This window comes from Citrus sinensis, chromosome 4 (assembly GCF_022201045.2).
Source record: "Citrus sinensis cultivar Valencia sweet orange chromosome 4, DVS_A1.0, whole genome shotgun sequence".
In the NCBI taxonomy this organism is placed as follows: domain Eukaryota; kingdom Viridiplantae; phylum Streptophyta; class Magnoliopsida; order Sapindales; family Rutaceae; genus Citrus; species Citrus sinensis.
In genome coordinates, this window is record NC_068559.1 from 15,063,816 (window position 1) to 15,135,904 (window position 72,089).

The window sequence follows — 72,089 nt, forward strand, 5'->3', positions numbered from 1 at the left end:
TTTAACATATAATCCTTTTGCATTATTGTAAGAGATACTTAAAGCAATTAAATTTCGTTTTAAAAGCTTGAGAAATGTTGACCAGCTAGAAATTTTGTTCAAAGATGTTTCTACTACAAGGGAAGGATCATGGGCGCCATCTATGGGTTTTGTACCAAATGATGGTGAGGGTGGACCATTTAATGAATATGTTGGTGAAGATAATAATATATATTTTCAGGAGGAGAATGCCAATATTGAACCAAATAATTTTGATGAACTAGAGAACATTGAGACTGGCATTGATAATGGCACTCCTGTAGCATCTACACATTATAATCGAAGGAAAAGAAAATTACCAATTCGAAAGCAAGATGGAGCTGCAGTTAGATTGTCTAAACAATTGGACCACTTATGTCAGGCAATAGAGAGTAGACCATCTATAGCTATAAGAAATGGTGAAAATGGTTGTGGCATTGCAGAAGTAATGGAAATATTACATAATATGCTTGAAATTGAGATAAAAAGTGAGTCGTTTTGAATACCACTAAAAGTTTTCTTAAGGAGAATAAAGAGATGTTTATTGCAATCAAGAATCGTGATGTTCAAATTGAGTGGTTGAAATTCATGAAAGACTCTTTCTAGTTTTATTTTATGGCATGTTATATTTAAGACTATTGTTTGCTTTAACCTATTTTATTTATGGTCTTGTATTAAGAATATTATTTTGAACCAATTGATATATATTTATTTTGTTTTGTTTTGAGTTGTGTTAGATTTATTTATTTTTTTCTTTTCTTTTCAAATAATGATAATTTTGTTATATTTGTGTGCACAAATATGGAATTTCCAGAAAATGACAATGATAGGGAGCATAATTACATTGATGAAAGTGATGCATAGTACAAATTGGCGTTGCATTGTATGTCAATCATTTTATTAAGTATAGTTTAAAGAAACCATATAGAACTTCCCATCATTCAGGTCATTCTTTTGTATTAGAGGTGCTAAATGGATATAAAGATAGATATCACCAACAATTTAAAATGGAAAAACATGTATTTATGAAATCATGTCAAGTTTTAAGTGAATCATATGGTCTTAAAAGAGGTACGAATATATCTATAATTAAGTTAATAGCTATATTTTTATTACATTAGGTCATGCATATGGGAATAGAATGGTTCAAGAAAGATTTCAACATTCAGGTGAAACTATATCGAGGTGGTTTGGAATAGTATTAGATGTTGTTTATCATATAGCCATTGATTTTTTTAAACCATTAGACCCATAGTTTAAAGGAATTCCTAACAAAATTAGGAATGATGAATGATATTGGCCATATTCTAAAGACTGTATTGGGGCAATTGATGGGATACATAGACCAGTTATAATGCCTACATCGAGGCAAATACTGTATATTGGTAGAAAAAGAATTCCTACCCAAAATGTGATGGCTGCATGTGATTTTAATATGTGTTTTACATTTGTATGGGCTGGATGGGAAGGCACTGCCCATGATACGCGTATATTTTTGGAGGTGTTACATAGAGAGAATTTGCATTTTCCTCATCCACCTACAATTCAGTTATAACATATTATTTATGATACATTTCTATATAAGTTTGTTTAATTTTTTTTCAATTATAGAATTTTTATTTTAAAGATAAGTATTACCTAGTAGATGCTGGATATCCTCATATGAGGGATTATTTAGGTCTTTATAAAGGTGAACAGTATCATCTTCCAGATTTTCAATGTGGAAGTCAACTAAGAGGAAAAAAAGAAATATTTAATCGTGCCTACTTTTCCTTGAGAAGCACAATTAAGAGGACTTTTGGTATTTAGAAAAATAGATGGAAAATTTTGCACCAAATGCCTAGTAACCCTTTTAGTAAGCAAGTGAAAATTGTGATTGCTTCAATGGTTCTTCACACTCTTATAAGAAAATGTGCAGATAATGACCAAGAATTTCAACCTTTTGATGATGATGAGGAATTGCTTCCAATAAGTGAAAGTGAGAATTAGAGGGAAGAGAACAATGAAGAATAAAGTACACGTTCATTCAATGTACGTGAAATGAACCAAGAACGTGATCAAATTGCAACACTTCTCATGTTCCGTTAACATTTCATTTATATTATTGATTATCATTTTAATTTGGATAATATTATTTGTTTGACAGAATATATCAATGATGTAATTTTTAATTTTGAACATTAAATAAATGATTGAACTGATTTTTTTTGTTAATTGATAGCTTGGATGCATTTTGTTTCAAGTTATATAATTATAAATAATATCCTTTTTGATAATTTAATTGCACAAAAGTACTTTTAGTTTTACAAACCAAACAGTTTAATAGTTTAAAAGAGTTTTTTTTTTAATTGACAACCAAACACCCACTGACTTTTTGTCAAAAGCTCTACTAGCATAAACTCTACTCCTATACGCTCTATTCTATAAGTTGTACCAAATGGAGCTTAAATATGGATCTAAAAATAAACATGACGTATCCACTTATAGTCTTGGAATTGAATTAAAAAAGATAGAAACATAGAAAAAAAATGGTGAAAACAAGAGTAGAAAAGTCAACCAAAAAAGTTGGAACCACTTATAATAATTTTCTAAATTCTAATGGGAAGTAGGAATCTAGAAAGTGAACATAAAATGTTTACTCAAATTATTAAAATTCAGTGAAAAGGGTAAAAATATAGAACTCAAAAAATGGCAAAAGAGTCAATTCAAAAGTTGGAATGACTTAATAATAATTTGATAAATTCAACGAGAAGTAGGGATCTGAAAAATGAACTTAGAACTTCCACCAAAATGTTGAAATTCAATTAAAAAAAAAGAGTGAATATAGTACAAAAAAATGGTGGGAAAAAGAGTTGAATTCTCAAAATTAGAATGGCTTACCAAGAATTTGATAAATTGTAATGAGAAGTGCGGATCTAAAAAATCAATTTGGAACATCTATGTAAAATGATGAAACTTAATGAAAAGAGTAAGAATTTGTATAAAAGAAATGATGATAAAATTCATGATCATATTTTCTGAAGTAATGAATATCGATATCAAATAAACAAAGATATTTCAACAATGGTTTTTAATTTTTATAACTTATAAAAACTAGTTATGATAGCTTAATAATATAAAAATAGTTCAAAAATAACAATAGACTTTGTTGTTGATTTTTCAAAATATATTGTAAGTTGATATTTGTTAAAAAAAGAGGGTCAAACATAATTTACCTTAATATTTTAATATTTTACCTTAATAGTTTAGTATTTTACTGTAATAGAATGCAACTCGAAACAACACCTAGAATGTTGGCATACAATGAAAACATTTATAGTACCAAAAAAATGATGGTAGTAAGTGTTGAAGAGCTAAACCCAGAAATTGGAATGACTTAAAGATGATTTGATAAGTTTAAATGGAAAACAGAGATATGAAAATTAAACTTGAAACATCCACCTATATGTAGGAATTCAATAAAAATTGTTGGCATATAGAACCAAAAAATAATGGGAAAAAAGTGGGAAAGTCAACTTAAAAGTCGGAACTATGCAACGATAGTTTGATAATTCCAACGAGAAATAGGGATTAAAAATTGAACTTGGAACTTTTATCCAAAATGTTGAAATTCATTTAAAAAACCTGGAATATAGAATTAAAAGGTTGTGGAAACAAGAGTTGAATAATTTAACACAAAAGTTGGAATGTCTTATCAAGAATTTGATAAATGCCAATGGTAAGTAGGAATTTAAAAAATAAATTTAAAGGATCTATACAAAATATTAGAATTCATTAAAAAGAGTAGGAATATAGAACAAAAACGTGGTGGGAACAAGAGTTTATAACCAAAATTGAAAATGACTCACCAAGAATTTGATAAATTCCAACCATAAGAATGGATTCAAAAAATAAAATTGAAATATACACCCAAAATATTGAAATTGAACAAAAGGGCAGAAATATAAAACCGAAAAATGATAGGAAAAAAAGTTGATGAATTTAACCAAAGAGTACAAATAATTTACTAAGAATTTGATAAATTCCAATTGAAAGTAGGGACATAAGAAGTGAACTTGAAAAATCCATCCAAAATGTTAAAATTCAATAAAAAAAAAAGCATGAATAAATAACCAAAAAGTTGTGGGAATATGAATCGAAGAGCTTAACCCAAAAGATTGAATAGCTTAGTAAGAATTGATAAATTTCAATGAGAAGGAGGGATCTAAAAATAAACTTGAAATATTCATCCAAAATGGTGAAATTCAATAAAAAGAGGAGGAATATAAAAGCAAAAACTGGTGGTAATGAGACTTGATGACCTTAACCTAAAATTTGGAATAAAATAAACAAGAATTTGATAAATTTTAATAGGAAGTAGAGATCTAAAAGGTAGGGGTGTTCACGGATCAGATTTTACGGATTGGACATCAATCCATATCTGATCCACGATTTTGCGGATTATAAATTTTCAATCCAATCCAATCCACAAATTAGTGAAATTCAATCCAAAGCCAATCCATACATCTGCGGATCAGATGCGAATTTGACCCAATCCATATCCAATCCACCATTTTGCGGATTGGTTTGCGGACTGAAAATTTTTAATTATGTCCAATCCACGACTAACTAAATAAAAAAATTTAATATAAAAATAATTTTACTACTGATCAAATTTAAAATTAAATAAGATTTAAATAAATTAACTGTTTAAATAAAGCTAGAAAATACATTTAAAGTTTTAAAATATACCACACCAAAATAAAAAAAAATCTCATTTGTTTAGATCAGTACATGAAAATTAACTATTTAGAAAACTATATTTGTTTATTTAATTATTCTTTATTTTATATTATCATCAGATAAGATATAATATAGTGTTAATGTAACTATATTTTAATTAATTTATTTATTAGTAAGTAATAATGCCATATTTACAATTTTTTAAAATTAAATAAATACTTTTTATTTTTTTGCGGATTCGCGGATTCTTACGGATTTACAGAAGTAAATCCATATCAATCCACCGATTACGGATTATTAAATTTTCAATCCAATCCACCAATTCACGGATCAGATTTTTACGGATCTGACGGATTAAGTGAATCAGATTGGATTTTGAACACCCCTACTAAAAGGTGAACTTAAAACTCCACCCAAAATATTAGAATTGAATAAAAGGAATAGGAATATCGAATCAAAAAGTGGTGGCAACAAGAGTTGATGAACTTAACCCGAAAGTTAGAATAATTTACTAAGAATTTGATAGATTCCAATGCGAAATAGGACTCTAAAAAGTAATTAGAAATATCTGCAGAAAATGTTGAAACTCTTTGAAAATAGTTGGAATGTAAGACATAAAAGTGGTGGGAAAATGAGATGAAATAACTTACCAGAAATTAGATAAAGTCTAACTGAATATAGGGATATAAAAAATAAACTTGAAATATCCACTTAAAAAGTTAGAATTTAATGAAAAGAGTGAAAATATAGAACCAAAAACTGGTGAAAAAAATGAGTTGAAACAACTTACCAAAATTTAGATAAATCATAACAAAAAATAGGAATTTGAAAAGTAAACTTGAAATATGCACAATAAATATTGGAATGTGACAAAATAAGTGAGAATATACCTATTTTGTCAAATATTTATTGTACTTTTATAGTTTCTTGAACTATTTATAAATTTAAAATTATTAAATTCTTTTGCTTCATTTAATTACAAGTTTCTTGTACTATTTATAAATTTAAAATTATTAAATTCTTTTCTTCATTTAATTACAATTTTATCTTTTTCATATTTTTTTCACACTAAAAACTAATTAAAATGATATATTTATTATATTAACGGGTTAAAAACCAATTGTACTAGTTGCGTGCATGTGCTGTATGAGATACGGCTCTGCACTGTAGGTTGACTCTAAAATAAAAGAAAAACTAAAAAAAAAAGAAACTAAGTTAGAAAAAAAAAGTGAAAGTATCAGGTAAAATCTCATTATTAAAAAAAGGATCCCCATATGTTACATGCATGTAACTTAGTATTAGCCTGAAAAAAAAAATAAAGTTTAAATATTTTTCATGATACCAAAGTTGTTTAATACCCCACCAGCTCCACCACTTCGACTTTCCTTTATGCGCTCCTCCTCTATTGTTACAGTTACGAGTCACCTTCCCTGTCCTCTCACAAATCACAATCCTAATATAAGTTTGTATATTTTATTACAAGCATAATACAGGTTCCAGGTAAACTTCAATTAATGCATTATATAGAATAATAGTTTTTCATTTATTTCTCAAAAGTGTGAAAATATAAATTTACATCAAGTAAATTTAAAATTACTTCTTATAAATTTATTATCTTCAAATCACTCATTTGTTTCTCAGGAAGAGGACTGCTTAGAATTAGAAACCATTAGATTAGCACACAACAAAATAAAAAGATGGCAAATTATGAACTTGTGCTGGACTTTTTCAAACCTTGGCCCAAGCCCATGTTATTTGTAACAGGCCCAGGCCTTCTAAAAGCCTTTCCAAAGTTAGACGGACCAAGCCTGGCCCAGGCTTGGGATTCTATTAATATTTTAAATTAATTTTTAATAAAGCTAAAAGTTGAAAAAAATACTTAAATTAAAGATGATTATCAGATACATAATATACTAATAGTCTAATATACAAGAGAAAAGTAATAATTAATCGAAAGGCCGAGAAGGCAAGAAATCTATCATGTTTTAAATCTTACACATTTTGACAATAATTTGATAGATATTTAAAATTAACCATACAGAACCACCATAATCTCAGAATTTCTATGATAAAGAAAATCAAAGCATTTTGGAGGTAGAGGTGGTGACTGGTGATGGTTTACTGCTTGCTGGTTCGAGTCGCACGGGTGGGTGCTAGATTTGGGTCACATGGGTTCAAGTGTTGGGGTTGGGTTCGCTAATCACTGTGACCACATCACGTGGGTGCAGATTGCTAGGTTTGCTGCCGTCGCCTACTTGATTCGAGACTTCGCATGGCTGCTAGCTATTACGTCGCGTCACATTAAAACCATAGAGAGAAATTTTGCATCTTAGTAGGGTAATAAATTCACTCCAAGAAATCATAATCTCATTCACAACCCAATCCTATCATTTTCATTCGCATTCCCTAATTTAATTTTTGCAAGTAAACACACACAATGAAAATAATTTTTCAATTCAAGGAGTAAATACACTCTTAATAGATTTAAATAATCTCACCCATTGCTATAGTACACTCTTATGCTGCGTTTACATTTTCGATTAGAGTAGAAATTCTGAGGAGTATGAATCCTAGAATTAAGAGTGTGGAGTGGGAGTATGTTGTTTACTTAAACTGAAATTAGAGTATAGAATTGGTAGTAAATTATTTTAAATTACAATTTTATCCTTATTTTAAGAATTATAGTTTTTAATTATAAAATTAATAAAAAATAGATTTGAAAAATAAATTATTTATTTTATTATATTTTTAAATTAATAATAATGATTAATATTCTTAATTATGTAAATATTTTTTATTAATTTTAATTTTAATTATGTAAATAAAAAATTATTATTAAGAGCAACACAAATGAAACATTATTATTAATAATATAATACAAAATTAATAGTTTCTTAGAATAAAATATTGATTATTATTAATTACTAATATTAAATAAATGTAATACTATTATTTTTAAATAAATATAATAATATTATATTTTTAAATAAAAATAGTATATAGTAATATTATTAATTCTCTATGAGTATAATAATATTATTTTTCAGTAATTTTAACTTAGAATCAATATAAATTATTATTTTTAATAAGTATAATTTATAAAATAAAATAATATTATTATTTAAATAAATTTGATATTATTTATTTTATTTTATTAAATGTAAGGATAAAAATAGAAGAGGGGGGAGTGGATTCTCACTCCCACCTCCCCCCATGCCCACTCCCTACTCCAAAAAAAGGTAAGTCCCACGGAGTGGGATTCCCACTCTCCTTTTAAAATTAATAAGTAAACACTGGAGTGGGAGGAATCCAGATTCCTCACTTCCACTCCAGCAAGTAAACACTACCTTAATACTACTCCAAAATAAGACCAGGCTGTAGCCTAACTTACCCTCTACAATGCTTCACCAGTGGTCATATCATAGATGATGTAATTTCTAAGATTTCTTTCTTATTTATGTTAATGTAAATACAAGTTTAAGGAGTTAAAGTGAGGCAAAGAAATGGTTATACAATAAGTTAGCTAAAAGTAGGGAGGGTTGACAAAAAAGTTGAGGCTGACAAAAGCTGGGCCCACCTACTTAGACCCACCGGCTTTAGCACCAACCCACATCGTGAGGCCATGGACATAGGCCAAAAATTTAAAAGTCCATTATGAATAGGCTTGGTTAAGGGTATAAATTAAAAAAAAACAATCAAATCTATTGAATAATCATCTGTAATTTAAGTGTTGGACTATTAATCTATTATGTATTGGACTATTAGCACATTATGTTTTGGATAATCATTAAATTAAAATAACAAAATTAAATTTAAAAAAAATCAAATATATTAGATAATCATCTTTAATTTAAGCATTATACTATTAGTCTATTATGTATTGGATTGTCATCCTTAATTTAAGTGTTTTTTCTTTACTTTTAGTTTTATTAAAAATTTATTTAAAAAAATAATGAAAGCCCAACGAGGCCTAGGCCTAGCCCATCCAGACTTAGAGGGCCAGCGCTTGTTACCAATAACATTAGTCAATCCTAAGCCCACAATTTGCATCCCTAGCTAGAAGTATGGGTCAACATGACATAATAAATTATATTTTTTACTAATTAAAATTTGGATTGTGACTTAAACTTAGGATTTAGCTGCAAGGTAGATAAAAACATAAAATAACCAAATTAAATAGCAGTAATTAGCATCCAAGCCAACAAATCAGTAGCATCCTCTAACAGTAAAAAATAGTTGCAAAACTAGCGGAAAAACAAAGAATTCGTAGAAGCATGAAAATGTGTACTAAAATAGAGCACTATCCACCCCTCAAGGAAGTTTTGTTAGTGCAACACAATGAATGATTATTAATGCATTTACAAATGACTAGAGAATGTGAATTTATAAAAGAAAATCGAAAGAAATTTCGAATATAGAGAAGACTGAAAAATTAGATAAAAACCTAAACAAAATAACCGTTCAAAACTAGGGTTGGCAAAATTCCTTGAATTCTGATTGAGATTCGGGATCTAAGCTCATTCAGAATGGGATTCAGTATAAAATTATCTCGATTTACTATTTGAGTCTAAATTTGGGATTTAAATTTGTCTTGATTCACCATACAAGATGGAATTCAAGATGTTTAGAAATATTGATCAAGGCAGAATTTGAGTCGTTTGAAAATCCCTATCAAAATCCTAAATAGGTCGAAATCTAGGTTTTTAAAAATGTATCACAAGTCCATTTAAAGAATCACATAGATCTGACAAGTCAGTCGTACATATATGATAAGTCATTTTGGTAAACAATATATGTAACATATCGGTCATAATTGTATAAAATGTTGGTTATATCTGTATGATTAGTTATTATAAAATATACAGCATATGACAAAAAAGCTCATTTCATTTGGGATAAGTCAGGATCTTGATCAAGATTTAAGTTCCCAATTGAGCCGAGATTTGAGGCACATGTTTTTTTTTTAAAATTTTTTTAGACAAGTTTCTTGACATATTATTTATCTCAATTATCAATCGGGATGGGCTCGTCACTCCTTCTTTAGCGAGAATATCATTAAAATACAAAAAATACATATTTCAATAAATTAGAGACTATATATTTTTTTTTAAAATACATATTTCATACAAAAAGATCCCTTAGTTTTTTTATGTTGAAACGTTTGATGCATGAGAAACTGTAAGGAGAAACTGTATAGTGTTGACACGCGGTAGCACTTTCTTCAAGTTTTGAATATGAAGTAAGATAGAAGGACTGGTTGATATTTTGCAGCAAGGCAATATCGAAATTTGATAGGCTTCGGGGTGCTGCTGAAAATTTTCTCCCACTTCCCTAACTCAGCAACATGGCCTTACGTGGTCCTTTCATTAAAACTCGAGAAATGATTAGCGGGTTTTAAATGTTCTGATAATTAACCCATGTAGTACATCCCATTATGTCCCTCCATTACACGCATTGTTGCCTCTAGCTGTCCTCCCTTTGGGTACTGATAAGCAGCGGATTTTTAGCCCTTGAATTTCATAAACAGCGCAAATTTTTTCCCACCTTTTCATATTCTTCGAACCCCTTTTTCAGTGGTCATTGCCTTATTGCCATTAGATTAAAACCCATTTAAGTAAGGGATGATCTCCCCCTTACACTTGGCTAACCCTTTGCTGTATGGTTTTTCTTACCCAAAATCGATTCCTCTCTCTTTCCTTCATACTTCCTGCTTCGCTTACTCTCCCCTTTAGCTTGAAGCCCCTGTTTCTGAAAAATTTGGGCTTTGACTTGTAGGCGCTTTGAATCTACCCTCTGGCGAGTCCATCTTCTCCTCCTCTGCGTTTTATTATGAGATTTGCTCTGTTTTACAACTGCACATTATGATGATGCAGGAGTTCACCGTCCATCACCTTGGCATTGCAACTTCTCTTATTGCTTCTTCATACTAAGGTTTGACCTTCCTTTCTTTTATTTTTCTTCTTCCTTTTCTCCGCTCTTCCTTTCTTTTACATGATCATAAATTCTTCTCTCTCTTTTCTCCTTTTTTTTTAGGTGGTCTGTTGCTCGATTTCTCACCTCTCTTTCTTCCCTTTCTTTAAATCTGCTCATCTTTCAATCAAATGAGGTATGTTTCCCTTCTCTTTCTCCATTTTTGCTGTTGGCCTTCTTTAGTTTTTGTTTTGTTGGTTCTGTATTTCGCTGCTTCTATTTTTCTATTTGTGTTGGGGTTTGTGATGAGAGGGTAATTCAATAGGTTTGTGACAGTTATGAAGAGGAAGGTGGATGTTTTTTATTTGGAGGATAATGATGAGACGAGTGGGATAATGGTGAATATTCTCGTTTTAAGTTTGCCCCTCGGCAATATTGTTTCCCCACATTAAGTGATGATTAGAGTTAGCAAAATTTGATATGAGCTGATTATTTAATATGAATACAACACAAATAAATGGGTATAAGTTATTAAATTTAAGGTGATTTTTTTTAATGATGGATTAGGGTTAAAGTTCTTAACTGATTTACCTAATGAATGATACAATTATACTTTTTATTTTAAATTAATTTTTAGATTCTTGTTATTAAAATTCAAATATTAGACATAATTCTCTTTTTTTATTTATTTTTTCTAAAGGATGGACGTATATACAATGTTTCATTTATAATATTTTATATAGATTTAAAATTTTAATAGTAAAATTTCAATAGTATAAATGTGTAATATTTTAGAGGAGTGTATGTATAATAGTATGCAGATGTTTGATATAAATTTTATTAAATATATAGATATTAAACGTGTTATTAAATAACCTATTTATTTTCTGTGTCTAGTTTGAATCTCAATATTTTAATACGATTATTAAATGGGTCATGTTAAGGTTAACCTAAATCTGACACGACACGTACGCGACACAATTATCCATTTTACCAACTCTAGTAATGATAGTGATGAGGGTGAATCCAGGAGTTTATGAGGGAGGAGGGGAAAACAACAGCCAAGAGTGATTCTAACGACGACTTTGACAATGAGAGTACCACGGCTCCTAACCCACACGAAAGTTTACCTTCCAGGAAACTCAAAACGAAGAGTAAACCTCCTAGGGGTGGCCTTAGTTTCAAAGGGAAGAGCCTTGCCATTTTTCAAAATTTAAGCCCTCGTCCTGACTCAACCGACAACATGCTAGAGACCAAAATATCTCTTATTTTATTTTAGATTTGTCCTTCTAAGTGAGCTAAATTCACTAGGGCTGTCCTCATCCATGATTTGCACATGTGGGCTCATATTTTATTATAATACCTTTTCATGTGTCAGCTTAGTATTGGCCCGCAAATAACTTTCCATATCTACCCTAAACTATATCTATTGAACATTCAATAGGACAAATATTACAAAAGATTACAAAATATTTCAGAAGCCACAACAAAATTCCCCCCCCCCCAAAATAAAAGAGTAACAATCTATTAAATTCAAGCACAATCGTTAGAAAAGCACCCCATTTTTGGATATGGAAGAACATGGAAAAAGATCATCAGTTTCCGTTTGTCCAAAATCACTAAACAAACTACTCTACTGTCAAATCCAGAATATATAATCATTATGATACACTGTAAATAGAAAGACATCTATGAAATATATGATATATCTTATAGCCGGGGACATAGCCCAGACATAAACTTCTAAATATAAAACGACAGAAACACCTAACTAATGATTAACATTCAGCATGGGTATCTGTAAGCACTCAGTGCCAGAGAGACAATTGAAGAGAGCTTGAATTTGTAGATTTTGATAAGAGTTTTCTGGCTGAAACAGAATTTCAATATTTGATCTTACAGTTAACCTCTTCCACTCAGAAGTTGATGCGCCTTGTTCTCGAAAGTCACAATGAGAGTGAAGAACATTGAACGTTGAAGGGGCTGCAAATTGTCATAAACATTATGATGATGCAGGAGTTCACCGTCCATAAAAAAGACAAGATATAAGTATCAGTTATTTATATAAATATATTCTTTACAAGCACATTACAAAAGCATAATAATAATATGGCAGCGAATCACTTTCCACTGAAAGAGAATCCCAAGCCTGCTTCAATGCCAAATCCACAGCAATGTCAATAATAATTACAAGTAAACTATGAATTTAAAGACTACCTTTAAAGTAGTTCTCACTATTCATATTTTCTCTCACGTCTCTCTACTTCTCACCCACCAGATGGACATATGAACACAATATTTACAAGCATTTAACAACACTTGTAACAAATGATTGGTACAGTTATTGTTGAGTAATAAAAAAGCACTAGTCAGGTATGTCTCCATTTCCTATCGGGGGGTGAATCTCCTCGGCTGAATGGTATGAGTAGATTCCTGATGATGTCTTCTTTATAGAGCACGTAACAACTGATCAGAAACGAATAACGATCAGAAATAAGTACCGACCAAAAATGAGTACCGGCCAGAAACGCGTACCGACTAGAGACTCGTGTCGTCCAGAAGCTTGTCATTCAGAAAGAGGACACGATTCCGCAACAACGCGACAGTTTCGGCACACCCCAAATTGCTGGGGAGAACACGACACTCCACGTTTGCCCACGTTCGATTATTGAAACCCGTTAGGGCCCTTGATCGCCCGAGTATGACGGACGTGGGAGATGTTCTAGAAACATGGAGTGATCGCCTATAAAAGCTGGGAAATCAGATTGAGAGGGGGACACAAGAAAAGAAGGGGAAATTATGTCAAATTGGCACTAGATTTTAAACTTCAGAGAAGCATCTAAGACACTTTTCTTTGATTAAATTTTTATTAATTCGCACAAACCTACATCACACAATTTTCCCAAAAACCCTGCATACTGACTTAAGCATCAGAGGGTTTTAGCTGGGAAAACCACTGGCGCCTCTGATTTAATTTTGTGAGCATAGGTTAGGAAGGAGGAAGAAGGGTGATTTGAGTCTCAGAAGTTTGTGTAATTGTAGAAGCTTGTGGAGTGCAGTGTTTTCATCATTGTCAATACAACCGTTGGTGAGCCAATCTGGTTAGGCAGATGACGACCAGATTTCAGCATCAATATTTTGGCACTGTCTGTGGGGATCTGAATAAAAAGCTATCACAAAGATAGTAATCATCAGAGGAGCAGCGAACGAATAGTTATGGATGTGACAAGGAGTGGCGCCCTAGGGGGCGACAATGACACCAGTGAGACAATCACCCTCTGAGAGATAGCAAATGAGGTTAGGGAGAGAGTGATGCAAGAGCGAATGGAGAAGCAGATGGAGATCCTTACCACTATATTGCATAAGCTGATGGATGAGCGGAGAAGGGATTATGAGACCATCGTGACGAGAGATGAGGCCACTGCGGAACCCAGCCATCGAAGGCATAGAAATGAGGAGGTTCCTCCGTTGGGGGGACAGGCCTATGGGTACATCCCCATAGTATGTGAATGAAGGGAGAGACCAATCTCGCTCTGGCCGGGTTCTGGGAACTGATAGCCGAAGAGCAAACGCTAAGGAAAGCGAGCTCAGACAGCGGCTGCATGACATTGAACAGGAGCGCGACTAGGTTACTGCACGTGATGCTGGTCGAGCTTTGGAATTGGATGGAGAGGTGTGACGATTGGCACATGTGATAGATGAGATGCAGGGCAAACGAAAGCCCCCTAGTTGGAGGATAATGTTAGATGATAAATCTCCACTGTTAGCAGAGATCATGGGTACTATGATCCTGAGGGATTTCCGTTTTCCCGACCTCAAGTATTCTGGGAGAAGTGGCCTACTGATGCATATTGAACATTTCAATGATATGATAGGTGTGCAGGGGTTAGCACTAGCACAGAGGTGTAGGGTATTCCCATTGACATTAGAGGGACGAGCTCGAGAATTGTACCGTAAGTTGCCGCGTGGAAGTATAAGAGGCTACGAGCAAATGTGCCAAGAGTTGACCGAGCAATTCCGCGGAGTGATAGCCCTAGAGGACGATATGATAGAATTAATGAGAATGAAACAAGAGGAGCACGAATCTCTTTGAGATTTTGTGAAGAGATATCATCCGGCAGTACTTGACTTGGGGGTTTTTAATCATCCTCAAGCATTAAAAGGGTTAAAAGAAGGGGTGATGATAGGTCGATTGTGGTACAACTTGAGAAACCCTGTTATTTAGAGTTATTCAACGGGGTATGAGCATACGAAGAGGGATATAGAAATCGAGGAGGAGAAAACGGTGAGAATAAATAGTGAACAGTTGGAGGAGCTGAGGTGAAAGGAGAAGAAAGTACCGAATGGGAGTGGGTCACAAAAGCGAATTGGGGAATCATCAGCTAGTGGGGGAGCATTGGCTCGGTCTCGTCCTTATCAAATGGTTCAAAGACCGCAACAGTTCCAGCATGGCCGAGCTCAGCATCAGCGCTCCCCATTCCCGGAACGGCAACAAGAATTATGGCAGATGGTTGCCCATCCTTATCACAACATTCCAAGGACATTTAATGGAGTTAACCCTAGGGTTGGTCAACCAAACCAGCCACCCCCAATGCCCGAGATGATTTTCACGACAGCCGAGCAGTCCAACTGTTTGACTCAACGGTTGGCCACAGCCTGCTCAGTTTTATAGATGCCTTTTTTGGATACAACCAGATACCCATGGACAAACATGATGAGGAGAGCACTACATTCATCACTAACATGTGTTTGTTTTGTTACAGGGGTGATGTCATTCAGTTTAAAGAATGCAGGAGCCACTTACCAAAGATTGGTAAACAAAATTTTTAAACCGCTGATCGGACGCACAATAGAGGTGTACGTGGATGACATGATTACAAAGTCCAAGAACTCAGCAGATCATGTGTGGCATTTGGAAGAAACCTTTGAGCTACTGAGGAAGTGCAAAATGAAACTAAATCCCGAGAAATGCGCATTTGGGGTTAGCTCGGGTAAGTTCTTGGTATTCCTAGAGAGCCACTGAGGAATAGATGCCAACCCATAGAAAATACGGGCAGTAGTGGAGATGAAGTCTCCTCGAACAGTCAAGGAGGTGCAAAGCCTCACGGGGAAGTTGGCAGCATTGAACCGATTCATTTCAAAGGCCACAGATAAATGTCACAATTTCTTCTAAATTATGAGGAAATGAAGAAAAATGGAGTGGACAACAGAATGCGAGGAGGCATTTGGGTAGCTGAAGGAGTATCTCGCCCGTGCCCCATTGTTTTCAACTCCAAGGGAGGGCGATGAGTTGTACTTATATTTGGCTGTCTCCAAGTGGGCTACCGGTTTGGTGTTGGTTAGAGAAGATGAAGGAAAGCAACATCCAATGTACTACACCAACAAAGCCTTGGTGGACGCGGAGACTAGGTATCCCGCGATGGAGAAATGGGCGTTCGCCTTAGTAACAGCGGCGCGTAAGCTCAGACCATACTTCCAAGCGCACCCGATAATTATATTGATTGATCAACCTATTCGACAAATACTCTTGAAACTGGATGCATCTGGTCGCTTAGTTAAATGGTCAGTGGAGCTGAGCGAGTTTGACATAACCTACCGACCCCGAGGAGCCATTAAAGCACAAACCCTGGTCGACTTTGTGGTGGACTGTACAGAGCTGATGAAAGGGTTCACGAGGAGCAACCAGCTGAAAAAGAAAGGCCAGAAGGGGTATGGTTAATAATGATTGATGGGTTACGCAATGACCAATGATTTGGAGCAAGGGTGGTGATACGTAGTCCAGAGGGGGCCGAGGTGTCCTACGCAGTAAAGTTTGAGTTTCAGCTCACGAATAATCAGGCGGAGTACGAAGCCTTCATTACTGGGCTTAGGCTAGCGCATGCATTATGAGCAGAAAGGGTCGAGATCCGAGCATATTCCCAGCTTGTCTGTAATAAGTTTAATGAGCATTTTCAGGCAAGAGGAGAGAAGATGGAGCTTTATTTGAAGAAGGCAAAGTAAATAATTGTGCTATTATGAGAGGTTGAAATAAAGCAGATAGCAAGGACATAAAACTATCAAGCAGATATGCTGGCTAGAATGGATGCAACTGCATATCTGAAGTTGCCCAAGTCAGTCCCACTGGAAGTGAGAACTTCGTCAAGCATTGGGGTAGAAGCAGAAGTAATGGGGGTGGACGATGGAAGATCCTGGATAGATCCAATTCTCTCATATATTCGTGATGGCATCTTACTAGTGGATAGAAAGTAAGCGAGAAAGTTGAAATATTGGGCAGCCACATATACATTGCTTGATGGGATACTTTACCACCGTGGGTTCACCTTAACACTCCTGAGATGCTTAGATGACGAGGAAGCAAACTATGCGTTGCAGAAAATACATAAAGGAATATGTGGCAATCATTCGGGAGTAAGGACTTTAGCATTCAAGGCACTGCGATAGGGATATTTTTGGCCGACCATGCACTAAGATGCAAAGGAAATGGCCAGAAATTGCAAAGTCTGCCAAAGTTTCTCAAATGTCCGTATTCAGTCTCCAAAAAAGCTGACCGCTATGTCATCTCCTTGGCCTTTTGCACAATGAGGGATTGACCTAATTGGGCCCTTGCCTAGAGGATGAGGAGCCGTAACACATGCAATTGTGGTTATAGACTACTTCACAAAATGGGTAGAAGTTGAGGTTTTAAGCCAGATCACAGAGAAGAAGACAACCGGTTTCGTTTGGAAGAACATCATTTGTAGATACGGGATCCCTTATACAATCATAACCGATAATGGAAGACAATTTCACAACCATAATTTTAAGGAGTTTTGTCAAAATTTGGGTGTTGAATTGAAGTTTTGCTCTCTGGCACACCCCCAAGCAAATGGACAGGTAGAAGCAGCCAACAAAGTCATAAAGAAGCCCCTGAAAACTAGGTTAGGAGAGAAGAAGGGAGCCTGGGCCAATAAATTGCCAGGGGTATTATGGGCCTACCGGACAACACATAAAACCGCAACTGGAGAAACCCCATTCGCCTTAGCCTTTGGTCATGAGGCTGTGGTCCCAGCAGAAATCGGAGTAAGAACACATCGAATAGAATATTTCAGTGAGGAGCAGAATGACGAGCAAATGTGTATAAACCTAAATTTGATGGAGGATAAGAGAGAAAAAGCCTTGCAGAAGGTAGCTCAGTGTCAGCAGAGGATCATACACTACTACAACCGAAATGTGCGCATAAGGTAATTCTGAGTCGGGGATTGGGTTCTCAAAAAAGTAAACCAGAACACGCGAGATCTTAACCAGGGTGTTCTTGGCCTGAACTATGAAGGCTCGTATAGGGTAATACGAGCAACTAGCCCGGGATCTTATAAACTGGCCTACCTAGATGGACGGGAGGTGAATAGATCATAAAACGTCGAACACTTGAAGAAATATTTCCAGTAAGCAAAGTACTTTGTGAAATCCTTTCATTAAGTTATCCCCGCTAGTTGTAATGAGAAGTTGTTGCATGTGCATATGTTTTATTTTACTGTAACCCTTTAAATATTCAACAACTATGAATTCCATTTACAGACATCCTATCAAAATGATTTTTAAGGCAAAGATGTGCCCATTCCTGCTCAGTCACTTAAGGACGAGCAAACAAAATCAACAAATTTCGTTAAGGCAAAGATGTGTCTATTCCTACTCAGTCACTTAAAGACGAGCAAACAAAATCAACAAATTTCGTTAAGGCAAAATGTGTCTATTCCTACTCAGTCACTTAAGGACGTGCAGACAAAATCAACAAATTTTGTTAAGGCAAAGATGTGCTTATTCCTGCTCAGTCGCTAAAGGATGAGCATACAAAATCAATAAATTTTGTTAAGGCAAAGATCTGCCTATTCCTGCTCAGTCGCTTGAGGACGAGCAGTCAAAATCAACAAATTTTGTTAAGGCAAAGATGTGCTTATTCCTGCTCAGTCCCTTAAGGACGAGTGGGCAAAATCAACAAATTTTGTTAAGGCAAAGATGTGTCTATTCCTTCTCAGTCCCTTAAGGACGAGCATAAGGCAAAGATATGTTTATTCCTGCTCAATCCCTTAAGGATGAGCAGGCAAAATCAACAAATTTCGTTAAGGCAAAGATATCCCTATTCCTGCTTAGTCGCTTGAGGACGAGCAGACAAAATTAACAAATTTCGTTAAGGGAAATATGTGCCTATTCCTGCTCAGTCGCTTGAGGATGAGTAGACAAAATCTATAAAATTCGTTAAGGCAAAAAGTTGCCCACTCCTGCTCAGTCTCTTAAGGACGAGCAGACACAATTTACAAATTACTTTCAAGGCAAAAACTCACCAAAACCCACTCAGCCGTCTGAGGACCGGCAAATAAAATTGAAAATCTCTTTATTGTTATAACACGAGTAGGCAAAACTCGCAGGAATTTTCTAAGGCAATCCATAAGGAAAAGTCTAGCAAAGAAACAATTAGAAAGTATCAAAAGTCTATAAAAACTCTAACATTTACAAGGAGAAAGTTTATGATTTACATGAAGATCAAAGTTTATGGGTCATTAATAGGAGGCAATAGCTTCAACGGAAGGGGAGATCTGCAATCTCAGGCAAAGAGAGACCAACAACTTTTCAAGAAGTAGGTGCTGACTCCTGACCTGTGCCCAAAGTTTGGTCCCCTGTCTCCTTTTCCTGCTCTCCACCCAGTAGGACCTCTTCCTGGTTCTTGTCCCTCTGGCCTTGCTCAGCCATGTACTCCTGAACGCGCGCTTCCAGTTTATTCATTTTCAGCTCGGAATATTTCTTAAGCACGAACATGATACATTTATAGCAAAAAATGAGCCCAGAATCGTACTCTGCATCCAGTCGATCGTTCACATTAGTAGATTTACCCTTTAACTCAACTATTTGCGTGTCCAAGGACTTGATCTGTTCTTCGTATGCCGTCTTCTGAGTATCTCGCTCACTTTGAGCAGCCTCGAGATCATACTTCAGGTTAGCCAGCTCACTCTCAAGCTGAGAACACTTAGACATAGCAAGAGCAACCTTCTCCTCCAGGTCCATAACCTGTCGGTGCAACCCTTTAGAGGGAGCGTCCCAGCTCGCCAAGATCCATGCTCTCAACATCTTTAACCAATTTGGGCCCCACTGATTTGGTGTAGTCCCTCTGATATAAGGCCAAATGATCGCCCCGGTTCCTCTGATACGAAGTCCGATCCTTGGACGCAGCGCTGCCCTTAGGACTCTTTTCGTGAGGCCTCTCTCCGCCATTCTTTCGGGTCGAAAGAGGGGGCAGAGCAGGAGCAGGGGATTTAGAAGGACCGACGACATTGATATACTTCTTGGGAGAGGGTGCGCTGCTGGATTACCCCGTCACCTGAGCACATTTCCTAGACATGGCGCTAAGGATCTTGTTATCCATCCCGGCAGCAATGTTAACCAAGCGGGACTCGACGAGACTTGTTGGCGACAAGAGGTCCTGGCAGGTGGAGGCGTTGACCAGAGCAGTTTCAACTTTGAGCAATGGGTCGTCGTCAAGTCTGCTGACCAGGCCCCACGAGTCTGAAAATATAGACAAGGTTAAGGAAAAGGATAAGCCACAACCAGAGAAGTAAAGCATAAAGAAAAATAAACGACCTGGGGTGACAAAATGTGTGGGGAGGTGAATGTCACCACTAAGCGACTGAATCGCTGGGCACCAATTTCCCCCAGCGAAGAAGAACTTGTTTTTCTAATTTTTACATGAAGAAGGAAAGTTGGTAATGGGTTTCCTCTTCACGAAACTCGACATGAAGTAATATCAGCCCACTTCCTTTGGACTGCTTCTCAGCTGATACAAACTTTTTATCTCCTCGGTGGTAGGCTCCCCGAGCTGGCATCTATCCCATAATACAAACAGGCCTGAGAGGACCCTCCACCCGTTCGATTGTAACTGGTTGGGAGCCAGATGCATGCCACTTAGTACCTTGGTAAAATAGGGCTGAAGAGGCAATTTAGCTCCTAGTTTGAAGCTCTCTAAATGCAAAGTTACGTAACCTCTAGGGGGTCGACTGAGACCATCACCTTTCCTAGGGATGACGAGGAGAACATGATTGGGGATTTGGTACAGGTTTCTCAGTTTAAATAGGTCAGTTTGGGTAGTGGTACATTTGAGGAAGTCAATGGAGGTAGGAATCAACTTTCATTCTATGACCGGGGTTCTTTTTCTTAGTTGGTCGGCTTGGGTCGAAGTACTCTCCTCGTTATCACTTTCTTCCTCAGGGATCTCGACACCATCAGTTTCATCTTCTCTTAACTGCTAATATTTAACTAAACATATTTGAAAAAAAGGAAATTATTAAAATTGAAAAACACATAATTAAAAGATATGGAATTTGAAAATTGAAATAAAACTAATTTTATTTATTAAAATATATTATAAAGAGAGATGAGAAGAAAAATTTGGGGGGAAAGAAAGAAGAGAAGAGAAGTTGTGTTCCTCCCCCACCTCTATTTATACTAATATATGGTAAATCCGCACCACACAAATAAATAAATTTAATTACATTTTAATCTTACATTAGTCCCACTAATAAAGCACAAAGCAAACTTAATCCACTAAAGCACATCTAACACATTCCACTAACAATTACCATACCTAATATGATAAAAACTTATAATTTTACAATTACTATATTTATCGTGGTAAAAACTTAAAATTTACAACAAAAGTCTCGGATCCTCCTCGATAATGACATAATTTCTCGGACTTTTAGAATCTAAATTTGACATCTATACATTTATTTGGAGCCACAAATTGCATGAAATTATTATTTTTACCTAATAAACACACAAAAATACACAAAATCAAATACTTAGAAAAATAATAAGAAATTCACAATATATTACACAATTACAAATATAAGTTACAATAATAGCATAAAATAATATTTTTACCCCTTAATAAATATATAATTTTTGACACTAAGGCATAAGGGGCCATCAAGAAGCTAAACTTGGGGGATGCAGAATGCTCGAGCAATTGACAGTGGAACAGATAATGCGAGCAATTTAAAAGGACAAGAAGCTTTTACCACAAAAAAGCAATTATAAATTTCCTAGTTCACCAAACATAATAACTTTTGTCATTCAATTCTAAAGTAGAGGTCGTAAATCAATATTATATAAAAAGGAAAAGAACAAAGATTTATGATTTGTTAAACAACCTGCCATAATAATCTCAGAAGTACAAGAAAATTACTCAAATTTTGCCACATAGGGCGTCTTTTAAATACGAACGCAAAATTTAAAATTCCCCCCAAAAAATAAATAAAACATATGGTCCAAACAGCAGCTATCTCAAAAAGCTATATCCTGCTCATTCAAAAAAAAATAAAAATAAATAAATAAATAAAAGAGACGGAAAAGACAAAAAGAAAATAGGAAGCCTACATTTTCATAAACCCATGTTTCGAACTGTGTTTCTAACACCAGTGCCATTTCCAGAATTGGACACCAATTGTGAACCAGTTTTAGAGCAATACGCCAATACCGTTGTTAGATTTTTAATACCAATATTGGCCGCTTACTTAGCTTCAGCTTTTGAGTCAAGCAGTTTTTTAACATGGTACCAAAGCTAAGGTTTACCCCGACATTGTATGCACTTTTGTCTCCATTAATTTCCTAGTAATTTCATGGACTTTTTATTATTATTAGACAAGGATCCACATGGATATATCTTGATTTCATCCGGATTTCAGAGGATCCATGGTACACGTGAACGGACACGTTAAAGTTTACTTGCTGAAGTGGTTTCATAATACGATTGGGACCTAGCATACGTACTAAAGTGGTTTCATAATGCAGTCTCCCACGAGAACAAAAATTAAAAACACTTCTATTTAAGATTGTCTTTGTTATATCTTCAATTAGCATCTTCAAATATACTTATGCATTTCTTTGTTCATAGCATCCTACAATCCTTATTAGCCACCAATCTCATTCACAGATCGAAGTTACCACAATAATACATCTTATGCAGGAGATTCAACAGTGTTGCAACTTGCAAGTTCAGTTGTCCAATCAGTTTAAATGTCTCATATGGTACTCACAACAACTTCCAAACAGTTTTACAAAATGCAAATAGACAAAATACAATAATATGGGGATAAATAAAATGAGCTTTCGTGTTTTTGAGGCACAAATGGAAGCATAACTGTCCCACATTGGAGCTGTCCGAAGAATAAAATTGATTTTGGGATGATCTTGTTGGGATAAGAAAGCCTTTGGTGAAAACTATCACTTGTAATTCAGGAACATTTATGTTGTATCACCAAGAATCAATAACAAAATTATTCGGAAGTATACTTGAATTCATAATGCTTAATTCCTTTATGGAGTAGTGTGGTTGACCTTCTAGATCTACACATTCTCGTAGAGAGTCCTTTAATTGTCTTTGCTCTCTCTCAGTGACTCCAAAACGGGATGTGGTACTAGCTGCAATCCTGTAGAAGTATTTTCTGCAACATGATTTCTAGAACAAGAGGTCAAGTGGTTTGGTAGTTGCTGCGACTCAGAGAAAGCAATTACCTGTCCACTGTCAAATTGAGAATTCAATAAATCACCACCAAAACTAGGACCATTAGAATATGACGATTCCTGCTCCAGAGAAGTTGGTGACTGCAATGCCAGGAAACAGTCATTATTCAGCCCATTAAAGCTGCCATGTGTATTGAATTCTGCAGGAATTCGAGGTTCTACCTCGAAAGAATTCTCTACAACATCAATAGAATAAGTAGCCCGTTGCTCATCTGGTGATCTCCATGACTCCAAAACGGGATGCAGTACTAGCTGCAATCCTGTAGAAGTATTTTCTGCAACATGATTTCTAGAACAAGAGATCAAGTGGTTTGGTAGTTGCTGCGACTCAGAGAAAGCAATTGCCTGCCCACTGTCAAATTGAGAATTCAATAAATCACCACCAAAACTAGGACCATTAGAATATGACGATTCTTGTTCCAGAGCCCATTGCTCATCTGGTAGTCTCAGTGACTCCAAAACGTCATGTGGTACTAGCTGCAATCCTGTAGAAGTATTTTCTGCAACATGATTTCCAGAATAATGAATCAAACAGTCACTCGGTGATAATCCCGAATCCAAACTAGTGGTAGCTGCTGAGTCTTCATTACAAGAAAACAAATTCTCACTTGGTTGTAGATGATTCTTCAAATTTATATTTTCTACAATTTGAGTTGTTTTAGAAACCAAATGTCGATCTGGTGGTTGAGCAGATTCTAGAGACATATCTTCCACAACATTGATGCTAGAACTAGAAGCAAAATCTTGACTTGATTGATGTTTATCAGTAGTTGAAACACCAAGCTTTTTATCACAAGTTTTTCTTTCTAGGCGACACACGACAAAGTTTTCCTACACAAATAAAAAGCGAGAATAGAATAAGTTCACATTATTGACTATTGTGTTCTGAATTATGTTTTCACTAAACTATTAAACCACATAGCTCAATAGGATCCTAAATTGGAACTTTCTAGTATTTGCAAAACATGTCCAATTTATTCTAAACAAAGCTCGCACCTTATAGAGAGGGTCATCCGCAATAGCTATCTCGTGCATAAGCCACTTTGTGTTAACTTTCTCGGAAGTAGCATCGTTGTGGATAAAAACAAGATAGTCTTTGTTACCAATCACCTCAGTACTGTTTTTCCGCTTCATCTCAGAATCACTGCCAGTCTTTTTCCAGGTTCCTGACTTGGTTTTTCTATGTTGTTGTTGTCCTGACCGTTTCCGCTTGGCACCCCTGTACTTAGGCTTAGAGAAAAAGTAGCACACATCTTGCATAGACTGAAACTCAGAAAGCCCTGCATGACAAAAATTCATTAACCCAAGATATTAGCTACTGAAATTAACCCAAGATATTAGCTACTGGACTAACTCCAATTACATCGTATAGTGCTTGTTGGGCGTGATACTTACCGGCTAGGTCCCAGGGGTCAAAGCTATAAAAATCAATTTCCTTGATCGTTTCAACAGAGAAACCACGGTCAAGCCTCTTCTTCTTCAGGAGATCAATGATTTCTTCATCCAATGGCCGGAATCCAATGCCTGTGAGACTGTCCATTTCTGATTCGCACACACGAGAAACAGAGGTTAAGAGCTATATCTGTATCAATTTGGTCCGCGAACAGTCAGTGGGTAGTAATACTATTTGAAAATGAAATTTAGACAAGTAACACCAGGATAGCAGAAAGGGTAAAGGACACAGACACCCCTAACGTTTGAATAAGGGACATAAAACTCCCTAATGTTTCAAAAAAGACACTCAGACCCCAATTAACTAACGGAAATCGTTCCGTTAAATCATTAAAAGGTTAAAATCGTAATTACAAATTAAAAACAAGTGAATTGACTAAAAACCCACACACGCATCACACGCACAAACAAACCCCACGTACACACGCACTGATACTGATTTCAGACAAATCTTTTAACACACTCACGGTTTGCCTCGCCGAATGCTGCTGGGGCTGCCGGAAGTTGCTGCTCGCGTTACCGGAAGCTGCTGGAACTGCTCGTGCGTGGATCGAGACCGAGTCTAGTTGCCGGATCTGCTGTCGATCGACGTTTGGTTGTTGCTTGTGTTGTTGGAACTGCTGAAATCTCGCGTTTGGCTGTTGGAACTGCTCGCGTTTGGCTGCTGGAATTGGTCGCGTTTGGCTGCTGCTTGTGTTCGCGTTTGGCTGCTGCTTGTGCTCGCGTTTAGTTGCTAGTTGTGCTCGCTTTTGGCGGCTGGTTGTGCTTGCGTTTGGCTGCTGGTTGTGCTCGTGTTTGGCCGCTGCTTGTGCTCGGGTTTGGCTGCTGCTTGTGCTCGTGTTTGGTTGCTGGTTGTGTTTGTGGGATAAATTGGACAATGAACAATTAGTTTTTAATATGCTATAAGGGTATAATGGTAATTGCACTTTAAAATTATAATTTCTGTTAAAACAAACGGTTTCCGTTAGTCAATTGGGGTCTGAGTGTCTTTTTTGAAACATTAAGGGATTTTATGTCCCTTATTCAAATATTAAGGGTCTCTGTGTCCTTTTCCCTAGCAGAAATGAAAGGGATATATATATATATATATATATAGTGTTCTGTTAACAAAAAGTATTAACACGTCGTTATTGCACGTCATTCTACCTCTGTGGCTCGACTTAATTTCTGCGCATAGTGATAGTGATGTTTCCCAACGGCGTTAAGGTGGAAATAGCGAGAGTGTACAGAAGTAGTGGATCGTGTTTGATGCTCCGTGAACGAGTGATGAGTGATATATATATTTGTAAAATGTAGAAGATTAATAATAAATTGCATTAAAAAGGAGCAAAGTTATTCTATCTATCAATATATACACACACACACACGAAACAAGGCCCAAGTATGGCAAGTAAGTCATATGGGTTAAATTAAATACAACACCTTTTTTTTTTCGTTTAGAAGAACCCAAAGACTCCCAATCTTGATTAGTTCAATGGCTAACAACTTAACAAAGCAACTACAATTACTATGACCCAACGAAAAATAAAAAAGGAATGGCTCCGCATGGCGCATACTAAGATATGATAAGAAATTTGAAGAATTTTTTCAGTATGCTATAGTTTATCCACCTAAGTTATTTTAAGTGAGGACCACATTTGAATCAAGAAAGGAAAAAAACAAACTTGACATAGTGTCCTGTAAATACAACACAAACCTATCACCAAATCATAACTTAAAAACTTAAATGTACACTTAGGTGACGTTTATTTTTTTGTCTAAAATCTGAATAGACCTGAATTAGTCTGAATTCTGAATAGGTCTGAATGTCTGAATCTGAATCATATGTTTGTTTTTTCGTCTGAATCTCAGAAAATAAGTATTAAGTTGTTTGTTTTTTTCAATTTAAAAAGCTAAAAATATGTATTTTTATATTTGTATCCTTATTAAATTTGAATGTCAAATAAATAATATATTAAATACCACAATATTTTAACATTTATAAGTAAAATCATATTCAAGTAAATACATAATTATTTTAAAATTTTAATATATAAAATACCATAAATTTCAAATTTTATCGTATATAATATAAGAAAAAAAACAGGGATATTTTTATGTGGGGTAAATATCTATGGGTGAGTTTTGGGATAGATATGAAAAATAAATTATAAAACATAGATATTTTTGACATTAGCAAGTAATTGACTTAATTCATATTTCTGCATTAAGTAAAAAGCCAAAAAAATTAACTTATTTTATTAAGTCAAAATTATCTAAAAAGTCTCATTAAGTTATAAAAACAAACACCTCTAATTAACTTAATTATTTAAGTTAAGTCACTTTAAGTCATTAAGTTAAAAAACAAACGCCACCTTAGTAACTTTATTAAACCATCATTATTTTTGGGAAAACAATACTACAATAAACACACAAAAGAACGACAACAAAACATGGCAACGAAAGCAAAATACTCTAAATAAGCATAACAAAATAAAAGAACCAAAAAAATAACAAAAATTAGAAAACAAAAGAGAAAAATGAAAATTGACGAATTGTTATTATATTTTGGGTGTGGATATTTTCATCTCATTATTATTTTTTTAAATCCATCTCAGTTTTTAAAATTAAATAATTATAACAAGTTTACATTATTTTCAAATATACAAATTAACAAAAAATTAAGACAATTAAGGATTTATAATTTTTTTTAAAATATGATCTTTGATTATTACAACCACTTTACGATAAGTTTTTTTTAACTATTTTAACCTTATAATGTAAAATAACCAAATTATCCCAAAAATACGAGCTTTTGTATCTGGTAGTTTAGGTATTGAATTAAATTTTTAAACTTTTTCTTTATTTAAGTTTTTAAAAAATAATGTGAACTTATTGTAATTATTTCTTAAGTGAAGTGGGTTAACAAAACTTGTGATGTTGAAATATCATTATCCATCTATTTTTTAGGGTCCTTTTCAAAATTGCCTAACTTAAGTTCTCAATGATTGCATTTTTATCATTTAGGTCCTTAACTACCGACTAAATTCGACCAATTTAGAGAGATTTTGATGATGTAGTTTAGGGCTGGCACGGGTCGGGTTGAATTTTTTCAACCCGACCCGACCCATTACATTTTTCAACCCAACCCAACCCGCAATCGAGTTGGGTTGGACTTTTGAAAAATCTCATTTTTATGGTCTGAACAAAAATAAATTAATTAACTGAAATTTTTAAAAAGCACAATACTAAAATCCTTACAACAAATTAAACATTTCAAAGTTTAACAATTAAATTATTAATACATAACTAATGAAAAAAAAGTCCATAAATTTAAAATCTTGTTTAATACAAAACAGCAAAGTCTAAAGAGTGAGACCAATGAATAAGAGAAAAAAAGAGCATGACTTATTAATACTGAAAATATTGCTGCAGAACAATACCCAACAAATGTTTGTCGAAAAACCTTTTCCCAAAGATAGTAATAATCATTATTATTATATTCATGTTAATTTGATTGAGCTTGACACCATCATAACAACTAAAAATTGACCAACTTTTATCAATAAAAAATATTATAAAGCACCAAATCAAATGGGCTAAACCTTTTAACAAAAAAAATTGATCAACTTGTTTCAAAACAAATTAATCAACTTGTTTCAAAACAAAAAATTAATCAACTTGTTTCAAAACAACTTGTTTCATCATCCTTAACATGCGTATTTTTCTTGCCCTTTCCTAACTTCTAACACAAAAGTAAGGGGTCGGATGTGTTACCTGTTACCAAAGAAAGTTTAAGACACCGCCTGGCCGGCCACTTTCCTTTATGATTCCTTCTCTGCTTGTAGCGTTTTACCCTTGTGGGTCACCCACTCACCATCCTTCTCCCTCGCAATCCTGCTACAGAAATCTTGAATCTTCAGCTTCTTTGGTTTTATGTCTTCCCAATTTATAGAAGATTTTCAACAGCATATTTGAAATGCAAAATATTACTCTGCAAAATAATCATGTGCCCCTCCTCCAAGAAGAAGTCTGCTCGGATTGGATGGTTTTTTTTTTTATAAAAAAAAAGGTGCTCTGCAAAATAATCAACAGGTCCCCCTCTTCGAAGAAGTAGTTTGCTCGTATTGGATGGTTTGCTCTTTTTTCAATTTTAAAAAAAGGCACAAGAAAACAAGACTTTCGAATACAATTGAGATGACCAAGAAAGTCCTACACACGTACAGATTCCTGATGACTTCATATTGTTCATTCATTGGTGGATGTGCACGAGCCAGTTACATCTCTGCTTGTACTCTTTGAACAGGCAATTTCTGATTTTCTATCTCTTGCCGTCAAACAAGCTTTTCTATATATATATATATATATATATATATATATATATATATATATATATGTATGTATGTATGCATGAATGTATGTATATGTATATTTTCTAGTGAAAATATCCTCACTTTGTATTGCAATCTTTATTTTTTTATACTTCACTAGAATTTGGTTGGCTCATGTAGTCCAAATGATCTCGTACCACGGCGTATCTAGAATAATAGTGATTAGCGAAAAAAAATTATTCGCATTAGACAATAACTATATACACAAACACACAGACACAAAGTTTACTGTAGAACATTTGGATACTTGCTGAATTTTTATTATGGTGCCGAAATTCATTCAGCAATTTTTATTATGGTGAATTTAGAACATTTGGATCCCTGGTGAATTTTTATTATGGCGCCTAAATTCATTCAGCAATTTTAATATTAGTCAAAAATACATAAAATAGCTCAAAGTGAATGAGCATTATAAAAATAAATAAATAAAAATAATACAAGTTTCAAGCATATTATTTACAATGGTATCACTTTAAAAGTTGAGATGATGAATAGATGATTGGATAATGGCTATAGACTTCGTATTTTTAAAAATTTACTTTTTGTTTTTCAAGGGAGCTAATGAATATAATAATTTTCTTTGTAGTGAATAGGGTAAGAAAATTTTTTGTTTATTGAATTTTGAGATTATAAGATTTTAATAGAAATTAGGGAAAAGGACAAACACACCCCCAACGTTTAGGCAAAGAGACAAAAACCCCCTTAATGTTTCAAAAAAAATATTTATACTCTAATTTATTATAATTTTACCATTATACCCTTCTAGCATATAAAAAAAAATTATTAGATTATCCAATTTGTCTATATATTGTTAATGAAATTATAAATATACCCTCATTGCCTCATTCCTCTATTTAAATTTTTATTAATAACCAATTTTCAAAGAAGACATCTAAACACTTAAAAAAAATTGTAAATAAATTATAATTTTAAAAATAAAATTGGTTATTAATACCATAATAAATAACATAGAAAATTGGTTATAAATGTACAAGTTTAGATGATTGACATGTGGAGAATTATTAAATATACAAGTTTAAAGTTTAAATAAAATTGGTTATTAATAACTAATTTTATTTTTAAAATTATAATTTATTTACATTTTTTTTAGGTGTATAGATGTCTTTTTTTAACATTGGTTATTGATAAAAATTTAAATAGAGGAATTGGGTAACGAGGGTATATTTATAATTTTCTTTATAATATCCAATTTGTCTATTTATAATTTTATTAACAATAGATAGACAAATTGGATAATTTAATATTTTTTTATATGCTAGAAGGGTATAATGGTAAAATTATAATAAATTAGGGTGTAAATGTCTTTTTTAAAATATTAGGGGGGTTTTTTTCCTTTTGCCTAAACATTGGGGGGGTGTTTGTTCTTTTCCCTAGAAATTAAAAGAAAAACTAAAAGTCAAAGATTAATTCTAACTTAAATAAATAGGTTTTTTTAGGAATTTAATCTTTTTAGAAAGACTGATTATGAATGAATTAATGGTTAGACAATATTATTAGTTATATATGATTTTCTATCAAAAAAACTTAATTGAAGATAATTATTAGTTAGACAGACGTCTAAAATAGGCTTTCCGACAATACCCAAAAAATTATTTATTAATTAGAACATTATTAGGGACATACTTAAAAAACGGGTCTTCCCTAAATATGGGGCCCTAGGTGCCTATTTTATTCGCCTATACTTAAAAGTTGCCCTAGTACGAGGTGCAAACCCTAAATTCGTCTCAAGATTCAAATTGAATAGCTAGTCAAATAAAACTCCTTGATGACTGCCTAAAATATATAGTAGTGTTATAAATTTAAAAGAGTAGTATGTTGTAAATTTGGAAGCAAATCCTTTAGAATTGGATAAGAAAATTTGTAACAAAGCTTTATTTATAATATTACAATATTGTAGAGTTTTTCAAAGAAGATCAATAGACAAAGGAAGGTAAGCTCATTTTCAAGTTCTACATTTTGTTTAAAAAACTACATCTATATATATAGTTGACACCTGAGTGGAGTGGGTGATAATATGTCTATAAAACTCAAAATAGTGAATCCACTTTCAAAATGGTGAATCCATTTACTTGTTGGAATCAACAATAATTCATAATAAGTAGTAACATCTTCATAGAAATTTTAGTTTTTTAAGTTAAAAATGATGGTTCTACCACGAAATGTATCTCGCAAAAAGAAGCACCCAAAGTGATAATGACATCAAATAATTTTTTTATTCCAAAAGATAATGTCAACCAAAATTTCTTTTCACATTACAAAAAATTAGAGATGAGATTGAAGTTGAAATCAATTTCAAGGTGAAGTAAAAAATACTAGGAACATTTTTTAAGAAGCCACATAGAGATATCGTGTGGATTAAATGGGTCCAGCTACAGTGCATACGTGATTTGGAATCACCGTTTTTTGTCTTTTACTTAAATGGCCGTTAGATTGCAAAGAGAAAAATCCAACGGCTCTGAACTAACGTATGGTAATAAAGATGTTAACTGGTTATCGGCATTACCAGCGTTTTCAAAATAAAATAACTAGGGTTAAGCAGTTAGAAAAATCGTCGGTGTCATTAAGGGGTTTCTAGTGGTAAGTCGTTAACTAGGCGTTTTAAATCCAGACGCTGGGGTAATAGAGGAGAAGTTGGAAATCTTGTCGTCCATCAATGAACTGAGAAGAGAACTCGTACACGGGCTATATTGAAGGGGATTTGATAAAGATCAAATCGTCGGTGGAGATTCAAATGATGGTCATTGAATGCGTAAGTGAAGATTGAGGTATGTTTTTCATAAGAATTGCAAACTTGAGAGTGTTAGTTAGCGTGCTTGTGAGTAATTAATTTGTGTAATTTTATAGGGGGTATATTGGGGCTCTGAAATGTTACAATGGGATGAAATTATAGAACAGGATACACACAGTATAGGGGTATTTGCTTGTCTAATGTAGATGTAAGTCGGGTTTCTTTTTGTAGTCAGCGTATTATAAATTTAAATTTATTCACTTTGATTATTTCTCTATAGAGGCTTTCAAAATTGATTTCACAAGATCCCAAAAGCTTAACCATTAAATAAGTATCTTCGTATATGACTAGTTTTATCTCGATTGTACGTGTCACTGATACTGTTTTGTCTTCCTGCAATAACTCCATAGGCTTCAAACCGAGTTGTGATCGATTTCTTAGAGGTTCGACACTGTCAAACAAAATTCGGTGTATTTTTGTGGTTAAATAATGGCAATTGTTGTTGTGTGGGCTGTTTTTCCCTTTTGTCATTTCAGGGAAATTAATATGGTATGTAATCTTGTGTATGTTTTGAAGTCATAATAAAAGTTGTCATAACCTTCTTATGTGATAATATGATTACAAACTTGACTACAACTAGCAGTTTAAGTGGTATTTATAATTCATTTTAGAGCATTGTAATGCAGGAATGAAATTGGGGACAGTTCGTAAGCAGAAGGCATTCAATTCTGATAGCTGTACTGAAACAATGATTGCTGTCAATGGTGAAGGAAATAGAGCCATGCAAAATAACTATGGATTTGTCAGCTTCTTGTAAGTTTGTGAAATAACTCGAAAAAACGTCATCGATCAATTATTTTTTTGCACATACAAGATTGAACCTATTTTTTGCTAAATGAGAGGTTTTTGTTGAAATCTTTGAATGCTCAGTGAGGAAGTTGTTCGTTGGATACATTGGATAAAGGCAAAGGATGAAAGGGCATGCGGTACAAGAGATGTTAGTAAGCTGGAAGTGATGTTTTAATTGATTTAGTTGAAATACTATATGTTAGGAATGATAGGTATTAATATCTGTTGAATTCCTGTAGGTTCGAAAAAGAACTAGGATTGGAATTTAAGAACTTACCTCCAGGTGAAAAAAGAAAAAATATAAGTCAGTCACACAGAGTTGAGAAAGTTGCTGATGAGGAGGCCAAATTTCTAATCCGGTGTGGACACTATAGGTTTGCAGCCACTGTGGGACAACTGACAAATGAGTAAAGGGAAGTAGTTTGTGAAATGGGACTGGACAATCTCATTAAGCTAAATCTTATTTTGTATGTTTTGATATCATAATAACAGTTTCTGTATTGCCACGAATGTTGTGCATGGGTTTGGTGCTTATAGCAAACTAGTCATTAGTCCATGTTAAACTTGTTCTTATCCTACATCGCTCATGAATCACGATGGTGCTTGGGCGAATAAACTAATCATATCTTTTGGACAGTTGCTAGGTTGTGATATTGCTGCGCTATAACATTATTTATGATTGTTTCTTTGCTAGGTTGTGATATTATTGAGCTATCTTCTGCTTTCAGGTTATGAATGATGTGCGCACTTTGATTATATCTATCTTTACTATATGGAAAAAATAAGGATTTGATGCGCTAAATTACTATTGATGTAATTATTCTTGTAAATGTACTTGAATGATCAAATTTCTTTTGCCCTATATGCTGCTGCAGTGACCTCAAAGCGGGTTATTTTAGAGAGTGTTTCCTCTAATATTTGGATAATCATTTGCAACACTACACCATTATCTCCAATATTCGAGTGGTCATTCACAAGAGGCTTTTTCATTGTTTATAGATGGTTCTTCATTATACTATAAGTTTAGAGAAAGAAATGAGATAAAAAAATGTAAAAGAGTAAAAAGGATCAAGAAAGAGAGCAGACTAACAATAGCGAACTGAAAATTTATTATTATGCCAGAAATTACTTGACAACAATTATCAGGATTGAGTAACAAAGCAAATAAAATCCCGTAAAGAAAATGAGAATATGACGATGTAATTAAAAAAAAAAGACAAAAAAGAACTAAGAAAGTCAACATAACGGTGCCGACAATATCTGAGCCTTTCCCCTCTATATTCGCTTTTGTGCTTTAATCTGTCTTTGGTAACTGTAACTCATCGAGCTTGCTCTTGCCTTCTGATAACTCTTCTTGCATTTTTCGACCTCTTGGTTTCTCGCTTTGTGATATTCATTTTTAGGCTGTAACAAGTGCTAGTCATATTCATAAACATGTCTGTAACAAAAATTATTAAGCCAACCCAAAAACAAAAATGAAAACTTTGCAAATTACTTCTTTCTCCAAACTGAAATATTAACATCCAGTTAAAATGAAAGATTACCGTCAGTTTTAATAAACGACCAAATAAGTTCATGCAACTAAAAGATTATATTCCTCTAAGGCCACAGCAACAAGGAATATTCTTTAAAAACCTCAAACACGAATAAGGAATGCAGCTAAGAAGGTAGCATCTTACATTTTCGGCTTCGGCCTGCATGGCTTTATATTCAGCAGCATTTACAGCTAGTTGTGCTTGTTTTGTCTCTTCTTGCTTCTTCATAAATTGAAAAGCCCACAAGAATATTTATGTGTGTGTGAATCACCAAAATAGAGCAAAACCCCATGTGCAAGGATTTCTAATTCGAAAAAATAAAAACTCAAAGTGGAAACCTTTTAGGCATTACGAGATGCGCTGCTCTCCCTTAAAATCTTGGCAACTTGGTCAAAGGGTTCTAGGTGGAAGCCGACAAAGGTCGTTCTGGTATGGTCAATCCTAGTCCTTGGTAGGGGCAGGAGCAAAATCAGACTTATCGCCAACCGCCGGCAGATCATTAAGGCAAATAGGACGGTTGAGATTGCCCATATTGAGAAGAAGTACCAAAATAGAAAGGGGAGAAGTTCGTAGGGCTATCAGCAAAACAGCCGACAGGAGTGGGAACAATCAGAAGCAGAGGCTGCTGCCACCGACGGGAGTGGGAACAAGCACAAGCAGAGGCTGCTTCCAATGCTGATGATATTAACCCTATTGCATATGCTTTCCCCAATTTCTATTTTTTCTCCAAAAAATGGAGTTCTTTTCAACTCTGAACGTAAATGGTTAAGGAACTGGCTATTTTATTCATGAACTTATTTTATCTTTATCGCATTATATGTGAATTTTATTCCAACGGAAATTGGCATGTAACGTTGTCATGCATCTAACGAGATCTTGCATTTAAGAATGTATTAATTGTTTTCAACCAGTTACTTGTAATTGTGTACCATACAATTGTAGAATTTTTGGTGACCGGCTCTGAACTTGTTTATTAGGTTACTCTTACTTATCTATGTGTTCAATCACCATCCATTAGATAATATCAAACGGTCAGTTTGGTAAAGACAAAATTGGGGGATTTGGAATCACTGATGCAGAGTAGCCGGCTCCGGATTAAATTTGGGATTAGCTAAATATTAATTTATATAGTTAGTGGGTCCTATCAATTTTTTTAATTTTTATAATTTAATATCTTATAAATTATTAATTTAGTATGTTGGTCCCAAGTTCAAACAGTAAAAAATTATTATTTAATTAAAATTAGCAATTTATCGAGCATTACTTTATACAAATTATATCGTTCAACATGAGAAAGGTTAATCAACATCACACCATCAATAATAATATCGAGGTTATATCTTCTTTTGCTAGCAAAAAAAATTCTAAAAGCTTAACCTGAAAAGTAATTAAGGTCCAACAATAATATTAGAAAAAAGTCATAACAAATTAGGGACCAAAGTCCATATAGAGTAAGGGTGTTTGCAAATTAGACACCAATTCATATCCAATCTAAGATTTTTTGGGTTACAAATATTTAATTCCATTCAATCTATATATCTATGAAATTCAATCCACATCCAATCGAATATGTTCATGGATTGAATGCAGATTTGATGCAATTTATATCCAATCTACTATTTTGTAGATTCATTTTGGATTATTTTCATTATATCCAATCCACTAAATAATTAAATAAAAATAATATAAAATTAATTTGACTACTAATTAAATTTAAAATTAAATAAGATCTAAATAAATTAATATTTTAAATAGTACTAAAATAATACATTCAAAGTTTTAAATTCTGACACACCAAAAAGAAAAAAATCTGATTTGTTTATATCAATATATACAATTAATTAAAATCATGGAATAAAATCAATAGAAAAGTTGAAACTTAAAAGTTTGGATAATCTATAAAAGTTTCCATGTCCAATTTTTTTATTAAAAAAAACTTGAAAAAAGATAGACATAATTGATTAAATAACATAAAAAAATTTATTCGAATAATACAGTTTAGGCAACTATAATAGTTTATTTAATTATTTTTTATTTTTTCATTATCAATAGATAAGATATAATGTGGTGTTAGTGTAACTAAATTTTAACATATTTATTTATTAATAATACCAAATTTACAAGTTCTAATTTTTTAAAATTAATTAAATATTTGTCTTTGCGTATTTTCGAATTTTTATGGATTTACTTTTATAAATTCATTCTAATCCACTATTGTGGATTTACAATTTTCAATTCAATTAAATCCAATAATGTGTCGATTGAATTTTTACAAATCGAATATTTGTGAATCGTACGAATTGAACAGATTGGATTAAATTCTGAACAATATTAGTATATTGCAATTGACAAGCTGCTCCCACTTAATTTGGCATTAATAAAAAAACAAAGGGTCATATTTTATTTTATGCTTCAAGTATTGACCCTATAACTCTTCGAGATCCACCTCCTTGACTTAAGTGATCTGTCCTTTAGCCCCTTAAAATTAAAAAGCCCAAGTCAGCAATATAATTGTCTTGACTGTATATTATGGATGAAAAAATGAAAAAAGTATAACTTCTATATTTATTAATTATTTAAAGTTGCACTAGTGGAGTAGATTTCTGGCTCCTCCATCCGTATAACAAATAGAATTGTCGGTTGAAAAAGCCAGCTTCCATGTTCTCTGTTCTAACTGGAGCCTTTCAGGAAACATCATCTGATATGATTGATATTTATCTTTGCCAGTTCTGATAAAGGAGATTTTTGTGGATTAACTCTAGAGAATTTGATCTGGCCAAGTGTTACCTTACAAAAAAGGCTTTGGCTAAGTTACGTTAAACGTAACTTACCCAAGATACAGCAACAATGCACAGTGATAGGACCCGCTACTGTTGTTGTGGCTGGCGTAAGTTATGTTTAACGTAACTTAGCCGGCTCCTACAAAAAAATGTAACAAACATCAAAGATTGGACAAGTAGGTTGACGAGATATTGACACGTGTAGAGGACACGTGTTTCAAGTTGACCTGGTGTACCAGTTGTAGCCGGTTGATAAATTGGTCAAAGGCTCAAAGCTGGATTGTTCCCTATTATTGCCGGTTGGGCCAGTAGAGCCATAAACGATAGTTAATATTGCGTTTAGGAAACAGAAGATTGATCGGAATCGACTGTGAATGGGCATAGTTTGATCTATCAGCCAATGAGCGAAATAATGTCGTCTAAAAATATACCAATGGAAATGGGAGTTATCTGAAAAAACTCGAGGTGGATGAATTGTTCTCTCCATCGAATGATATTGTGCCTGCAGTGCCGGTATGTTCCCGTTGGTGTTCAGATATCTTTGCTAGGGATTCATCACCCTCCCGCTGTCCAGTTAAAAGAATAAGTCATTGTAATATTATATATTGTTGTAGCCTTCATTATACCGGAATTAACGATAACAGACATTGAAAATCGAATGACATTATAGGGGTTGTTTGAGTATTATGATAAGATGGTGGCTCGTTCGCTGCTAATTAGTTTGCAAATTTTGCTGTTGTTCAGACTAACTTGCCTCAGTTTGTTTCTATATTTATATCTTAGCATAGTTTATGGTTTGATGGTTATTGTTCTGTGAGTTGGGGAAGAAACAATGAGATTATATTGGGTTTACAATTTTTAGCATCAACATTAGCTCAGAGGGGAATTGGGTTACCGAGTGCAAAGATAAAATTTGATAGGAGAAATTGACCTCTTAGACTTGTGTGCGTCAAATGTAATTCAATAATCTTGAATATTTGAGTGTAAATTAATACAAAGATAAAACAGAAATCAATTTACGTCAATCAAAAAAATATATTAATGATAATTCGATTGTAAGTGGTACTAGAACTATGGAAATACGAAGACCTTTAGACTTAGCTAGGGGACTCGTTTGACACATGACACTGTAGATCGTCCATATATATGTTCCTGCATTTTTCCAGCTTGATGGGTTTTCTAGCAATTTGAGTTGACTGCAATGCCTGTGAAATTCATTATCAAGGACCTAACTATGTGATATATGGGGGTCTGCTGCGGTGAAATACCGTGGAAAAGATTTGTGTTGAAAGTAAAAGTTAGGTTTTTGATTCCTCTGGTACATATTGCTGCAAGTTTTCGTTGTTCAGATTATCCAGTCGTGTTTGGCTAATTATTGTCAGTGTTGTTTTAATATTTATTTAAAAAACTTAGGTGTTTTTTTCGCACTTTCAGTTCATAACACCTAAGCATCCTGTGACTTGTAACATATGGCTTTGGACGGCCTTAATTTATGTACTTATCGCTATTAGATAGTATTAGTACTCATAAATTTTGTTCGTTTTTGTTCGTATGATGGAGCAATCTTAGGGATAGTTTTGTTGTATACGGATCACATGGATGAAAAAAGAAACTACAGATAATGATGAGGTTCCATCCCTGCAGTTGAAGATGAATGACAGAATTCAAATAACACATTAACCCTAAAATAATGCTGACATTGCTAACTCTATAGATGCCATATTGCATCCCCTGTTATAACGATTTGAATTTTGTGATCGTTCTTCAACTATTTAATAACAATGTGCATATTAGTTAAATAAAGTTTGTAGGTCACATTGTCCTCACGAATCTATCTTTTGGTTTCATGGACACAACAAGAACTGGTTGTTAAAAATTTCCCAGAATCCCGTAGGTAAATTGCAGTCGTTCAGTTGTAGAGTTGTCGTGATATCTAAGGTTGAATGACAGTGAAGGATGAGAAGGTGTTGTTTTAGTACATGTTAATGTTTTCAATTTACACAATGACATTTTTGGAGTGAATTCTTATGTTACGCTTTAAATACTAACCGTGGTAGTGGCCAGAGCTGGGGCCATGAATCGGGGCCTGATTTAAAGACAAGAACAATTGTTGTAGTAAATCATGTTTGAAGAGTTGTACTTTATGTCTGTGAAAGTAGTTATGTTAAAAGGGGTATCATAACGATTTTGCCGTGGACTTTTCGTGTCTTTACTGAATGATATGAGCTTTGTGTAGGTACGGTTGGATGTAGTGTAAAATCTGGGGCTTTCATCAAGCTGAATTGATTATTGAATATGGAATGTCTCGTCTTGTTTGCATGGCTATTATGCATATAACAGGTTTTCGTTGCTGTTGCACGTAACAGTGCATGTTTTGTTGCTGTTAAGAATTGTGAATATGTTTGCCTATATATTGCTATTGGTCAAAGCAACACAATGACCTGACTCATGAGAGAAAAAGTCATCCTCCATTAAGAATTTTAATACAAAAAATGGAGTCGGAAACTAACATGAGTGGGACGAAGGCTCACCGTTGGATGTAAGTGCAATTATAATTCGATTTAACCTCGGAAAAAAATAACCATTTGACCGAATTGTGACTACATAAGCCACGATAAAAAACTAATTTATGCATGTTACCATTGGTAAATTTTTTTTTGATAAATTGGTTTTTATTTTTTAACTTGTCATAGTCGTAATATTGTAATTTTTTAGGATTCTACATCACGAGTCCATTCGAACTGGAAGAATTTGTAATAGAAGGGTTAAACATACCGCATAGGAGTTTATGATAATGACATGAATAATTATCGCCGAACACCTCGTAAAAGGACCAAAAGTCAGCCCTTGATTTCATCTATTCCAATCATTCTGAATACAAAGATGTTACACAGTACCTCCTCCGGATAGCATCGTTTATCTGCAGTCGGCATCACACAATACATTTGAAAAAAGTACCAAAGTAATCGACTGAAATAGCGATAGCATTACATTTCCCGCACACATCAAATGAATACATTGACATCAATAAGACCACAAATATTCATCCTGCTGCCCGTACCACTGTATAATCGTCGTGGACAATAAATTCAAAAACATTTAGCAATAAGACATCTCAGGTGACGCGAAGTCATAATAAGGGACTCTGTTAAAAAAAAAATCCTTGAAACATAAAGGAATGCATGCAATTTCCAAAGTTAACTACTAAGAAAGTTGAACAACGTTCATCACTGACCTTGCTACAAAGGATATACCACATACTAGACCATGCAACAGTAGCAGAAAACAATTGTTCGACCAGAAATCATTAAAGATTGGCAATTACTATCCATTATGTTATGTTCCCACATCATCTGTATTTACATAGAAGGATGAAACATAAACCAGCAACACACTTAACTTATAAACCCTCATATAATTTCAATTACACTTCTGTTAACAGCTCTTGGCAACTGTAATATAGTCTACCTAAGTTTTCTGCGGCTCCCTTCTGAAATGGAGCCCTTTAACCTAATCGTCAACATCTCCAACACTGTAGTGAACTTGAGCATGTACTCTAATAGTCATAGCTCCTCCTCGTCATCATCCACTCCCTTGAATTCAAGATGCTTGACATGCTGCAGCAAACAAAGGGGGACATATTCTCTCTCAATCCATTCAAATTGTTCTTCAGTTATCTCGAACCAACATTACTGAACAGAGAGACAATGACTATCAGGCACAATAAATTCACTAGCACATACTTGAAATGTTAAGACAAATCTCAGTAACTTTTGGCGAACTACTGAGGAAAAGAGGAATCACGCGCCATTCATTTGCTCAAACCTTCATCTCCAGATATGTCAACTCAGGAAACGAAGGAAAAAAATTATCATAAGCATTGTAAATTGCCTGACCATGAAATAAAGAAAATAGCACATTACTCAAGGCATAAATTAATAAGGAATATAGTTAATCGATGGCTTAGAGGTCGATACAATGTGAGAAACTGTCTATAAAATTATTCGGTTATAACAGATTGACTTTCGAGGCCATTTGAAGACAAAACGAACATACTGGGAAGAAAGCAAAATTATACGCTGAGTAAATAGTACTCACATGGACAATGCCTCCATTAATCATCAGAAACTCGATTCTGCTCACCCTAGCTAGTAGCTGAATTGGACGGTTAGGATCGACCTCTGACCATTTCCTATAGAAAATATCTAATAGAACCTCTTTCAACGAATGCAGTGCATGCATCACATAGGATCTGAAGATGTCAGCAGCGATATACATACATTCAATTTTTGGAGCGGTTATCGCCACGATGTGCTCTACGTGAGTAAATAACTCAGCCTTTATTGCTACCCTCAAGGCGAGCCTCTTCAGTGTAGAGAATGAGATAACAATGTTCGTTGCATTACCACTATCATTCAACTCAACTGTTATGGACAACTCTTCCAGCGAAGGGCACCTACAAAAGAGTTTCTCCATCAAATTGCTTTCAAGGTATTGTAGGTGCAGACTCAACTTCTTCACACTTGGAAAACAAGTTCCATCAGGAGGTACATTGATGTCAAAATTTGACTCAAGTTGTAGTACTTCCAGAGTCGACGAACTGTTAATTGATTCAGGCAACTGAATGTGGTTATGCTGCCGAAGATTCAGTCGAATCTCTCGAACATTGGCACAAGTGCGGAGAAAAGCCAGTAGTTGAATCTAGACAAGTTTGTGGGTCTTGAACAGTGGACAACTAACTTGGCAACATTTCCCGAGTGAGTGCGAGAAAGCGCTGTATCAACATAGTCCACAAACCCTGGCATTGGCACAATAGTCGAGGCAGGAGGCCTCAAACATGTCCTGTCGTTAAACGCAAAATTCTGAAGTGAAGTCCAAACATGCTTCCACCTTCATGATACAAGAGAAATTACAACGACATTTTCTGTTGGCAGATATGAAATAATATGCCAAAGAACTGGATCAAGTAAACTACTTATCCTACTAGCATAACCAATATTTCCCTTTGCCTGCAGTCTTTTGGATTTCCTACAGCCCAAATTTGAAGCATGCATCTTGTATGTCATAAACCGACATGCCAAATATGAGGATTCAAGCTGTTCAGATGACTAACCATGAAAATGGTTTATCTGATGGATTGAAATTGACTTATAAACTTTGGAAAATACCCCATACTATTGAAAATTACACCCCCTCAGTGACTATTTTACGAACTTAACATCGATGCTACCTCCCATAGCCTTAATCCCACTGTTTTATCAACATCCATTCAGGTCTAAATTTGTGAACAATAGATGGCATAATTTAGATTATTGACTACTATACGATGGGGGACGAAGGACACACTCATTAACAAAATCATGGAGGCCGATTAAATATTCGATCTGTGTAAAATTGTTTAGTTACAGATTTTACAATTATGTCTTAACATGTAACACAGAATCACATCCTGCACCACAAAACCATATTACAGAGGGGGCTTAATGTGAAACAGAAATGACACGGCCAGTCTAGAGTGCCGAGAGGGTTCGCGTCAATACTACACCGGAGAATCAGAGGGGTTATCTACGCTTGGCATCAACAATTCACTTTGTTATCAAAGCGAATAAAAGAAGCCACTTTTTGCGATAAAGTCGTTATAGATTATTACTGAGGCTAGATCTAAAATTTGTTTAAATTGAAGCTAGATCTAAAATTTGTTTAAATTGAAGCAAGCGTTCCATTTTATCAAGTAATTGCAATTGCATCAAACCTGCAAGTAGAACCCGAGGTCGTGGAGATTTACCTCTTGTCTTAACTATCTTCACAAAACCTACAACAGCATCAACCTTCGATTCCCTCCCTGCCCCCCAGCGAGAACTGATCGACGGTGATGATCAAATGCAGACCTCCCACATGCTGTAAATTTCCTACCGGGAAAGACCCGCGAAATCGATTACACCCAAGCTATTTAAAGGACATGGTGTTGAGTAGCCGAATGGGTTCTCCTCCTATTTATTTAATTCCTGTTTGTTGTGTCTAAAAATGGTTAGGTATTACATTCCAGTGCGGGTTTGATAAATACGGCCCATCATCATGATGACTTTCACAACTGGGCCTTCAGCCCATAGTGAAATAACAGTAACCAGTCTGCACTCAGGCCCACGGGCAGAATGGCCATTCTTTATTTTGAACGGGGCTAAACAGATATTTTCTGTTATCGAGATTGATTCCGACCAACTCCTTCACAATTAATGTCCCACATTTTTATTACTATAATCCGACGAGCCCCTCTATTTTTAGTTAGGGAATTTCAATTCTACTGTCTATTATTGTTGCTTGGAGTTAAGTCAAAGGTTTTCAGATTGTATCTTTCATTTGCATAGTTATCCTTTATTTTCAAAGGATATCAAGGTTAATAAAGTTAATAAATCGTCATCTTTCCACTAATATTTTATAAACTCCTAGTATTATTAATCACGGTAGTTAAAAATATATTAACAATTTAATTACAATACTGTAATGTATTTATTAATCGCATCAAAATTGAATAAAGCAATGTCGAAGTTCAAAATTTCACTGTTATAAAACTCATTACGTCATTGGTTGCATCATTAAGGATAAATCATTCCAGCTCTACAATTCACGGGTTGAATTTACACAAGAACCAATAATTAATAATAAATATTTCAACTTTAATAACGATTAATATTACATTCTATGGGGATAAAAAAACTCTGGAGGGAAGTTATCACGCGCTGCTCACCCTAATTGCATAGTCAACGTTTTGCTTGCATATATTGGTCTGATGCAGAAAAGTAAGATTTTTTGAAGAAGCTAATGGGTACACGACATTAACGAAACTATATTCATCTCATCGCAAAATATTAAATACCGCATTACAATACGATACATTGCAAAGATAATTTAGTGCCTGAATGAAGGCACATTTCCTATCTTCAATATTGGCCAGTAGATATCACCCCAAAAAATTTATTGCAATTAGAAATATAAAGCCAACCCGGTGCCTTCACTTTGTTCACCTAACTTGTGATTACTGTACATTCTAGCACGACCACATCAATGGAACATACTTAATTATTTCTAACACATATGGCGATAGAGACTACCCACAATTACAGCCATTGCAAATATATTTCTTAATGCAGTTTTTTACTGAACAAAGCACACATAATGGGTGTCAACTGAACAATTACCTACGATTTCATTGGTTTGTCAACTTATGGTTTAATTGTTCATATGATTTGAATATTAAAATGGATTATACTTATTTACTTGATTTTCTTATTTTGCACAACATGAACTATTGAGTTCATTTAATGTAAGTTAATGCAATGCTCTATTCAGTAATGTTATAAAAAAAATGGGATTGATATAGATGCACTTTCATTTCATTCATCAACAGTGCCAAGGATGATTTTAGCTATCCTTCGTTGATAGTTACAAGGAATTTTTCGCTATTTTATCCGCCTACTTTGTAGGCAACACGTAACATGTTTTTGTACATACATGTTCGTCAGTATTTAGGGATATTACATATTGTCGTAGGGCCAGCCCGTACTTGCACACCTCCAACAATATATTTTCAACCATTTGTTGGATAGACCGAAATGGTTCTTCCTTCATATGCATTTGATGTTAACATACTTTGAATTTTTTTTTTTGGCATTTTTTTTTTCATCAAACCCTTTGTTTCCATGCAAGTGCTCAGATCATTACCATTTATGTGGTTACTCTCAATTGTCTCTCTGTTCATTTTGCAACATTAAGATTAAGGGCGGCTCTTCGTCTACGCAATGAAGGCAGTTGCCTTGAGGCCTACTTTATACGAAGGCCCCATGTTTTTCTCCAACCTAATTGCTATGAAATTATTACTTTTATCTATCATTTTTATTATTCTATGATAATCTTTGTACAAATAAATTATTGATTTACAACAAAATCTCTTGTTAACGTTATTTTAGTTACACCTCTATACATTTCACCCATTCGTTTACTTGTTATCCATTATGTTTTTATCAATAAAAATATAAAGGCATGACACATTGAATGCAATAATGCATAAGGGAAAAAAATTGCATCTTTATTTGTTGCATACAAAACAAAATTTAAACTTGTTCTATTGATCATTGCTGTTTCAAAATTTCAGTCCAATGCAGTTACAGTTTCGAATTTCCAGCTTTTTTCTTCCTATTATCTTCCTAATTAGTTGTATTAACCAAATGTAGTAGTTTTTTTAATTTAAATATTATAGTTGATTTCTTTTACCTATGTATCATAACTGTTTGCTTGTTTACTCTTCTTTTCGAAAAAAAAATTGTGTATTACCTAGAAGACGTGCATCTAAATGCACATAATTCAGGCTGAAAAGTTAATAATAAAATTCCAAGTTCGTTAAAAAAAAGACCTCGTCACAAGTTTGTCATAAATAGTATTAAGGGTGTGAATTAGAGTGCATAATTAGTACTTGTCAAATTTTTTTAAATTAAATTGGATAGACACTTGTTTGAGATCAAAGCAGTCGAAATAACAAGTAACGTGATTTACCTATATTGCCAATAACATATTACATAACACAGACCTTTAATTTTCCATCAATATTTGTTCACCTAAGAACCCTAGATCAATATATTTTAAATACAATTCTGATTATTACAACTAATACATATATTTAACCTCAAAATTTTTAAAATGCCTAATTAAAAATATTTTGCCTAAGGCCCTGTAAAAATTTGGGCTGCCCCTGTCACAGATCATATCTATAGGTCAATTTGGCAGTTATTTTGTGACATGTTCAAAGTTATGACATTGGTTACAACCAATAACAATAAAATACAATTGGACATACTGTGTGCACCTCCTTGTGGTTGCTAAAATGTTTTTCCCCCTTTTAAATGTTTATGATATTTTTTTGTGTTTATTATAAGTAATAATCAACCATATTTTCTGTTTAAAACATTTATCGCTTCCCTTTGGACCCTTTGAGTGATATGTTTTCGGCTTAAGTTAATTTACATTATCATGTAACATCCATTATTCTTCCACAACCATTGGATGAAATCCCCACGGTCATGGTAATAACATTATTAAATGTCTTATATTCCCACAACCGTTTGATTTTTATCCTGCAACGGAGGAAGATCCCCGTATCTTACATTATCATGTAACATTACAATCTCTTTCCCGTTTTATTATTTCTTATCTACGTTTATTTATTTATTCAACAATACAAAACCAATTATTCAGGTTTTGCTCACAAACTGCCCTGCATTGTGTTACTGTTCTGACTGCACAACTGATATCTACCAAATCACTGTACGTCGGGGGACAATGTAAACACACAAATCGATTTCCATTTTCCACTACAGTCTAATTATTTTTGGCAACCGTTGTTCGACGTTATTAGGTGGCAGTCGCCTTATTCGTTTAGGATTTTGCATAATCAATTGAGTGGATGGTTCCCTGCATCAAAGCCAAATGCATGGGTCCTTACGTGACACATTTCGTTATTTTGGCAAGTTGTATTGTCCCACATTTGGATGCTGGCCCATGACATCAACTTTTGACTTAATTTAAGACTTTACACTGACTGATTCGTTTGGGAAGTATTTCCCTTTCCCTTTAAGCAAAACAATGTCACTTCCCTTTTCGGCTATTTCCCCTTTTTTCTTTTTGAGAAAACGAAAGGTCGAGGCCACAGTCAGTCGAGAGGACTGTCGTTTTCTACGCTCTGCTACCTTCATTCATCTCCGACGGTTATTAGTGCCACTATCATCGCCAACATTTAAGTTGATACAGAGGCTAGTAATTTGGGTTCCGCTCTCTCTATTGACAGTTGTTAGTGCACAATTTTTTTTCTTCTAATCACTATTTAAGTTCGTGGGTTATTGGTTTGTTAACGTTTCCAAAAGGGAACCCATCATCTCACCTAATCTCAATTTTGTTCTTTTTTGTGTGATTTATATATCATAGGGTTAGTATTGTTAAAAAAAAAGTTACGTGTTTTGATTTTCCGTTTCCAACGGGTCGGCCAATTTTAAGGCCATTGTTACCTTACCTCTATCGTTTGTTTATGTTATAACGTCCCTCAGTTACTGAAAACAAAATTTCTTTCATGCACCTTCGTTTTGTTACAATATTTTGCATGGTCAATTTTTGTTTAGAGCATGGGTTAATACACCCTAATTAGGCTGGCATAAACTTCAAAGTTTGCCTTCCAACCATTTTCTGCCATGCAAGGGTGGGGGTTTCGCCGTACTTCATGTATATGTCATCTTTGAAATGCCGTTACTGATGGTCATATTAACTTTCAGTTCAGGTTTAAAGTCCTGATTTATTTTCCACTATTGCTGTTTTTATCACGTATAATGGTTTTTGGGGATCTCATTTTTTGAGGCTTAGTTTTTGCCTCTGCATTTACTATTACACATTGCTTGTCCCCTTTATGTAACTGTGTCATTGTTAACATTCCCCAGGTTCATTTCGACAACTTATGATGAACTCATCAAATGAATCATTCTGCTACTCCATCAGCCATTCTACGCTGGTCACTGACGCATCCGAAGATCGAATCAGCGCTCTGTCTGATGCTGTTATCTGCCACATTCTGAGCTTTCTTCGCATAAAAGACGTTGTGGCAACTTCAATTATTTCTTGAAGATGGTTGTCTCTATGGAAATCTATTTATATTCTCTGCTTCGATGATGGGTATGTATTAGGGATGGTGATTGTCGCATCTCCATAGTGCGTGCCATTCATGATTTTGTCGACAGAGTTATTGTATGCACTGAATTTGCAAATTTGGAAAAGTTTTCTCTCAGGTGTTGTAATCCCCCTCCACCTTAGATGTTTCATTTTTGGGTTTCTTATGCTATTAGTGGAAATGTTTGTCAGTTGGATTTTGATTTTGGGCCCCATGAATGCATCGTCATACCCTCTAGCCTACCCAGATCGACGACACTTGAAGTGCTTTGACTGCGTTCCGATTGTTTCCTCCCAGTTCCTTCTGATTGTGCTTGCTTTCCCACTCTGAAGATTCTCCATGTTGTGCTCAACAATCCAACCAACACCTTGACTAAGCATTTGTTTTCCAATTGCCCTTCCTTTGAAGATTTATCCATACAGGCATCGTGGGGTTCGGATGGGCCTCTAACGAACTTCATCATTTCGCTAGTTACCCTAAATAGGTTATATTTTTGCGTTAAGTGTAGGAATCTCTCATTTTGCCGCAATGAGAACACAATTTTGATTACGGCTCCCAACCTCGATTTTCTCTATGTCATGGGTTTGATTCCCTTCAACAAACCGCAGTGGGTGTCAGTATCGGGAATGGTCAATTGTTGATCCTAGACGTGTTGTTCACCTTCTTTCGGGTCTGACAAGAACGCAATTTCTAAGTTTGTCCCCTGGCGTCATCTTAGTACGATTTATCTTATTTTCCATTTTTTATTCATTTTTTCTTATTTTCTACTTTTTTCGAATATACTATCTACCGATGACATTGGTGATCTCGTATGTTTGGGACCTGCCTGCGATGACTTTATTATTTACTATCACATATAGTGATTTCCAAGTAGTTTTCATTTTGACATTGTTCACTATCATATATAGTGATTTCCAAGTAGTTTTCATTCTGACATTGTTCTCTATTTGCACTTGCCATTAACACAAATAATTCAAGGACCTACTGTGTTATTTTATTTATTCTCATTTCTCCGCACCCACTTGAGCCTGAGCGTTAATGTTTTTCATTTAATTGTTAATGTTTTCAACTTTATTTTCCTCTTTGTCGCCATGCAATTGAGCGTGCTTTCCATACTTACTTCCACTCATTCTCAACCCTGACTACTTTCCATGTTTCTATATCTCACTTGGGCTAGTCCATTCTTCCTAGTATCCTCAGTACTATGCCCAACGTTCATACTTTTGTCTTAGATATGGTGAGGATTTCCATTAATTTATACTGCAAATGGTTTGGGGTGAGCAATCTTTAATGCGTTTTTTGTTATATTTCCTCAGTTTTGTTCGAATGGGTTGATAGAAGAACAAATCTGAAGGACTGAATCGGCCACTGTCCCTAGTTGCTTGACTGGGCAAGTGAACTTTATCCAAATCAAGGGACTTGGCAACAAAAACTCCGACGTATGGCTGGTGGTGTACCTCCTCAAGTATTACAAACTATTGCAAAGGCTGGCCATACGGTGTGTAGCGATTGTTAATGGGAAAATATTTGAAACTCTGTGGCAAACAATTATGTGGTTACCCACTGCATCTCTTGGAGCTGAGATTAAAATTGAAATGAGGATTCCGGGTTAACTTATCTTTGGGGTAACAACTAACCATATGCACTAATATTTAACTAGGAAGTCCCGCCATAATGTTCTGTATAGTTTTTGTTTATTTACCTCCAATTGCCTTTCTATATGATGATGTTATCATTTTCTTGTTTGTCAAATTGTCATGTGTTCTTCCTCAAAGTTCCTTCGAGGTTTTGAGGACGATATCACAATTTCCACTTCCATTCCTGCTATTACCGGTGGGGATTTCTTCAATAATGTTTGTTATAATCATTATGTGCGTGAGTCGTTGCTTTCTGTGGAGGGATGCATTAAATATACAAATACTTTTTTTCATCTGTCTGCACGGAGCACCACCAAATCTGTATTAACAATTTTTTTCTCACATTTTCGTAGGCTTACTATTGCATTTTTGTTTCTTGAATGGTCACCAATATTGCAATATTTCCTTGTTCCATGAATAACACAGTGCATTCTCCATTATGCATTTTTTCAAAATAGTTTTTTAATCTGCCTACGAAACCATTCTTTACAAAGTTCTTCATTTATCAAAACACAGGTTATCAGCTATGGTTTGTTGCATCTACTATTGTAACTACAACGGTTGATCCACTATCTCACTTACAACAGACCTATATCAAAATTACTTCCACATAGCCATCGTCATATTGAATTGCTATTTATTATTTGGGTTTTCCACTACGATATCACATCACATAACACCATTGCACTAGGGTCAGAATTTATAACCTGTGAAATGCATGTTTTCTTGTTAGGTATACAATAATATCATTATTACTGACTTTTTTAACAAATGAAGCTTATATTGCATTATATTCCTATACTATAGTTGATGTACAAAATCCAGTCACCGTGTTCATGTGAGTTAACATTCACTCACTTGTGTCATCCTCTGAGCTGTAGTCTACGTAGACGACGTCCTTGTCCATTACGACTGAGTCCACTAGTTCATTCGTTGCATGTTTCTGCCCAATTGAAATATCATTACCACAAACTACACGGTTATCAAATCATTCGTGTACAATCCCATTTATCAATTTTACTGCCATACTGGGTGCGAAAAAAAAATTTTAATTTTATTTAACAATACGTGGGAAAATAAACAAATTAAACATTCGTTACGCTTCTTGGATGTCCACAAATGCAATTTTAAATGGAACATGGGCCCCATTGCGTACACGTCCTGATTTGTGTTAGGTAAACCAAAACACAAGTATAAAGAAGTCAGCTTGGGGGTTAGCTCTTTTAAAGTTAGGAGCGTGGGTGAAATAACAAAAAGCAAGGACAGAAATGCGGTGAGGGTTAGCTGTTTTCATTGGGAACACCCAGCGTCCGGCGACTGTGACTACAGGTAGTGAGTTTCATCCAATTACTCATTGTAGAAATGATAAAATACATCGTCCTAGTTGTGGTAGAATGCATGTGTTTAGTTAGGTCGCATGAAGGTCTTAATTTTTGCAACTAAGCACAATTTGTTGTCTTCAATACCGAATAACATTGTTTTACGCGGTTAAAGTCACACATACATGTTGTGTTTAGTATGGAGAGAATATTAAATCGTAGTTGGAAATTGTCTATTACAACCCTGTAACTATGACAATAATCTTCCCCCCATGGCCTAGCAATCTTGATAACAGTTAGGGTTAAAAGATCAAACAAATGACCAAATTTTTTTTTCGGTGCTCCGCTTTTGGTGGAATTTGATTGTTCCCCAAGAATGTACTGGTGGTAGGTCATGTAAATGCGATTGGCTTGACGGTAGAATGCATATGGCCTATTATAGCTGGATGGCCATCTTCGATTAGGACAATAGGTGACTGCATAGTAGGTGTGTAACTGATATGACATGCATATTTTTCAGCACTAATGCCAACCTGCATACAAAGATTATGGCCGTTCAGATACATTGACATGACTAACAATGTGAATCAGGGAAAGCATGGAACTTATGGTAACCGTTAACACCGAGACGACATTATTCCAATTTCTACTAGACACTATGAGTTAATGATGGCGCTACATTAAGAGAGTGACATGAGACGCATCACCATCTCAATTAGGTGGGGTGCGGACATAAGGCCAAAGACTTTAATGTATCAATTCTGATCGATGGTGTATCATGTGGGGGTGATGAAAGCACGTATTAAAAAAAGTATATCTAGTTTGATAGCACGTAGGATATGCATGGGTTATTTTGTTGTATTAGTCGAACGAGCAATGCAGAGTAGTAATACCGAAGATGGGATATACATCATCCTCATGTGTGTCATGGTTTGATAGTTGAACAGGACTTCTGTAATGTTAAGTTGAAATGAGCACCTTTTGATAATATAATAGGAGTGGACGCGTAAAAGCAAGAAGGCCCGTTGTTGAATGTACTAGAGACCGAATGTGTAAAAGCAAGAAGACCCGTTATTGAATGTACTAACTAGGAAACTTAACAAAAAAACATAAGGTTGCAGCGTGGAAGTATAGCGGACGTATTCACGCAGAATCACAGACTGATATTTGGAGGGGGAGTTACAGGTACGATATCATAAACTGCGCTTTTCTATGTGAGTTATGATATACTATTACATGTTATACGTCGATGCAATAAAATATCATAAGTGTTGATAAGAGAGGAAACAGGGGAAAGGGCGCAACATTAAGAAGATAAATACTGTTATGTGGCGTATAATAAATTTGAACTGTATTTATTGACGCTGTGAATGAATTATCAATATAAAACATTGAAAAGGGTGGGAATTGATAACTCTAGGAAATGAGAGTTATTACATCTGTTCTAAACTTGAATAAAGGGCATTTAAAGAGCAAATAATGTGTTTTGATTACATTTTGGTGACCTTTTATATAAACATTCATTTTAGTTGAGTTGTAACAAGTTTTGCTTGAATCATAGTAATTTATGCTAAAAACAGGTTTTAATTTGTAGGTTTTAAATTCATGAAAGGATGCGGAGACAGTAGATGAGAAAGGGGAGGAAAGAAGATGGTCACAAAAGAAAGAAAGCACAATCGAAAATAATACAAGTGCTGTTGCGGATGTTAGAGCAACCAGTGCTGCAGCAATTGGGGAATGACGCGGGAGAAAATATAGGCGCGGTCAGCAATTAAATCACGATCTGCATGTTTCTCAATTTAAACACATGCACGCTCATGGGTTTCAGTTTTAACCTAATATTGCAATATATAAAGGAAGCATAACACACATAGCAGGCGGCAGAGAATCATTATCATAAAAAAAAGACAATTACAAAGGCGAGAAGAAGAAGAAGATTAAGGAGTGCTGTTCGGCTTCATCGAAGAATCGAGAAAGATCCTTAGACTTTCATCGTGCTTAATTCATATTATCTTTCGTCTTTTGATTGATTGAATGTATTCTGTGATCAGTATCATTATATTTATTTTTCTTATCCAGAGTATGAACTAAATTTAAGTGTAGTTGAGTGACAAATAATCCAATGGGTTCTTGACTGTTCTTATATGTTGCTATGATAATGTTGTAGTATTATACTCTAATAGCTTTTATGAACAAAATTATTATTTCGGTTGACCACCTATTTAATGGTTTCAATTAAGATAGAGCAGCAAAAGGGCATATCTTAGCGGATATTATTGGAGTATTACTTGTTCTTAAGTTGAGTCTCCTGGATTACGTTATCCTAAATCCCATAAGGGCAATACTTGAATTAAGATTTGTGATATCCTAGACATAGGTGTTCACCTTGTAGGGTAGAGAGATTAAAGGTCATAAAGCCATACATTAAATTTATGAGCAACTGGTCATTGTTAGTAGATTTAAAAGTATGAGATTTCCAACATGCGATAGCTGCAGAAGCATATTTGTTCTACCCAGTGCTACAGCACTTATCATAAACAACTGGTGCTAATTCGGTAATCAACAGTCACCCCATTAGGAGAGTTTGATCATTCAACTACTACGTTCTCAATTGATTCTTAAACACAATTAACTTAGTTTATTTCGTACAAGTATTTGTTTATTTCTATCTCTCATAATTATTGGTTACGGGAGAATAATTTGACAAGTGTTTGTTTCGATCTTTAGTTGATTGCATTATTGTGGTTGCTTTAGCACTTTGAGTAACATCAATCCATGTGGAGACGATTTTGAATACTCATTACTTTATTACTTGTTGTGTACACTTGCACTTTCGCATTGATAATAATTGATTATATAAATCAACCAACAAGTTTTAGGGCCGTTGCCGGGGATTGATTGTTTATTTCTGAAGTGTAAAGTAAATCGTGATATCACTAAACTAAACTTGATTCATTCTATTGATTGGCAGATCAATACGTGCATGCGCAAGGACGGATCTGTGATATTCCAATTCGATCTTGAGATTGAACGGACTATCAGGAGATTGCGAAGAGAACAAAGAAATCCAAAGACTGTTACAGACATGAATAACTTGCAAGATGAGGGAAATTTGAACCCTCACAGGCCTTTATAACCAGCCAACATTCAAGAAGAGCAGAATGAACATGCTAACGGGAGACAGCCAGAAAATAACAATATTATTTACATGGCAGACGACAGGGACAGAGCTATACGAGATTATGCCGTGCTAACTCCTCAAGTTGTCCACCCTGGCATCATCAGACCTGAAGTAGATGGTACCAACTTTGAGTTAAAACCAGTGATGTTTCAAATGTTGCAAACAGTTGGGCAATTCAATGGTTTGCCAAATGAAGATCCTCATCTCCATTTTAAATTATTCTTGGAAGTAAGTGATACTTTTAAGATTGCTGGAGCAACGCAAGATGCCTTAAGGCTGAGGCTTTTTCCTTATTCCTTAAGGGATCGAGCAAGAGCATGGTTAAATTTATTACCATCTGATTCCATCACTACATGGAATGAATTGGCTGATAAATTCCTAATGAAATACTTTCCACCAACAGAGAATGCAAAATTACGGAATGAGATTACCTCATTCCATCAAATTGAAAATGAGAGTTTGTACGAGGCTTGGGAAAGATTCAAGGAATTGCTCAGAAGGTGTCCTCATCATGGTTTCCCCTGTTGCATTCAATTGGAAACTTTCTATAATGGATTAAACTCGAGTACAAGGTTAATGGTGGATGCTTCAGCAAACGGGGCCCTGTTATCCAAATCCTACACTGAAGCTTACGAATTTTTGGAGAGAATTGCCAATAATAACTACTAATGGCCTTCAGCTAGGCAACCAGTAGCCAGAGGATCAGCAGGGGTACACAGTATTGATGCAATTATAGCCCTATCAGCTGAAGTAACTTCATTGACTAATATGGTAAAAGCCATGACAGCTGCTCCAGCAACAGTAAAGCAAGTTACTGAACTTTCTTGTGTTTACTGTAGTGAAGATCATGATTTTGATAATTGTCCTAGAAATCCAGCCTCAGTAAATTATGTGGGTAACTTCAATCAACAACCTCATAACAACCCATATTCAAATACTTACAACCCAGGCTGGAAACAACACCCAAATTTCTCATGAAGCAATTAGAATCAAAATGCTCCAGCATTGAATGGGCTAAGTAGAAACACACAACCACAACCACCTGGTTTTCATCAACAAAGCCAAGGGCAAAAACATGTCAATCAGGATCCAATCACTTCATTGGAAGTATTAATTAAGGAGTACATTGCAAAGAATGAAGCAGTTGTGTAGAGTCAAGCTGTATCCTTGAGAAATCTTGAAAACCAAATGGGACAACTAGCTACCTAGCAACACAGAAGATCCTAGGAGAGAGAGCAAAGAACACTGCAAAGTGATTAGTCTGAGATCTGGAAAGCATGTTGATATACCATTTGAGGTAACAAAAAATGGGATGGAATGCAATTCATCTTAAAAACCAACTCAAAAGGGAAGTCTGTTACAGCAGACTCCCCATCAAGACACAGATTCAAGGGATCCAGCTACAGCAACTGTAAAAGAAATTCAACCAGAACTTGCTGAAAAAAAAGTTACAACACCAGTAGCCATAACCTGCACTAACTTAAACAAACAAAGTTTGGTACCTCCTGAATCTAACCAGCAGTTTAGACATCCACCACCCTTCCCTAAAAGGTTCCAGAAGCAAAAATAAGACAAGCAGTTCAGCAAATTTCTGGAAGTGCTGAAGCAACTAAACATAAACATACCTTTTGTGGAAGCTTTGGAGCAAATGCCAAATTATGTAAAATTTCTAAAAGATATCTTGGCACGAAAAAGAAGGCTGGGAGAGTTTGAAACTGTTGCTCTAACACAGGAAAGTAGCCATATCTTCAGAGTAAAATTCTAATAAAATTAAAAGATCCAGGGAGTTTTACAATACCCTGTTCTATAGGGAATAGGTATACTGGCAGAGCACTTTGTGATCTGGGAGCTAGTATTAATTTGATACCATTATCTGTGTTTAAGCAGCTTGGAGTAGGGGAGTGCAGACCAACAACTGTCACTCTGCAATTGGTTGACAGATCTCATGCATATCTTGAAGGAAAGATAGAGGATGTACTGGTGAAGGTTGACAAATTCATTTTCCCTGTGGATTTCATTGTGCTGGACTTTGAAACTGACAAAGAAGTGCCCATTATACTTGGCAGACCATTTCTAGCAACTGGAAAGACTCTGATAGATGTACAGAAAGGAGAGCTGACCATGAGAGTAAATGATCAACAAGTCACATTTAATGTACTAGAGGCTATGCGAAACCCTGATGAAATATAAGATTACAATTTCCTCAGTGTAGTGGATCTTGTTGTAGCAAGCAGAGTGGACAGATGCTGCAGTGATGTACTTAATAAAGTCACCACCTTTGAGGAGGTTGAAGAGGAAGATGTTGCAGCAATTCAAACTGATTGGATGGACAAACAGCAATCTAATAGGCACAACAGAGCTATTGAACACCTGAATCTTTCAGACAGGGAAGTAAAAACAACTTTACCATCTATTGAATCACCCTCTAGTCTTGAATTAAAAATGTTACCTTCACACTTAAAGTATGCTTATCTTGGTCAAAATAACACACTCTCTGTAATCATTTCTTCTACTTTGGATGTAGGTCAAGAACAAAGCCTAATGGATTTGCTGGGAAAATACAGAAGAGCAATTGGATGGACCATGGTAGATATAAAGGGTATCAGCCCATTAATATGTATGCATAAGATCCTGTTAGAAGACTGTTCCAGTAATTCGGTAGAGCACCAGAGAAGGCTGAATCCTATTATGAAAGAAGTGGTAAAGAAGGAAATCATCAAATAGTTGGATGCTGGAATCATATACCCAATATCAGATAGCTCATGGGTAAGCCCAGTTCAGTGTGTTCCAAAGAAAGGAGGGATAATAGTAATGGCTAATGAGAGGAATGAACTCATTCCTACAAGGATAGTGACTGGATGAAGAGTGTGTATGGATTACAAGAAGCTCAACAAAGCCACAAGGATGGACCATTTCCCACTTCCATTCATAGATCAGATGCTGGACAGACTTGCAGGAAAATAATACTACTGTTTCTTAGATGGGTATTCAGGCTACAACCAGATTGCTATAGAACCAGAGGATCAAGAGAATACTACATTTACTTGTCCTTATGGAACATTTGCCTTCAGAAGAATGCCATTTGGGCTATGCAATGCTCCATCAACATTTCAGAGATGCATGATGTCTATATTTTTCGATATGGTAGAGCAAACTTTGGAAGTTTTCATGGATGATTTCTCAGTTTTTGGAGAAACATACAATAATTGTTTACACAACTTGGAAGAAGTTCTTAAAATATGTGAGATGACCAACTTAGTACTTAATTGGGAGAAGTGTCATTTCATGGTGCAAGAAGGAATAGTGTTGGGTCACAAGATATCCAAGGAGGGTATTGAGGTAGACAAAGCCAAGATAGAGGTAATAGATAAACTGCCACCCCCAACTTCAGTAAAGGGGATTAGGAGTTTTCTGGGTCATGCTGGATTCTACAGAAGATTCATTAAGGATTTTTCCAAAGTCGCCAAGCCTCTGTGTTCATTGCTGGAGCATGACAAACCATTTCACTTTGACAAAGAATGCCTGCAAGCATTTGGCGAATTAAAGAAAGCCCTCATTACTGCTCCAGTAGTTATATCTCCAGATTGGAATTTACCATTTGAATTGATGTGTCATGCTAGTGATCATTCTGTGGGAGCAGTATTAGGGCAAATGAAGGATACGGTTTTTCATTCCATATATTATGCAAGCAAAACTTTCACTCCAACACAGATCAATTACACCACTACAGAGAAAGAGTTGTTGGCAGTAGTTTTTGCTTTTGACAAATTCAAAACTTACCTGGTAGGTACTAAAGTAACTGTTTACACAAACCATGCAGCCATCAAATATTTAATTTCAAAGAAGGATGCCAAACCAAGACTAATCAGATGGATCTTATTGCTTCAAGAATTTGATCTGGAAATTAAAGATAGAAATGGGACTGAGAATCAAGTGGCAGACCACTTGTTAAGGTTGGAAGCAGACACTAGTACATTGACAATGAAGGGCATCGCTGAAACTTTTCCTGTTGAACAGCTGTTGGTAGTACAACAAGCACAGATGTTGCAGCAGTCAGAATCTCCTTAGTATGCAGACTTTGCTAATTATCTAGTAAGTGGGTTGCTACCACCTGAGCTGAAGTTTCAAGAGAAAAAGAAGTTTCTTCATGATGTTAAGAGCTATCAGTGGGATGACCCACATCTATATAAGCTATGCTCAGATCAAGTAATAAGAAGATGTGTTGCAGTAGACGAAATACCTCAAATACTAAAGTCCTGTCATGCTGCAGCATACAGAGGACATTTTGGGGGGCACAGAACAGCTGCCAAAATTATGCAATCAGGTTATTTTTGGCCCACTATTTTTAAAGACGCTTATGACTTTGTTAAAGGTTGTGACAGATGTCCAAGAACAGGGAACATAACTAGCAGACATGAGATGCCATTGACCAACATACTGGACGTGGAAGTTTTTGATGTTTGGGGAATAGATTTTATGGGTCCCTTTCCCCCATCATTTGGAAACTTATATATCCTAGTTGCCGTAGATTATGTCTCCAAGTGGGTGGAAGCTACAACATTACCTACCAATGATGCTAAAACCATGGTAACTTTTCTTCAAAAAAATGTTTTCTCCAAGTTTGGCACTCCTAGAGCAATTATTAGTGATGAAGGTGCACATTTTTGCAATAAAATCTTTGCTGCAGCAATGATAAAATATGGAGTCAGACACAAGGTAGCAACAGCATATCACCCACAATCAAATGGTCAAGCTGAAGTATCCAATAGAGAAATTAAAAAGATCTTAGAAAAAATGGTGAACCCAACAAGGAAGGATTAGTCTTTACATTTGCATGACTCTTTATGGGCCTACAGAACAGCATACAAAACCCCACTCGGTATGTCTCCTTACCGAATTGTTTATGGCAAGGCCTGTCATTTGCCCCTAGAGCTCGAGCATAAGGCACACTGGGCACTGAAGAAACTAAATTGGGATATGAATGCTGCAGCAGAACATGAGAAGCTTCAACTTTGTGAGCTTGATGAATTAAGGTTATTTTCGTATTAAAATGCCAGAATTTATAAAGAGAGAATAAAACACTGGCATGACAAGCATATTCAACATAGGCAGTTCACCCCTGGTCAATTAGTGTTGCTATACAATACAAGACTAAGATTGTTTCCGGGAAAGCTCAAGTCACGATGGTCTGGCTTGTTTAAACTGTTAAAATCTTACCCTCATGGAGCTGTTGATCTTTTGGATGAACAAAAAGGCCACTAATTCAAGGTTAATGGACACAGGGTTAAGCATTACATACATCCAGCAGCAGAAGGTTCAAAGGAGGTGTTACTCCTTCAAGAACCCAGCTATTGAGCAAAGACAAAAGGTCAGGCTGAAGGACCTTAAATCAAGCGCTTCGCGGGAGGCAACCCATTGGGGAACCAGCCACTATAAACCAATTTTGATATCCTTTGGTTTAATGGATAAATATTCCTCTTTACTATTTTCTCTTTAATATTTTCGTTAATCGTGTTTTGCCATTTTCACCATTTATTTTTGTCATTTTACATTATTGCATTCCTTATTTTCGATTTTATTTAATCTATTTATTTTCATAATTTTAGACTTAATTTAAGTTTGAAATAAAAGCGGCAACTGAATCTCATATTGACAAGTGCAAGCATTTGGTGGCAGAACTCAGAGGACAACAACCACGTGTCAGACGCTTTGGTATGAATTTTGTACCCGTTGTTGGAATGAGCAAAGGGGGGGCTACAGCAATAATTTTTCCCGTTACAGTAAATTAAAGGTTGGAGCCTTCACTTACCGTTGGAGATGAAATCGTGACAGATGGACGCTCGGATATGGATAGAAATTACGGAAACAAATCTCTGAAATCACAGCTTTAATTTCAATAACTGATAATTTTGGGATATGCACATTTAATTTAAATATTTTATTCCCTCAATTATCTCTAATTACTGTAGTTATCTTCATATTACAGTCCACTATAAATAGGAGTCACTGTACTTAGTGTCCACGCCACTATTCCTCATCTCTTTCGCAAGTCCAACTCTCCTAACTCTTAAACTTTTCTTCTCTTTTTATTCTCAGAAACAGTAACTTCAACCTGTTACTGCTGCAGCAATGCCGAGATACAAGAACACAGCCAGCCGCCTCAAAGATCCATCACGATTCCAGAGTTACCACGCTGAGGAAAAATACAAAGAATTCATAGAGCCACTTCGGATTCTGGAAGAGAAAGGGTTTCAATTTCCAGACCAACTCATTGGAATTGTGAAAACAATTCACAATGCTGCAGCAAAGCGAGGATGGATAGAGTTTTGCAAACACCTTCGCAACCCTGTGCTACCGGTGGTAAAAGAATTTTATGCCAATTTAGTAAGCCCTGATAAGCACAACATCTGGGTAAGAAATACTCTTGTTCCATTGGACTCCCGTGTTATCAATGCTTTTTATAACTTACCTGCTGAGATTACTTGTGAGTATGCTAAATTGCATGATAAGTTAACCCCAAAAAAGTGGATTACCAGTTTTACAATTCTGACCATTGAAGGGGCATCATGGGTTAACGAGGAAGGACGTGTGGTTAACATGATAGATTTGAAACCTATTACTAAGGTGTGGGTGGAATTTTTGAAATCTAGGCTTATGCCCACCACTCACACTACTATAGTTTCACAAGAACGATTAGTTTTGTTATATGTCCTTGTTCAAGGGCTGCCCATAGATGTGGGTAGCATCATTGCAACAGAAATCCGAGAGTGTGCAGTCAAAATTCACCGAACGGCTGCTTTTGTTATTTCCTTCACTTGTCACCAGCATTTGTGTAGTTTCAGGTGCCTTTACGGCACGAACAATTGAAAGAGTTGCTGGCAAGAGTGCTGGAATAACCACTGAACCAGCTGCTGTAATAGGAGCATGATGAACTCTTGGCTTAAAACAGACCATCCAAGCACTCAGCACCAGTATCCACCAGTGTGTGGAAGCTCAGCAGAGGGAAAATGGTCGGTTTTGGAGTTATCTACAGCACCTGGAGGGACAAGTACACCAATTTGCTGAATACATGAAACGCAATCATCGAAACTTCCCTGCTTCCCTGCTCCAGCAATACAATTTTGACACCAGTACCACAGGTGCTCCAGCAGAAACCAGTGAAGAAACCACTGCTTTAGATAAACCAGCAGACTTCAGATAAACCAGCAGAGCAAACTGCAACTGAACCACCAGCAGAAGTTGACTCAGAAGATGTTGCACTATCTGACCCACCTGAGGAGGAAGGTGACAAATTTGAGATTGATAGCTCACCCTCAGAGGCAGATGATAATTCAAAGCAAGCAGATGAAGAACCACCCATCCCAACCCAGTCCAAAACTAGAAAGCAGCACATTATTCCAGACGAGGAGGAGGAAGACCCTGACATGGAGCCTCTTATTCCAGTATTTGCAGGCAAAGGAAAGGCCAAGGGTAAAGCTAAAATGGCAACACCTCCAGCCTCTAACGATGAGATGGAGCAAATCGATGCTGAACTGGCTGCTGCAGCATCCAGAGCCATGCCTACATCTGAGCAAGCCGAACAACTACTTGAGGTCATTGCTTCCATTACAGCCAAGGGCCAGGCAACTGATGCATTGACCCCAAAACCTCCACAACAACCTCCCAGCAAGCCTATCCGCACCAGTCCAAGGCAACCCAGCAAACGAAAAGGCAGTACATCTGCGGGTCCTGCTACAGCAACCCCAGCTACAACTTCTCTCACCAGCCCTGCAGCGAAAAAGACAAAGACATTGCCAGCCACCTCCCCAAAGGCTTCACCAACGGATAAGCTGCGTAGTGCCTCCAAGAAGCGCTGAGAGCATCACATCATGGGCTGCAGTCCCCACCACAGGGGAGTACTTTTATCTCATTAGTTGCCTACCTGTTTGTTCTTAAAAAAAAATTATTTGTTTATTTATGGGTTTTTATTTTGTTTACTTGTGAAGACACATCACCTCTCAAGTTTGGGGGGGTTGTTTCCAAATGCATGTGTTTTATGTATGTGTTTATGTTTGTGTTGTGTGAAGCTCTATTATCTGTTATTTGCGTATGGATTTGAAAACCTAATGAAGATAAATTGAGTGCTATTTATGAGAATGTCAAGTAGAGATAATTATAGATAGAAGTGAATTTCTGTCCCAACACTTAGCCCGTGATTGAGTGGTATGAGACTGCTAGAGCAAAACCAAAAAGAATAGAAATAAAAGTCTTAAATTTTGAAGGGAAAAGCATGTTGATTGACTGTGATAGTTATGAAATAAAACTCTGCTCCAATGACTTAAGTTGCTGAGTAACCAGATCTGAGTATGCACCCCATATGCAGAAGTGTGTAAAAAGGCAGCGAGAGTTATGAGCAGTGTTGTAGTATATATATCTAAAAAAAAAAAAAGATCTCCATAGATCTAAGGCATATGCCCGCTGTCTAAGGCATTGAATAACCAGGTCTGTTTATGAGTCCCATGTTCAGCCTTGAGTCAAAGATATCTTGAGATAAGACTATACCACAGATATTGCTGCAGCAACTCTGATCTGGGCATGATTTGAGTAATTGGGTGTCATCATTACAAGTGATTGACATTCACATGAAAAATAAATGTTACAGTAAGGAGGTTGATTATCCCCCAGAGTGTCAAAGTTAAAGCTATTACAGTTTAAATATGTGGAATTTATGCCACCCCTTGTAAGAATGAAGTATATCACTGCTGAAATTTCGGCAGTCCATTGGTAATGTTACAGCATATCGGGAATTCAATCACAAAGGCAGCACACACACACTAAGGACAAAAAGAAACTTAAGTCTAGAACTGATCTACTATTGGCATTTTGTATGATTGGGATTATAATCTGAAGGTGGAAGAATCTGTGCAAGTTTGATAAAAGAACTGAAGATTTTGTGCATGTTTGTTTGCGGGAAATGTTGGTATGTGTCATTACTTGAGGACAAGCAATAATTTAAGTTTGGGGGTGTGATAACTCTAGGAAATGAGAGTTATTACATTTGTTCTAGACTTGAATAAAGGGCATTTAGAGAGCAAATAATGTGTTTTGATTACATTTTGGTGACCTTTTGCATAAACATTCATTTTAGTTGAGTTGTAACAAGTTTTGCTTGAATCATAGTAATTTATGCTAAAAACAGGTTTTAATTTGTAGGTTTTAAATTCATGAAAGGATACGGAGACAGTAGATGAGAAAGGGGAGGAAAGAAGATGGTCACAAAAGAAAGAAAGCACAATCGGAAATAATACAAGTGTTATTGCGGATGTTAAAGCAACCAGTGCTGCAGCAATTGGGGAATGACGCGGGAGAAAATATAGGCGCGGTCAACAATTAAATCACGATCTGCATGTTTCCCAATTTAAACACATGCACACTCATGGGTTTCGGTTTTAACCTAATATTGCAATATATAAAGGAAGCATACACCACATAGCAAGCGGCAGAGAATCATTATCATAAAAAAAAGACAATTACAAAGGCGAGAAGAAGAAGAAGATTAAGGAGTGCTGTTCGGCTTCATCGAAGAATCGAGAAAGATCCTTAGACTTTCATCGTGCTTAATTCATATTATCTTTCGTCTTTTGATTGATTGAATGTATTCTGTGATCAGTATCATTATATTTATTTTTCTCATCCAGAGTATAAACTAAATTTAAGTGTAGTTGAGTGACAAATAATCCAATGGGTTCTTGACTGTTCTTATATGTTGCTATGATAATGTTGTAGTATTATACTCTAATAGCTTTTATGAACATAATTGTTATTTCGTTTGACCACTCATTTAATAGTTGCAGTTAAGATAGAGCAGCAAAAGGGCATATCTTAGAGGATATTATTGGAGTATTACTTGTTCTTAAGTTGAGTTTCCTGGATTAGGTTATCCTAAATCCCATAAGGGCAATACTTGAATTAAGATTTGTGATATCCTAGACATAGGTGTTCACCTTGTAGGGTAGAGAGATTAAAGGTCATAAAGCCATACATTAAATTTATGAGCAACTGGTCATTGTTAGTAGATTTGAAAGTATGAGATTTCCAACATGCGATAGCTGCGGAAGCATATTTGTTCTACCCAGTGCTGCAACACTTATCATAAACAACTGGTGCTAATTCGGTAATCAACAGTCACACCATTAGGAGAGTTTGATCATTCAACTATTACGTTCTCAATTGATTCTTAAACACAATTAACTTAGTTTATTTTGTACAAGTATTAGTTTAGTTCTATCTCTCATAATTGTTGGTTACGGGAGAATAATTTGACAAGTGTTTGTTTTGATCTTTAGTTGATTGCATTATTGTGGTTGCTTTATCACTTTGAGTAACATCAATCCATGTGGAGACGATTTTGAATACTCATTACTTTATTACTTGTTGTGTACACTTGCACTTTCGCATTGATAATAATTGATTATATAAATCAACCAGCAGGAACTCTATGGAGTCAACCACGACAAGTCAACTGTATGGAACGATTGTTAACGTCGTGCGAGAAGCATAGTCGTTAAGAAGAATAAAGACAAGTCTCGAATGGAAATTACCCAAACAGTAATGAAATGTTTGTGAGGGAAAATTGACATTATTGGTAATGAAATTAAGTGTTTGTGTTAAAGGAGTGTTAATGCCATCAGAAATTTTAAATTTATCTGTTTAAACATTGAGAAAGGACTAATTACCATGCTATATGTTAACTTAGTGGAATAAATTTATTGGAGTCATGGTATATGTTAATTTGAATGTACATTAGCATGAAAATGCAAGTCTAGGAAGTCAAGAACAATTTTAGTAAGGATTCATAAATTGTGTAACCATGAGCTTCGTCCACAACGTTGTTGCATGTAAGAATGTTGCGGCTGATGGAAATATCACGAAAACCCTTCCAATTACCCTTTTCATATAATGAAGTTTATGACAGCCCTAGGATGGTTTTTTTTTATTCTTTGTCTAGAAACAATTAATGATGTAAATGGTGAAGGCTGCTTACGATTAGAAGGAGCGGAGCTGCTGCTTGATAGATTAAGCGGGGAAATTAAAAAATAGGTAGAGAGGGCAAAAAAAAAAAAAGCAAATCGAAGTGAACATAACAACCCAAACCTAGCCTCGAGTGTGAAATCAGTCTCCCAACTGTAATGAATTAAAGAAAAAGATTAGTCGTACAAGTCCTTACAAAGTAATCCCCAAACCAAAATTACAAGATGGAAAGAATCACAACATTCTCCAATAGCATATGCAATATTGACTTCCTCATAGTATAATATTCCTTCAGCCAATGACCCAAAAAAAAAATTGGATTACAACAAGTAGTAAACTAGCCTTGCAATCGATGTATAGAGTAAACAATAGGCCAAGGAGAGATTAATAATAAGACACTAAAGAAAGAGTTGCAATACTACTGACCTGGAAAAAAATTGTTATTTCATGGCATAATTAGCGATTGCGGACAAAATGTGTGGCAATCTATGAAAATAGATAAGAGTTAAATAAAATGTTGCAAATTTTCCATTCAAGAATTAGAGACTGATTGTGAGTCAGTTGGAGGAGCACACACTATGTAGTAGGTGCTCAAACTGATTATATTACAAACAGATTAACCTAATTAATATATAAATTGTGATTTCTGAAGACACTCGCAATGCGTGGCAGGTTGGTGACCGACCGTTATGATGCGCGAGTTAGGGTTGATTAGTGGTAGCTCGAAGAGACGTAGAAGACGTGCAATTGAGGGTAGTGCAGACAGGATAAATTTGTTATCAGATTGTGTACTGGACCACATTATATCGTTTGTACCAACAAAATATGCAGTCGCAATGTCCATTCTATCTCGAAGGAGGAAGGACGTTTGGACCTCACAGCGAAACCTAACATTCGAGGATAGGGAGAGGTTAAGGGAACCACGCTTAAATTCTATTCCAGCGGCTGTGTTTGCAAACTTTGTTGACACAGTGCTTCGTCGAACATACCCTGCAGCCATAGAGAAGTTTTATGTCCATTAGTCCAGTCGAACTCCAGTAGAGCGTTTAAACTCGTGGGTTAGTACTGCACTAATACATTTTGTACGTGAGATTGAACTATTCATCAGCCAGGGAAACCGCACTGAGTTACCGCTCGGTATTTACACAGCCCCAACCCTTGAGGTGCTTAAACTTAATTCACCTTTTTCCCTAAAAGTGTCAGCAGATGGAAAATTATTTCCTAGTCTTAAGGTTCTTCGTGTTGTGCTTCAGTAACCAGAGATCATCGTGACAACGAACCTCTTCTCAGGTTGCCGTATGCTAGAAAGTTGTCAGTTACAACATTTTTTACTTTGGAGGGTTCCCCAACGATATTTATAATTTCATCAGCAACTCTAAACAAGTTGGACTTGAGGGTAGCACCAGACAGTGGAGGTTATATTGAAATTAAGTACATAGTTTTCGTTGTGGATCAATTGCTTGAATACGTCAATCTAACAGCTGACAACTTGGGATTGTATGGACTCAAAAGGCAGTGTTCATTAAAGGAAGTGAAGTTAGATATTTTCTATGTAGACTAGACACATGTTGATCTTAGTCGTGCTATACATCTTGTTAATGGTGTGGGTAAGACAAGGGTTATGACCCTATCTGCAGGGATATTAGTCGTAAGTAGTCTCGTCCTCAGCGACCATAGCCACAAAAATTGAAAATTGACAGGATACGTGCAACGGTAATCCTTTATATTGTATTTCTTTTACTTATAATAAAGGTGAAAATCAAGTTTGACTATGTCACAGTTGTAGATAAAATAATGTTGGGGACAATTTTATGCCACTGCGAGAAACTCCATTCGGCCAAGTTCACAAAGTTTTCAAATTCTTGCAAAAAAAATTTTTGTTGTTTTGAAGAAGTAACCGGGGTTTGATTTTGTCTCTGATGCATAGGCACTGGACAGTTCGGCCGACATGGACATTCATTGTCTGCTGGAGTTGGATATTTAGAGGTGAAGGTGTGTGCAATCTGCTGTCAAGTTCTTCATCACATCCTTATGAGGGCGCCCAAGGTTGAGAGCATTGTTGTCGGCAAGGTGACAATTTGTTGAACGTTGGAGTTAAATGTAGGAAATTTGTTGTTCATGACTAATGGTTGTTAAAATTTTTCCCTAGAACTCTTTAATTGCAATCAACGAAGACGAGTTTCACTTAATTGAACAAGAGTTGTGTCGGACTGTTTGGTTAATGTAGTGAAGGAAATTGAAATGAAGAGGTAGATGGCGGTAATGACAAATTATGACTGGTTGTGTACTGGTTGAAGTGTTGTCAAGTATTGGAGAAGTTGATCATTAGGTTGAAGGGACCAATTTCAGGAAAAAAAGGTACAAATACTGAGGCAGAAGCTATATAAGTTGCCCAGTGCATCAGACAAATCCGATATTAAAGTTGTGGTTGATATTCCATTTAAACTCTGTTGCCGACGATGGTGTCATGAACCAAGTATGTAAATATATAGCAGCATGTAATTTTATAATCCGGCCAATGCAAGAAAGTTTGGATAGTGATAGGCCTTTGGGTGTGGTGATTATGTCGCCTTATGTGGACTGTGATTTCGTCATTACAGCAGGCGGCGACTGGGCAGTGGATAATTGGAAATACTAGGGAGTAGGTGTTTGTCGAACAACAGTGAGTTTTGCGAAAGCATGACAATGTTGTAAGCACAATGGGGTAGGGAGTGATAGCAAGGGTTGTGACTGGAGTGAAGATGAGTTTTGTTGATCAAGGTGAACAATCGGTTCCACGTAAGATAATGGATAGTTTGATGGGTAGTACTTTAAAAACCAAGCTGTTTTTTTTATTTTGCTTTTTAATTACGTATGATGTCGTGCATGTGGTAGACATTGTCTACTGTTGAGTGGTGACGTTGTGTGTGTATCAGAGATTGTGGTTCGAATGTAGTCTGGAGCATTTGTTAATGTCAAAATAGTTTCTTCTATTTTTTGTGATTATAGGTTGGATTGTGTGTTATATTGATGGTAGGAAGCAAAAGGGGATGCAGCAGGCATCACCAATGCTTTGACCAATATAACAACATTAACAAATTGTAGCATACTTTTAATAGAGACGGTAAAGGGTGTAATAATTATAAATGACGAGTAAAAATCTTGTAGAAGGCAACATTTGCGACAAATTACCCTATTCTGTAGAAAATGTACGTGCACAAGCGTAATGTTTCAAACTTCATAACAGTTGAGTGTAGTGCATATTGTAATTAACAACAAGAAGATGCAAAATATATTGATCGACTATGCACTAAAAAATGAAAAGCTTATGGAATTGTTGCAGAAGATGAGAGAAATGCAGCCCATTAAATCATGTGAAAAGGTATTGAATTGTTGCAATGTCTGAACGTCGAATCGAAATGAAGGAATCACATTTACTAATATTATTTTACTGAAACAAACAAATAACATTTGACATGCCACGTCAATAGCATAGAATAATTACGGTTATTAATATTTAGGTAATATAAGTAAATAGAGAATATGTGGAGATGAAACTGGTGAATAGACGACCGTGTATACTGTAGACGAAATGGTGGCTATAAGAAATTAAAAAAAAATCAAGATTCGATAAATAAACATATGGATTAAAGTTGGATTGAACAAATAAATTCTATAAATGAATTAGAGGAAAAGTTTAATAAAAGAGAAATCCCGAAGAACGACATTTAGTAAATGTGGAAGAAAAGAAAACAGTCATTAATTTAGGTTTATGTGAAAAAACCACTTGCAATGATATATATGACCAACTCGGAAACTATATGACAATAATTGTGACCACTACACCTAAAAATTAATAAATATTATTTTTCAACAAAGATCTAATAAAGACATATTTAGTAATATAAATGTAATATATTATATAGGTAGCAAAAGTATTTAACTTATATTTATAGGGCAAAAGGGCACTGGGCGAACAATCCCGGCCATCAAACAACAATTTTTCTTGGGCTTTCTGTCGCAACCCGTTGTTGATGTGACTGTTAAATTGGGCCAAAGTAAGTTAAAATAGTCTCAATGTTGGCTACAGGGTGCGCACTAGATAGCGAGAAAATTTAATACTTTTGACCTCGCCTAAAGGAGTTTAAGCGTGACCCTCGTTTGAAAATGGCGAATATATCAGCGAACGTGCACTACCAACAGGAATGTAGTCACATTGCACAACTGCAATGACATTCGACTAAGAAAGACTCTAAGAAATGAGGGGATCAAGAGGTTAATAGGGGAAGAGAAATCAGAAACACAAGAAAAAACCCAGTTATTGCTGCTGTACACGAGCCATTCGTTGAATGGGGGATGTTGAAAGAGGTTAGATTTGGATCTATTTCGTAGAAATTGATAATTGTCACATTCGCGGTGTGGTTATTGAAAGCGTTAAATACAACAGATTATATTGATAATGTAATTTACTTCAATCAAACGACAACTTTGTGGTCAGGGAAAGCCATTACTCTTTTACTTATGTATGCCATAAGTTTGTGACAGGTCAAGTAATAATTTGTGTACTTAATGCGGCACTCACAAAGTATGGCACTAAATAGAGTAAACCGACAAATAATAATGGAACCAAAAAAGTTATTAACAAATTGATGATGTATAAATTATGCATTTGATGTTTACACCTAGATGAGGTTGGAATAACATGCATGAATGGAGCAAACATTGTCTGCACCGAAGTTATGTTGGAACTAGGCAATAGGATGTGATAATGTGTGTTATCGCGGACGCAGGAATCTAAGAGGAAAGGGAAACAAACAACACATATTTTATGTCCGATGCGTTACCACCATGTAATCTCGAAAACATAGATTCAGAAGACCAGCAAGGTGAGGTGTGACAGGTGATGGGCAAAGCACAAGCGGGGATGAAAATGGCAATGTGGTCGATTGCTTGCACATCAATCAGTTGGAGGCGCGGCTCGCTCAAGGCAACAAATAGACAAGTGAGGCAGAGGCTGAAGTGTTCTACTACAACTACGTAAGAAGAAAAAGATTTAGAATTAGAAAAGATGTTAAACTATAAGACAAAGCTAGGAAATCGAAGTACAGGAGATGGGTATTGTTGTGCAAATTTTATTGAACTCGCAAGTGCACGAATCTATTATAGAATAGATCAATGGTGACGAGTGTCGATCCCACGAGGAGGTGAATTTTAATTGTGTAGAATTAATTTTCTAAGTGGGTGGTTGGATTTGTGGTAAAAGAAACTTAGATTATCCTAAAATTTGAATTAAAATGGCGGGAATAAATTGAAGAGAAAACTATTAAAATAGAGTGCTTTGGTATCTGGATCTGCATAAACATGCACCATGGGCTAAATATGAAATATAAGTGTGTAACCCAAGAGGGGGGTGAATTGTTATTTTAAAAATTATCCTAGCAAATCCACACAATAGACAATCTAACGTCTTAATAAAATTGAAAGCAATAAGTTCAATAAAAGCACAATAACAAATGAGTAAGGGAGAAGAGAAACAAACACACGAATTTTTACGTGGTTTGGCAATCCCCGCCTACGTCCACGCCTCCAAGCGATCCAAGCTTGAGGATTTCACTATCCGAGCCTTTCCAAGGCTTCAACCGTTTACAATTGACTTCAAGCTGTCAACGAACCTTTACAACAAAGAGATTATCTCCCAATCTCTTCACTCAAGTGTCTCACACACTCAAACATTTACAATTAAGATGAAGAAATGAAAGTTACAACAAAACTCACTCAAAGAGTAGATATTCAAAAATAAAGAACAAGAGATGATTCAATGTTTTTGTGATTTGCGAATTGAGAGCTCAAGATATCTCGTGTGCTTTTTGTTTATGCTTGCTGGAGAGCTTGAAAATGAATTGGATTTGAGTTTATATAGTTTTAGCTCAAAACCTAACTGTTATGCACATTTTGATCAAAACCGGCTTACCGTTTATGGAATCTAGTTAGCCGCTTTTATGTTACCGTTAAGGCAAAAATTTAAATTTCAGAATATCCGATATGCCGCTTTTAATATCCGGTTAGCCGCTTTGAAACCCGGATTGCCGCTTGCGAAATCCGAATAGTCATTTATGCTCCAGAAGCTTACTGCCCAGAATCCGGATTGTCATTTACCATATCCGGTTAGCCCCTTGCTACAGTAACTGCTACAGTGAAATATTTTTTAAATTTATAGTTTGACCCAAAACTTTATAAAACTGTATTATAACCTAAAACGTTATGAAAATTTTTAAATAGGTCCAATTTCAGAATTTTTCAATAATGCTTTGTCAATCCCAAAACTTTTTAAAATTATGATTTCACCCAAATTATGTAAAATTATAGAATGACCCAAAATATTTAAATAGTTTCAAATAGGTCCAAATCTGAAATTTTAAAACAATATCAAAGGTTTTAAAATACTTTCATTTTAGTCCAAAGCACTTTGATTCTATAACATCATTTTCTTATTATAAAAACACAATTCATAAATCTTTGTTTAATCAATACATGTGGTTTGTTATCATCAAAATCAATATCTATAGTCATATAAGCTAACAATCTCCCCCTTTTTTATGATGACAAAACACATTATAAAAATTTAATCTAGTTATGAAAAGCTCTCCCTTAATCAATGCAAGGTTAAAAAATTGATTTGAAAATTATTTAAAAAGACTTCCCCTGCATACACACATACTCCCCCTGGATACATGCATATTTTTATAACACTTTTTATAACACATATTAAATTATTCTCCCCCTTCATCATAAAAAAAAAATAAAAACTCCCCTTATTAATCATCAAAGTCGTAATACAAGCACATTAGTTAAAAAAAATATATATCCATAAGCATAAGGAAATCCATATAATCTATAACAAACAATCAAAACAAATCTATATCATCCAAAACAAATACATAATCCAAAAGCATAATAACCATCCATATAGTCAAAAATAAAAGAACATAATGCAGTAAATGAAATGTAGGTGTATCCAAATACAAGCATAAGAGACTACTGAGGTGGTGAGGATGGTGGTGATGGAGGTGGATACGGATATGGAATGCCGAAGTGCTCAAAGAGAAGGTGTTGTCCATGAATGAGCTGTTGCTGCTGCTGAAACTCAGTCTGCCGCACCGAGAGTGTCCGCACCTCATCCATAAGCTGCTGAAGAGTAACCTCTTCAGAGGTAAGAGGCTGTGGAGGTGATGAAGCGGATGCAGAGGCACCAGGATCTGAAGCAATCACAGGAGGATCTCGGCGTCTACGCTGCCCCCGAAATGAGAGTGAGAAAACGAGTAGCTGA

At 35.4% G+C, this 72,089-nt stretch overlaps 2 protein-coding genes, 4 long non-coding RNA genes and 1 other non-coding gene across 17 annotated transcripts; 3 read left to right on the forward strand and 4 right to left on the reverse strand.

Moving 5' to 3' along the window:
- The first annotated feature begins 9,782 nt into the window (after nt 1-9,782).
- On the forward strand, nt 9,783-11,351 carry LOC127901813 (uncharacterized). The gene is made up of 3 exons (XR_008054159.1): nt 9,783-10,671; nt 10,774-10,846; nt 10,976-11,351. It is a non-coding gene; the product is annotated as an uncharacterized LOC127901813 (long non-coding RNA).
- A 5,377-nt stretch (nt 11,352-16,728) lies between these two features.
- Nucleotides 16,729-17,874, forward strand: LOC127901860 (uncharacterized). Its single transcript, XM_052439885.1, has 2 exons — nt 16,729-16,895; nt 17,391-17,874. The coding sequence occupies exons 1-2, from the start codon at nt 16,729-16,731 to the stop codon at nt 17,872-17,874; spliced, it is 651 nt and encodes a 216-aa protein (XP_052295845.1).
- A 4,801-nt stretch (nt 17,875-22,675) lies between these two features.
- On the reverse strand, nt 22,676-28,944 carry LOC102627183 (NAC domain-containing protein 86-like). Of its 6 annotated transcripts, XM_052439769.1 has the most exons (7): nt 27,006-27,350; nt 25,798-26,384; nt 24,595-24,741; nt 24,196-24,479; nt 23,362-24,030; nt 23,191-23,280; nt 22,676-23,105 (listed from the first exon to the last, which is right to left on the reverse strand). In XM_052439769.1, exons 3-7 carry the CDS (start codon nt 24,737-24,739, stop codon nt 23,094-23,096), a joined length of 1,200 nt encoding a protein of 399 aa, XP_052295729.1. In that variant the 5' UTR covers nt 24,740-24,741; nt 25,798-26,384; nt 27,006-27,350; the 3' UTR covers nt 22,676-23,093. The 6 variants fall into 6 exon arrangements, with proteins under 6 accessions (XP_052295729.1, XP_052295728.1, XP_052295727.1 ...); XM_052439768.1 differs by having other exon boundaries at nt 23,191-24,030; nt 27,006-27,354; XM_052439767.1 differs by having other exon boundaries at nt 22,676-23,280; nt 27,006-27,343.
- Nucleotides 28,945-31,545: 2,601 nt separating this feature from the next.
- Nucleotides 31,546-33,333, forward strand: LOC102626913 (uncharacterized). The gene is made up of 4 exons (XR_371381.4): nt 31,546-31,807; nt 32,457-32,583; nt 32,701-32,767; nt 32,859-33,333. It is a non-coding gene; the product is annotated as an uncharacterized LOC102626913 (long non-coding RNA).
- A 377-nt stretch (nt 33,334-33,710) lies between these two features.
- Nucleotides 33,711-35,074, reverse strand: LOC107177890 (uncharacterized). The gene is made up of 2 exons (XR_001508808.3): nt 34,299-35,074; nt 33,711-34,023 (listed from the first exon to the last, which is right to left on the reverse strand). It is a non-coding gene; the product is annotated as an uncharacterized LOC107177890 (long non-coding RNA).
- Nucleotides 35,075-40,147: 5,073 nt separating this feature from the next.
- Nucleotides 40,148-42,936, reverse strand: LOC102626325 (uncharacterized). Of its 6 annotated transcripts, none has more exons than XR_008054156.1 (3): nt 42,720-42,931; nt 40,678-41,824; nt 40,148-40,551 (listed from the first exon to the last, which is right to left on the reverse strand). It is a non-coding gene; the product is annotated as an uncharacterized LOC102626325 (long non-coding RNA). The 6 variants fall into 6 exon arrangements; XR_008054157.1 differs by having other exon boundaries at nt 40,148-40,626; nt 41,033-41,824; nt 42,720-42,928; XR_008054155.1 differs by having other exon boundaries at nt 40,148-40,825; nt 41,033-41,824; nt 42,720-42,928.
- An 11,247-nt stretch (nt 42,937-54,183) lies between these two features.
- On the reverse strand, nt 54,184-54,291 carry LOC112499036 (small nucleolar RNA R71). Its single transcript, XR_003066563.1, has one exon. It is a non-coding gene; the product is annotated as a small nucleolar RNA R71 (small nucleolar RNA).
- Nucleotides 54,292-72,089: the final 17,798 nt, after the last annotated feature.

Coding starts and splice junctions, on each gene's coding strand:
- LOC102627183 (XM_052439765.1), bottom strand. CDS start 24,739: ATGGACAGTCTCACAGGCATTGGATTCCGGCCATTGGATGAAGAAATC. Junction 24,480..24,594: donor TGACCCCTGGGACCTAGCCG/GTAAGTATCACG, acceptor TTTGTCATGCAG/GGCTTTCTGAGTTTCAGTCT. Junction 24,031..24,195: donor CGGATGACCCTCTCTATAAG/GTGCGAGCTTTG, acceptor TTATTTGTGTAG/GAAAACTTTGTCGTGTGTCG.
- LOC127901860 (XM_052439885.1), top strand. CDS start 16,729: ATGGATGCAACTGCATATCTGAAGTTGCCCAAGTCAGTCCCACTGGAA. Junction 16,896..17,390: donor ATCTTACTAGTGGATAGAAA/GTAAGCGAGAAA, acceptor CATCATTTGTAG/ATACGGGATCCCTTATACAA.